This window comes from Trachypithecus francoisi, unplaced genomic scaffold (genome assembly GCF_009764315.1).
Source record: "Trachypithecus francoisi isolate TF-2019V2 unplaced genomic scaffold, Tfra_2.0 Lachesis_group9, whole genome shotgun sequence".
NCBI lineage: Eukaryota > Metazoa > Chordata > Mammalia > Primates > Cercopithecidae > Trachypithecus > Trachypithecus francoisi.
In genome coordinates, this window is record NW_022681474.1 from 8,174,870 (window position 1) to 8,246,958 (window position 72,089).

The window sequence follows — 72,089 nt, forward strand, 5'->3', positions numbered from 1 at the left end:
TTTCTTTTAATATCTAAAATTTTCTATCCAGTGACTCAGCAATCACACTTCTAGTCATATATCTTATAAATATATTCACACAATTGAGAGGAGATGCATATGCTGGGTAATTTATGGCAACATTTCATAAAACAGAGGAAAAAACCAACAAAAAAATAGACAAAATTTTCATCAGTTTTATAATTTTTAAGAAAAATCCATCATTGTTCTCTCTAAATGGAACCCATTTATTCTTGTGTTTATTGAAGGGACATAATTTGGAAATGAGAGGGACGTCACATTTTTTTCTAAATTTCATATATATTCATATTTCTTATATTTCATGGTCTATAGCTTTTATTATTATAGACAACTTTTATTTTTATTGAACTTCTTTCCAGATCATAAAATCCATTCTTATTATAGAAATTGTGTAAGACAGGAAATCTGTAATAGATTTTGTCCCTCAATTTAAAATGAAGGATTTTGTGGCAGTTATTCTTCTCTATTTTGAATGTAAATTTCATGCATATGCTCCAATAATCCTAGAAGGAGGTGTGCAAATCAATAAACCTTCTCTCTCACCAGATAAAAGTTTAAGGAAAACACAGATGAATCATACATTTCTGCATAATCTGTGCTTTTTTCACAAGATTGCCATGACTCATTTATGACTTTCCGTATTTTTAAAACCAGTGTTTTTAACCATAGAAAATCTACTTCATGATTCAAGTATGATGACTCTTGAGTCAATAACATACTCTTTAGTTCACACATGACTGTTTTGTAGACATAAAACCAAGTAAAGTTGTCCTTGACCATTACTCCACAAAGCAAAATCCTAAATAAAGGAAGAAAGAGATTATGAAATCTTAAGAGAGTGCTCTTAAATGTACATGCTGTGTTGGGTGCCACAGGCATCATTTAATCCTCACAACTCCCTACAGATCGATCTAGAAGACAGGGACCAAATGGCTATGAGGAAGGGACAGGGTTGAAATGTGAAGCAAAATCCATATGATTCCAAATATCACTAAAACAACCAAATTACAATGTTGTGTACTGACTTCATTATTTCAATATCTGTTCCATTTTCTAGCTGGTTTCATGGTTTTCAGGACCAAGTCTTTTGGACAATATTATGTACAATGAATGCTTTTATTACTTAATTGTTAAGCAGTCAGCCCTGGTACTGAGAAAGAAACAATATTCATGGACAATTCTAAAGCGTCATTTTAACCAATAGTTTTATCCTTTGTTCATTAAAGATTGGTGGAAACAGAAACAAAGTCAGTTCACTTCAATATCTTTACTAATAATTATACCTGAATAAGTGGATGCTATCTGTTCAATTGTATTCTTTTAAAGTAATTATTTCTAAGAGGATGCCTTTAAATTAACTTCTTGACCATAGAGAGAGGTCAAGTTTTGAATTACTTCAACAATTCCAAAAATGTCAGGAACAAGAAATATGTTTGATTTGCCTTATGTTTCCTTTGAGAAGTCCTTTGGGCAAGCTACTTTTAGTCCTCATTTTATCTCACTGTGTAGAAAAAAATAGTAATATTTAAATAAAAGTTTGCTGCAGAAACTTAGAAATAATCTAGCAGTTTCTAAGATCATATTTCTTTAAGTCTCTTTAAAAGTAACAAGAAGCTCATGAACGTTGGAAATCACAGAGGATAAAATCTTATCTCCTCACCGTGTAACACATTTCTTGTATCACAGCACTTACTTAAATGAAGTCATGGTATTGTTTTCTTAAAATGATTTTAATTCAGAAGCTCTGGCTCAAAAAACAAGCCTATTTCTAATATAAATAATTATACTGCAACCCCATGGGGGAAAAAGGTAACCTGCTTTGTATACCAGGAGACACTGTTCTGTCATTTTAGTTTACAATTTTCTCCCTGTCTCTTGTTTTGCTCTTATAAATGACCATATTTGAGAAAGAGGAAATTGGGTGTGGTGATGTATATGGAGTTTCTATCTTTAATAAACTCATAAAGTATAACTACCTGCTGCCTTTATTACCCGAAACACTATAGATTCTGGAGTTCTTGTTTGGAAACAATGAAGAAAACAATTTTACCATTTAAAAATTTGAAATTAATTGCAACCCTAAAGTTTGAATACTTTGAGTTATTAAAATACATGCTCTGGATATGTACTGAGATTTATTGAAACCCAGCTTGCTTTCTGGAACATGGGTACTGAAAATTTCATTTGGAAGGCTAAAAGTCTTCGCTGCCTCATAGGGTTAAAATTTATCCTATGAGCTTTCTCATGGACCTGATTCATCTATAATAGTTGGAAAATGAATGAATTATTAGATCATCAGGTCACTTTTCTTTGCTAGTTATATGTCACATCTTTACTAATAACTGTTCATAGATTTAAATGTTAACAAAATGACATTTTAACAACATAAAAAAGACACATGGCAGAGGCGTGTGTCACACACTGCAATCATGAACTCTTCCTGACAGGCATTTTGCTGAATCACTAAGTTCGTGAAGTTAACATTTATCTAACAAAGCTCAAGTGAGCTTCTAGTCAATTACATGGTGCCAAAAAACACTCATTAGAGAGTAGAAATTTCTGAGCTTCAGAAAATATAGAGTCCATATCCCAAAAGTGTCTTAGGGAAGCCATTTATAATCATGATGATATTAAACCAAATATGAAGGTCATGAAATTCACATTTGCATTTTTTTCATAAATAGAGCAAATGATACTAATTTTATTAAAGGAGAAAATTTAAAACATGTATCTTTTATGTTTAAAAGTTCCTGTGTGCTTTTTCTGGCTTTTCTTCCTACTGCTTACATTCAGGGATTTCCCAAAGATCTGTCCCCGGCTGTCATCTCTGTATATGCCCCCTTGGAAGGCTCTATCATCCATGTTTCTGGATTCAACTAACATCTCTAGACTTAGCATTTCCCATTTGGGATTTTTGCTCTCTTTGGTTCTACATTTCTAAATACTTACTTGATATGTATCACTCTGAACTCATGATATGCCCTCCAAATTCTGCCTCCAATTTTACATTTTAAAACCAAATTATAGTGGTAATTCCTCATTAACCAGCTACTATTTATTATAAGCACTTTACATGCATTGTCTCATTTAATTCTTACAACAAATAGCAAAGGACACATTATGGTGGTTGCTTTACAGAAATGGAAACAGACTTAAGGATGGGCAAGAAACTGATCCAAAGCAACTTGGAAAGAAGAAATGGAGCTGGAATTTCAAACTCAAGTGGTTCTGACTCCAAAGACAGAGTTTTTAATCATCTTCCCCATCCAGGCTTGAAACCTCAGACATATCTCTGATGCTACAATGCCTTTTAACCTGCACCATTGTTTATCTTACTAGTTCGAAGACAAACAAAATATACAACTTTGGAGCCCCATGAGAAAATACTACTATTATATATTTACAAATATAATGTCCTTTGTACAGATGTCCTTAGCTCCTTGTAGTATCCTGAGAATTATGTCAAAAATGAAGTATGTCAGGCAAATGGGAGTTATTTTCATTCTAGACCCAGATTTATTTTCTACACCTGTCTCTTTTACATGTTTACTGCAGCTTCCCCTGTCCAGACCTTCCAACACCGTGACCCTGGTTTTTCTAAGTGTCTTAACCATTTCTCTTATTTCAATCATCCCTTAGCTTCAGTTGGTCACAACATGTTGCCAATTTTCAAAATTTAAATTCTGAGCCCTTGCTCAAAACCTTCAGTGATATCCTACTGTGTATGGAATAAAACTCTTTACCCTAGTATCCATAACATCTTTGAATAATGTCACCTCATTCCCCTAATGTCCCAGGCAAGCTAGGGCGTATCCTTGCAGGACCCACTGGGGATCCATTCCTATCTTCTGTTCTTCCTCATACTTGTGAATCAGCATTATTCTCTCAGCACAACCACATTTTCATGAGCCTTCTAGGTTCGGCTCTTTCACAGGAATTGCTAGTTCATAAAGCAAGGAAGGAATTATTGTACACAATACACTGTGACATCTCCTGAGCATTTACCCTTTACTCTTAGCATTTTAAATAAACTTTATATAAATAAATGTGTGTGTGTGTGTGTGTGTGTGTGTGTGTGAGAGAGAGAGAGAGAGAGAGAGAGAGAGAGAGAAAGAGAGGGAAACCTATTTATTCAATCATTTGTCCTTAATAGACCAAACCTGTTGGAATCTCAATCTGGTTTGTCTCGAAAAGAGTTTTGATCATATTAGGTATACAATCAACAACCCAATGGGTCTGATTGTTTATCAAATTCTAGACTCCCGAAAAGAAACTTGTAAAAGTAAAAGAAGTGCAACAACATTTACTATTCGCTCAACAGACCTTTCAAGGGTCTTCCTATATGGCAGGGAATGCATTGAGTACTTTTTTTTTTTTTTTTTAACCATGTCTATGTTCATCTGTAAGTGTACCTCAGGTGGCAGAAGATTCCTGCACATTTCAGACACAAAGGAATAATAAACTCTGGGGTAGGTGAGCTGCCACTTAACAGCTCAATCAAAGGAATATATTTAACTCTCAATGTTAAAAATGCAAACAAACCTTTAACTTCCAAGATCGATTACACGTAAAGAAGGAGGCTTGCTGGCAACAGCATTCTGTCTTGTCAAGGACTCCTTATCATCAAGGAAGAATAAACACTCTAATTATTTTTTTTTTTACTTTTTTTGTTTGTTCTCTAATTGGATCATTCATTACTCCCTAGAATTCAAATCAACATCAGATTTATAGTTGGAAGCTATTGAAATATTGATTTGGTTATAGAAATGTCAAGCTTGGCAGGTAAGCTGTCTTACTGCCAGAGAATGATTGTTTTAGTAAACTTGTTCAAAAAGGTTGATAGAATGTAATGAGCAAGCAATTTGCATCTGTATCAGGCATAGAGAGAACTTTTTAAAAATTTAAACAGTCTCCTTAGCATCCCTCGTATTCCTAATTCCTGAAATTAAGATAGCAAACCTGAGCCTCATTATTGAAAGGCCCGGCGTTCGTTTTCTACTGCTTCATCCTTATGCTACATTTAAAGTGAGATACAGAGCATATGAAATTATACAGGATGTCATTATAAGGATAGAGGGTGCCGTTGCTGTACTGTAGTTAAAGTGAGTTTTACATGGTTCTGCAATTTCTAGCCCTATAAACCTCACATGCCATGTCATCTGTCCATATATCTTAGTTTAATCACCTTTAATTTGGAAATAACAGATCTACCCTGCTTATCTTACTCTGTTGTAGTGAGAAGAATGACTACGTTTTTTAAAACCACCAGCCATGCTGTACTTTTAAAACATTTTTTTCCTTGAGAAATCATTGCATACATCTCATACATATGTGGTTCTGTGCAGAAAAAGAAAAAAACAAACAAACATTAAACTAAAAATATTTATTTCCAATGAGCTAATGAGGAAAAAAGGGGTGATGAAAAAACAGGGAGTGGGAGCAATTTGGAAATGGAAAGAATGCTGAATACCTGCAAGATGTCTAATTTAGGAGAACATTCTGGCATGTAGGACATTATTTTCTACTCTATCACTTATGGCAGATTTTTTTATATGCAGATGTATCTCTACTCTATAAAGATATACATGTGTACACTTATGGTTGACAGCCAAGTCTCCCTTACCATTGGTGAATGAGAAGGAGCTACTGAAAACAGAAAGAGGGTCTTCTACTCAGCCTCTACCCCTAATATTTATATCAGAAACAGAGATTCACTGTCCTTACTCATTCACACATTAGTGGAAGAGAAGGAAGTTTCCTAGAAAAATAACCACCTCCGACTTCACCCCTCAAACTTTGTGCTTTTCTGTTACATAATCAGGCAGGGGCAAGACCTAAACTATTTTGAATTGGTGCTGTTGAGGCTCAATTCTCTGCTATTGACAGAATTGAGAAGGTAATCAGTTTCAGAGTAGCATGTTACAAATTTTGTCCCAATTTCAATGGGGACAATTATAATAAATCAGTAGCGGTTGGCTGAATCTGTTCTTTCTTTCCTCCTATCCAGTGACTTTTAAAACACATTTTTTTGTGTTTTAAAACAAAACCAGGATTTTAGGAAATCCTAAAATTTGTGACTTAATCCTAAAATGTGACTAGGATTTGGAAAGCAGTGTTTTCCATCAGGATGGTGTATAAACACCACACTTTTAATGCTAAGAGCTGAGCACTTTAGCAAGCCCTTCTGAACACACCCTGTGTGCTCTCTCCCTTGTACATCTCTATCTGATGATTCAAAAAAGAAACCTTTTCATCTCACTCCACTGATCAGCTAAGATACTTAAATGTTTTAGTTGTGAGTAAAATAATATGCATTCTCAAAGAAAGTATCTTCAGACTTCGGTGGCCGAGACTCTAGAGTTAGCAATGGAAAAATTAGTCTTGGGCTTCTGTTTCTGCCCACAGTTTTCAAATTAAAAACGATGCTTTTGCACTTAATGAAGCAACCTCTGTTGCTCTTCAAGAGGACTCAGGATATCAGTTCTCCCGGCCCCTGGCGGTCCCCTGTGAGTACCATCTGCTGTCCTTCTAAACTCTCGCAAATGCTTTCCCCACTGGTATTGAAATTTTCAAAATTCTCATTTTCAATCTGCTATCCCCTTCAAAATAGCAATTTTAGATTAGATTTCCTTTTCTTCTTCTTTTGTGGAATTCTTCCAAAAATGTGAACTATGTACATTAAGGGAAATCATAAATCAGCAAACTATGCAATACCAAAATGCATGCGGTTCACTTTGAGGATTTGCAGTTAGTCAGTGCTAGATACATATATTTGGTGGTATTGTTGTGGATGTGGAAATATCATTCATGTAAGGAAAATGAGTTTATGGTCTCAAGACCATAAATCAGTGGGTTGTCTGAGAAACCCAGGGTACCAATGAGGCATTTCCTGATTTTTACTCATAATAGTTACAAAGATTAAAAGAGATAAAATTCCAAATGTGAAGGCTTAAATTGTTCAAATTCTAACTCAAAGAAATAGTGGGAAAGGTGGGTAAGTTAGAGTCTGCTACTGATAAAGGGAAAAAAATCAAGTTAATCTCTTCTGAAATTATCATGTTTGGTTTGGTTTAGATTCCCAGAAATGAAGGAAAAAAAATGGAGAAGGAAGAGGACAAAAAGTACATTCTAAGCACTTCTTATTTCGTAATTAAAAAGTCAATTTTGGCTAATTCAATGTTTTCAAAGAACAAAAGCACAATCGAAAAACCAACATCAGGATATTTGACTAGTGTGTTATTTGTAATATTCCAATGTAGCTTGAGACCTTAAGGATGAGGTATACTTGAATTCAATTGCTAGAATTCCAGATGCTACCCAATGATATTCATTTTTATACTGGAGCAAGTCATTTTTTGTGGAGCTAGCCATTGGAAACTAGAAAGCAATTTCATTGAAAAGAGACAGAAATGGATTTTATTGTATATCAATTTCCATGGAGAAGTCATTCTGATCATTCTGAAGCTCTTTTTCCATAAAGCAATGGAAACAATTTTTCAGTTGTAGAGGACTTTAAAAATTACATAGCAAATGGCTTAGCACTTGGCTAACCTTTTTCTTTATACTGGAAATTACAGTAAACATACTCCAGGGTATACAATCTGTTGATTTTTATCCTTTGTGGTAAATTAGATATTCTTAAATGGTATTAACCAAATATTTTAGATGCTATGAAAATGGAGAGAAACAAACATAGACAGAAGGAAATATTTCTTCATCATTCATTGTAATTCAAATAATATCCGTCACCCATAGATTTTTCAAAGGAATTAAACTTCTCTTGTATCATCCTTCTTGCCTACTGGAAAAGTTAAATGTTCCCTTTAAAGTTCCCTGGGGCCTGAAGATGTGTCCAGAGATGAATTTTCCGTGGAAATTCTATCAGCATAAAATGTTTTTAGTATTTAAGTGTGCGAACAATTAGTAAAGAGAGATTCGCCAAATCTAAAATCCTATTTGTGGGACCTGTTCAGTCCATTTGGGGCATCACCTAGCTTTGTGCATGTTTGATTTTCTTAACCAACATGAGACTGTAATCTTCATAATATAAATGAGAAGACAGAGTCTCGGTTACATCATTTGCCAAATAACAAATAAGTGATAAGTGTCTGAGGCTAACCCAGCTCTCCAACCAAGTCCACGCTCTCCCCTCTACTTTTAACACCCTTTAGATGCACTGCAGACCTCATCCCCAGGAGGTGGCTCCCATAGTGCTCCCCTTCCCGCTGTACACATTTCTGGGCTGAGTTTTCCTCTGGCCAGGTTCAGGCACTACCTTGTGCCAGGGAGCACTCTCCTGTTCACTTGGAGGCTGATAGAGTTGTTTCTCTTCTCTCAACATCCTGTCCCTGTGGGCCTTAAAAGGACTGCATTTGAATTTAAGAATTTACATGGCCACTGTAAATGGAATCAGTGATCTCTAAGAATCACTCTATGATTCTTCCTACACTTAACGAAAAATAAGATGACTTTTGCCAACTGGGCTCATGAATGTAAATGTCACTGAATTATATTAGACTATTTGCCTACCCACCCACAATTTTTATTTTCTCTACATTGTGTCCCAAGCATCTTACCATTACACTTTGTAGAGAATATCTGATCAAAAGGTAGAATTAAATAAATAATCCATGAGCCAATAATAAGCATCTTAAATTGTTTCAATCTGCATAGTTATAAAATAAGACTTTATTTTTCATGGTTAGGTTAAAAAAATAAAAACCCCATTATTATTATGTCCTTGAAATATTCCAATCTGAACTACTGTGCACCAGAGGTAAATTTCTACTTACCTCAGGTAGTTTTTTTTTTTTTTTTTTTTTTAGAAAAAGTAGACTTACATACATGGTGTTAAAATGTAGTTGTGGTTTGTATTTTCAGGAGCTGATATTAACTTATAAAACTTATAAAACATAAACATGAAAGCCATTTTAAGTCTCTTCAAATCACTTGCTTACATAATGAAAAATTTCCCTGAATATGTTAGGCCTCTCAAAATAAACTTAGCTTCTATTAGTCAGTTACATTGATATAAATTCATTTAACAATATCTGGCTTACTACAGAAATAGTATAAGATGTAGCATCTAAAGTCTGGACTATATTCTAGGATCAATTAAATTCATTTAAACCAAACATCACGTATTTGCATTTAACTCTAATCATGCAACGAAGACAGCTCCATTCTCCGTTGCTTCCGTTTTCCTTTCTTCTCTATTGTTGAATGAGTTTGTTTTCGACTCCAGTTCAGCTTCTTGGGCTCACCCAGTTCTTAAAACTGTTAAAAAGTGTTTAGTTTTACTAAAGTCCTCTATTATGCTTATTGCTATATTTAACCCATTTATTTATCTGAAGAAACTCCCTGGAAATAACCATTTTTTCCAACATATCATGCCTTTAAAATAGTCTACACAATTCTAAGAGTAACAAATTCAGTTTCTAGAACCATCCCTTTAGACTATCACAGTCAGGTAAGACACTACGGTTACAAAACAACTTCAAATTTTAAGTTGCTTATTATTCTAAGAAAATATCAGCTCTGTTTGGTTTTCATCACAGCACCCAGGAAACAAAAACAGGAGCTTCAAAAGAAGCGAAACTATTTTTTTTAAATGATTAGGGGACTCTAGACAGTGTTAGACAATCCAGAGTATTTATTACCTATGGCGAATTGCTTAATTATATACCTCTGATAAAATTAAGAAGTGAACAGTGTAAGATTTTAATTAAAATATTTTTGTAAAAATGATGTTTCCCCCCTCTCCTTAAGGGTATTTTTTAAAATTTAAGGAATGAATTATGCAGGAAAAAAATCCGTTGTGTTTGTAAGATAGCCAGTTAGGTATAAATTTTGGCTTGATCCTTTCCAGATCATTTCACTCCCTACAACATGATTTTTCTTAATTAAAACCACAGTGGAATGATTCATTGAAGGAAGATAAAAGCAGAGCTCAAGGGTCAGCAGAATGACATAGTGGAAAGTGTCAATGTGGTCCCCCGGTATTTTCAAAGTTAGGAGGCAACTATTTCCTGGTTTGGTTCTGCCCACAGATCTCCCATAGAAATTCAAAAGAACTAATGAACACTCTGAGTCTATCAAAAGGAGAACAGGTCCCCAGAGAGTGGTTGATTTTAATAGTGTTGACTTTTACATCTCCGTCTTCACAACGCTTGGCTTCATGGCCAAAGTTAATCCACCTCATTTTAGTTATGGGAACAAATTTCAAAAATAGATCTTTCCTCAACTGATAACAGAAAAGGATGGAAAAACTGCTCTGGTAGAGAGGAAGCAGTTCAAACAAGTATATATTAAGGCCGTGTTTAAGGCTATGAGAAGCAATAGTGTCACTTGCATGAAAATATTGGGCCCACATCTATAACATTCTTCCTTAAACGCACCAGCAATTCAAGGGTTAGTGATTAATACATCACTAAAGGTGAAAAAGAGAAAGTTAAACTCTTCAAAGGTATTTCCTAAATTTAACTTAAATTGTCTCTGGCTAAACACAAACATTGAATATTTCGCTAAAATAATTCCATATTTAAAATATATATGACTGAACTGGATATAGTAATGATTCCCCCTGAGAATGATTACAAAACGCCCATCAAGGCCTTAAATGAAGTTATTTAAATGGTACTATCTGCATGACAGCATTACCTCTATTAAATAATATAAAACCCAAGGATGAAACAGGATATCTCCTCAGTTGTAAAGGGATATTTCTTATGTTTTCAACACAGTTATTCTAATCTGCAAGATTCTACTTTCTAAAGAAAGAACGTTTAAATACTTTGCTGAATGGTAAAACGTATCATGAAATCTATTTTACAAATGATACTACTTGGGATTAAAAAAAAAAAACATACACAGGACAGATGCGTGTATTTACGAGGCTGCATTTTAACTAAAAGATAAATGGCTGTTTCAGAGGTTTCTATCTCCAGCTAGTAAATTAAAATGTCTGTGGCAAAAACTAGTGTATTTAAAGTTTCAAGATGACTTTTGTTATTCCTCTATGTCGTTGGTCACTTACAAGTTTCTGAAAACCTTGTGTGTGTTTCAAGTCTGTTCAAAGTTAAACTCTATGTAGATATTTGGAGGTAAATCAATTCAGCTATTTTGAGTTACACAAAGGAGGAAGGAAAAGACATTTTTTTGTGCTTCTTTCCATGTTTGTTTTACACTTATAGATACATAAAAATGGCTGAAAGTTTAAAATAATACTTATTTACCTAAAGTGAGGAATCAAAAAGTTAAATCTGAGAAAGAAGTTTAAAATAGCAGTGTTAGAAAAATATGGAGCCCATGAGTGAAAATATCTAAAAACTTGATGTCCAAGATCTGTAGTTCGTGTCAAAACAAAAGTTGTCAACTAAAAGAGAAATGGCTATGATAAAATTATAAATGATAAATTAGTTTGGCTTATATTACTCAAATATAATTATACTTATGTGATATAAATTATTTTATTTTACATTTAGAGAGAAGAGATTCACATGTTGTCCTTTTGAGAGATAAAAACAGGAAGATAGGGTTAGAGAGGCAAGTTTAGTAATTTTGAATCTAATATGTACTGCAGTGACATTTCCAGTAGGGTGTGTCAAGTATATAAAGCCTGTTACGTCTCTTTTAGGTGTTTCATGCATATATTTATGTAGAATAAAGTGAGATTCCTCTACTGACTTGACCCTGCATAAGTCAACTAGTAAATAACTAACCTTGGGGGTAAAAACCACCACTTCAGAGAAAACCTCCAGAAGTCCTGCTTTAATAGAGAAAGATGTAATTGTGAAGATGCATTAGAATACTAACAGTGGAAGTCTGAGGAAAACATAAGAACAACAGAAATTGGGAAAATAAACATTTTAAAGATAGAGCATTGAAGCAGAATCTAATAACCTACTTCTCATAAGCCTCTGTGACTGAAAATGTAATTAAATGATCTAAATCTATAGTAAGTTCTTAAGAGTTTGTTCACATTTTAGGAAGCTAGTGCATTTTCCTGTATAGGCATCTCTGTCAAAAATTCCAGGAGGATAATAAGCTAGAAAGTATATAACATATTTAAGCTAATATTCTTGCTACAAAGGTTGGAGTTATTCCTGTGTGTTTTATAATTTATTTAATACTATTGAAATTCCAATGGAATTGATTATCAAAGTCATGAAAGGGAGACTTGGTGAGAATAAATAAGTTTATTGGAGGAACCCAACTGGCTGACTGCTATCATATTTGGAATACTGACTGAAAAGTCTTAGATTAGTAAGCCTTACACGTTCTATCTACATAATGCCCAAATCCTGAATCTTTGCAAACATATGAGTATGTGGTTGAGTTTTTAGACTATTATCTGTATGTGACCATCAATTTCAATGTAAGTTAAAATCAGGAATCACAATAGAACTGATTTGTTAATTTTTCTTTCCATTTGCAAGATCTGCATTAAGTGGAATTTTATAAAATATTCTTTTACCAAAAGAGTAAAATTCTCAGCACACATGAGACATCTTTATTTGCTAAATATTTGGATACATGGTATATGTATCACTAATTTTGCAGATATCTGAATATAACATAAAACACTTACTACCAAACTCTAGGTGATTCAGAATCATGTAGCTCAGAACATGTTGTTCCCCAGACACTCATGAATTCCTCTAGTTCCAAAGTTTCATGTTTGGTAGACAACATAGCATTCCTTGATATAAAATCATGCAGAGCAGATTTCTATGCTATGATGACATTGTAGAGACCAACTGAAGTTCCTATATTTAGAGGTAAACCAACTAAGTCCCAAAAAGATCTAGTGACTTTTTAAGATCACATATATGATGATGGCTAAAATTTTTAAAAATGTGGGGCAAATGTTGGGAAGAAAAATATAGACATATTACTTATTTCATGTATAAGCGTGCCCTCCCGCCCTCCCTCCCTCCCTTCCTTCCTCTCCCTTTCTTTATTCTTTCAGAACATTAGTAAAATATATCTTGTATTGCTTCCAAATCTCTTGAAGAATAAAACATATTTAAGTTGCTTGGCGGCAGTTTTAAAAGCTAGATGGCCATCTGGACTAGCTGATACCTTTAAATATAACCCCCCAATCCACTTCCCGGCCCTTAAATTGTTTGAATCCAAAGCAAATATGTTCTCTTAAAATGACTTTCTTTTAATCAGGGAGGTAGGTTGCAAATGGAAATCAATTGCCAGAATCTACTTCTTTCACAAAAACAAAACAAAACAAAGCAAAACAAACAAACAAAAAAACGTTATAAAGTGCATCAAAGTATAGCAGTCTCGCTCTGTTGCCCAGGCTGGAGTGCAGTGGCGCGATCTGGGCTCACTGCAAGCTCCGCCTCTCCGGCTCACGCCATTCTCCTGCCTCAGCCTCCCGAGTAGCTGGGACTACAGGCGCCCGCCACCTCGCCCGGCTAGTTTTTGTATTTTTTTTTTTTTAGTAGAGACGGGGTTTCACCGTGTTAGCCAGGATGAGCTCGATCTCCTGACCTCGTGATCCGCCCGTCTCAGCCTCCCAAAGTGCTGGGATTACAGGCTTGAGCCAATGCGCCCGGCCTCTTTCTCTTTTTTTATACTAAGTCACACTCAAGGAAAATATTTGCTTGTTTGAGCATCTTGGTTACTTACACACTGGGAAATCAGTAACGTAATGTGCTATGAAAAACAAAATTAGCCAGGAGTAGTGATGCATGCCTGTGGTCCCAGCTACTCAGGAGGCTAAGGTGGGAGGATGGCTTTAGCCCAACAGGTGGAGGTTGCAGTGAGCTGAGATTGTGTCACTGCACTCTAGCCTGCGTGAAAGAATAGAACCCTGTCTCAAAAAATAAAATAAAGAAAAACAACAAAAAAGAATGCTCTAGATATCTTCCATAATAATTCATAATTAAGTTATTTGAGTTTAAGCTTATTTTAATATATTTCATTTATATTAAAATATTTTCATAGCTACTATAAAATCACAGTCTTGAAAATTATAAACATACTATAACTTAATGAGAAAACTTCACTTATGGCTCAGGATTTCTCATTCATTTGACAATTCAGAACATGTTGATCCTACCTCTCCTGTGGCTATTTTAATGGCATACTTGGAATTATAACTGTGTAGACTTGCCATATCTGCCTTCCCACAATATACCATGCAACTTGTCAATAAAAATTACCTTACTATCTCGTAAGTTTTGAAGTACTTTGCACTGAATTTGTTCTTCAGAGCTGATCTTTATTTTAATAAAATATTCATAGGTTTATTCCGAGCAAAAATATGAACGTTTCAAAGATTCATAGAACATCAGATGAAAGGAAGTTTCGTATGCTTTAATCTTTCTGGTAATTCAATTAATAAGATCTTAAAATTTCTTGAAGATTTTTCTTTAGAAAAATGTAATCCTAGAATTTTGGCGCAACTTTTTTAAGCTACAAACTGCCATTATTGGGACAGTAATTGTCCATACGTTGAAAGTAAACACAGTTTTCACCTTTTAGCTCCTGGATTTAAGCCTGGTAAGCTTTCTAAATATTCACTAGAGGCATTCTGTAAGTACAGTTATCAATATACATTTATTAATTTTCTACATGTTGTGTGATACTGCCCTGGGCAAAAGCGTAGAACAAGATGAGTTGATTCTAAGTGGTAAACTAACCAAAGCACTGCTCAGATGAGATGTACCTCAATTTCAATATCAACACAGCACTGATTTCAAAGAGGGGCGGGGGAAACTGTTTTTGAATAGCCAGCCTGTGTATATCATTTAAAGCAAAATACATCAAGCTGAGAACCAAGGCAGGGGTTCTTGGTGGTACTGTTGCACAGCAGGAAGTGGAAACAGATGAGATTGCTCTGCAAACTGTGTGTGTGTGTGTGTGTGTGTTTTACCTCTCACTTTGAGGGTTGAGTGGTGAAATGCCACAACTTTTTTTTTTTCAAACTTCCCTTTCAGGGCATAGAACAGACTTAAAACAAAACAAAACAAAAAAAACAAAAAAACCCTGACAGCTAGATAGATGTTCGTATGTACATCAAGGCATAATGAAAGAATAAAATGAATATGCTTTCTAATTTTGTCCAAAACAATACTGTTTCAGTCTAAAATGAAAAGAATTACACTTCCAAAAGCAATACCATTACACACAAAAAACTCCTGCAACAGATTACTTTAAAAAGGAAACAAGACTTGTTTTTGTTTTGTTTTTTCAAATTCTGATTCTCGAGCATCCACATTCTTAATGTTTCTTTCGAAAATTTAGATATAACATCAGAGAATAACATCCTTCAAAATAAATTGTGCAACAGAAAACTTGAAGCGACAGGTTTTATTCCTGCTTGCTTGGGTAAAAAAATATGCTAATATTACTTGAGGAAGTAGAATAAGAGGTACAGAAGGATTCTCCAGAAAGTGAATAATCTTAGAGTTCAACATTTTTTCTTATTGACTCGCTGGATTTTTTTTTTTTTTCTTAGCCATTCTCTCAATGGTATATTCAAAATACAGTCAACTGTACGAAGGAACATAGGCCACTTTAGTAATCATCAGGAAGTCTTAAGCGTGAACAGCGTTCAATACAAAAAAAAGAAGGTTGACCGGGTGTGGTGGCTCATGCTTGTAATCCCATTGCTTTGAGAGGCTGAGGCGGGTGGATCATCTGAGGTCAGGAGTTCAGGACCAGCCCGGCCTACATGGCAAAATCCCATCTCTACTAAAAAATACAAAAATTAGCTGGTTGCAGTGGCAGGCGCCTATAATGCCAGCTACTCGGGAGGCTGAGGCAGGAGAATCACTTGAACCCAGGAGGCGAAGGGTGTAGTGAGCCGAGATTGCGCCATTGCACTCTAGCCTGGGACACAGAGCAAGACTCCGTCTCAAATAAATAAATAAATAAATAGGCAAATAAATAAAATAAAATAAAAAAGTTAAAAGATAGATAGTCTTACAAAATTGGTTGGTTTACTAAATAGTCTGCCATCAGCATCACCAAGTTTCATCCGGGTAGATTTTCCCCAAAACCCAGTGAATGCATCACTATATTTTGTTTATGTCTTTCTTCAACCTAAGGTGAGCTTTGCTTTTGTTTTGTTGTATTACATATGTTTCTAGAAACCTGAGATTATTGTAATGTTGATAGGTTATCTTCTATTCTTGAAGCATAATGTCTTACTCAGACGATCTGGGCTTGCTTTCTAAGTATTTTTTTCTGTTTCTCAATCCTGGAAATTGGAGAGCGAGGAAGATTCCTGGAATAGTCATTGATCTGCATTAAAGAACCATGTATTTAGAAACTTAACTTTTTGTTATCTTTGTCCTCGTTGAAACATTAGTGTCAATCCTAAATTAATTGAAGCTAAACACAGATTCTTTCTCTGCCCTGGATGTTGGAAAAAATGGTGGTGATATTCACCATTTGCATTGATAACTGAGACTAGGTCGTTTGATTGGGATGGGCAGGTGTCTCTTTCCTTCAGCATTTCTTTATGTAGGTTCTTCTTAATGGTGAAAGAGAAATAATTTTCACTAGAGAAAGAGCCTTAGGTCAAACACACATGAAAGGCTGTGATCCCTCTGGCCCTATTTGGGATTTACTGGGAATACTCTAACATCCTGCTAAGAATTTGGTGTGTTAATCTAAAGAGTATTGTGTGCTTTCTTAGTGTTAGAAACTGTAAAAGATTTAGGAAGGACTTGGGAACTAACACTTGGTGCCTCTTTCTGGTCGTAGTAAACAGCTATAGTAGTTAATTGTCTTAACCTGGGAAACCTCACAGGCTCTGAGATTTCAATGGGTTTGATGTTGGTTTAAGTTTTGGAGATGGTTAGCAGTGAGTGCCTCCCTGTCTCAGGACCATTTCCAGCCCTCTAAAAGACTGTTGTTGGTTAGACAAGATATATACCTTTCAACAAATAAGGGAATTAATTTATGCTCAGTCAGTTGTCCATTCTTTCTATATCTTTAAAATAGAATGCCAAGAATAACTGAGAAGCTTGTCTGGGTAGTTGTGTAGAGTATTCCTACATACAGCAAAATCTATATATGGCCAAGAATTGAAAAGTCTCACTACAACTTCGTGGCTAATTGCATGTGATACCTGCAGGTAGCAGGTATACTCTGAAGAGTATGTGGGGCTTAAGTGACATCTCTCTCTCTCTCTCTCTGTCTCTCTCGATTGACATACATATATATGTCACTATTTTTTTAAGCTACAAACTGCCATTATTGGGACAGTAACTGTCCATACATTGAAGGTAAACACAATTTTCACCTTTTAGCTCCTGGATTTAGGCCTAGTAAGCTTTCTAAATATTCACTAGAGGCATTCTGTAAATCTAGTTATCAATATACATTTATTAATTTTCTACATGTTGTGTGATACTGCCCTGGGCAAAAGCGTAGAACAAGATGAGTTGATTCTAAGTGGTAAACTAACCAAAGCACTGCTCAGATGAGCTGTACCTCAATTTCAATATCAACACAGCACTGATTTCAAAGAGGGGCGGGGGAAACTGTTTTTGAATAGCCAGCCTGTGTATATCATTTAAAGCAAAATACATCAAGCTGAGAACCAAGGCAGGGTTCTTGGTGGTACTGTTGCACAGCAGGAAGTGGAAACAGGTATATATATCTGGGAGAATATAGGCTTGGTGACCATATATGCAGGATAATATTTGATGTCACAGACCCGACACAGCACTGAGAAAAACAAGAAAAGGGGAAAGGGAAGTATTGCTCTAGACAGGAAGGGGTTTTGGCAGAGTTAAAGGTCCAGAATGAAGCTGAACATGTTTGTGTTTGTTTCTCTGCAGTCCCTTGTATAAGGTGAACAATGGTTAATAATAAGAGCTTACATTAACAGCATTTAACATGTGCCAGACACTGTTCGACATGCTTTAACAAGTGTTAACTTTGGTAATCCTCAGAATAAGATATGAGTGCTAATGTGACCGCATCTCACAGATTAAGAAAAAAAAAAAGATCTGAAATTGGGTTTAAGTAACTTCAGGTTAAGCAACTGAAACAGACTGAGCCCATGGGTTTCCCAGCTCACCCAAGCTGGTATCCAGCAAGTCATGTTCCTGAGTTCTGAGTCACTGCAGTTTACTGCCTCTCAAATAGGCACAGCTGAGTCTGTTCAAATTAGTATTTTATATTAATCATATTTCAATCATTTGTTTTCAATGAAACACAGGAAAGATCCATTTTCTTTTTCCAAATTCTCACCTTTCTAAACTGCCCCTTTTTTTCCAGTCAGTAGCCACAACCATTCACATTAATAGTTATTTTAGAAAGTGAAAGGATGTTGTTAAAAACTATTTTATTGTGAAAATAATCTGTACCCACTGAGGAAAATTTGGAAACTGCAAAGATACATTGAGTGGGAGTGGGAAATAACACTGTATTTTTTTCCCCTTAAGCAACTTAATATTTTGGAGATATTTCCCTTTAATTACTTCCCTTAACCACTAAATAATTTATGATCATGATATATATGTAATATTTACTGTTTTTTCACCTAAACATTTTTCAGGACTCCAAAACATCCTCCATATATTTGACCGCAATATTGAATCCACCACACTGATTCACTCAGTAACAATCTAGTATTTACTATTTGTTGGTTACTATTCTATACACTAAGGAGCTGAAGAGAACAAGACAGAATTCTGTTCCCATGAAGTTGAACTTCACGTGAGTTCAATAAACATTTCTCTAAATATAGTTATTTAATAATAGTTCTCTCAGTTCTGATTAATATTAGTAGGGTTTGACTTTTAAGAAATTGATTTTCTCTGAATAAAGGGAGTAGAATTAGGTTATTAAGTTTACTGTTCTAGTGCTGGGTACTCGTATTGAGTATAATTTTTGTTTTGTTTGTTTTGTCTCCCTTTTTTCACTAGTGGGGAATGCTTTCCGATTTTAAATAAACTGCAGCATTGCCAACAAGTCTAAGGCTTAGCCCAAAGTTTCTACTGACTCCCTATGTCCTTTACGGTATAAGGGTTTATGTTCAAAACTCATCAAGATTAAAAGGAATCTCATGTTAAAGTACATGTATGCACCACTTGAGGCAGTCACATTTTTCACTTCTAGTGTTTCATGTTACTAAAATGTTTTGTTTCTATGATGCACTCTTATGATACATCACCCAGGCCCTGTTCGAACTCTAGGCACTGCGCTCAAACAAAATTTGAATATATTTTTTTGTTAGAATGGATTGGATTGAATTAAATGGAATAATATAATTCCATTAAGTGGAATAATATAATTAAATTCTCAGAAAGCACTGTTGAAAGGCAAAAATAGCAAAAGGAATCTCAGATTTTTGTTGTTATTTACTCACAAACTGCATTTTGTTTCCATTTCTTTCATAAATTCAGTAAATGGAAATAATTATTGGATTATTCAATTTTGCATATATCTAGCCAATACAGAGAGATATTTGCTGCTTTGGCTGTTGGTAATACTTTAATAGTATCCAAAAGAAGAACGGTGCACATGCTTTATTTTTCAGAAATATTTGATTAAAATTACTGAAATAGGTTTTATGCAAGAAGTTGTTATGCCAATAGTGAAAATTGCTTCATTACACTCTTTATGAAAGATGAGTCACTGAATTACATTGATCTCTCTTTGATCAAAGAGTCTATGTTAGTTATGTGTAATGCGCAGAATTTATAGAGCAAATCTGTTAAATGTAATGCTGATTTCAATTATTTTTCATTTTAACTGGCTGTGTTTACCCACACATGCACATGTACAGATTGAATAAAATTTCCAAAGTAGATTAAATTGTAGCCCAGTTCTCTGTACACAGTGCACTCATATTCCATACCCTGCAAGTTAGAGGTATGATGATAAATGAATGGAATGCATTTTTGCATAGAGTATATGATCAATATATGATTGAGTATTCATTACTTGTGAGTTATGCCATAGAAGCTGGTGTCTGCTGCCAGTCAAGCTTGTTCAGCTTTTCTGCCTGTTAAGATACAGTGGGATACACTGCATTCTGGTGTCCATGTTTGACAAAAATTTCCATTTGTTAATGGTTATGTGAAACTTCTTGCAGCAGGTCAAAAACAGAAGTGCTTTAGGAAAACCATGAAGAAAGTGAAACCATCTAGAAAGGAATCTAAGTTTCCCTGTTTGTTCCGTTCCCCACGCTTCTCCCCCAGTGAATTCTCTCTGTCCACTCTGACCGCTTTTTCAGAATGCTGCTGTCTTGGAGAATTCTCTCAAACTGGTTAATAGAAAAGTCGAGGCATCGAATAAGAGTCAGTTAGCCCTTTCAGAGTTAGAAGTATTTCCATCTCCTTCAGCTTCTAAAAACCGCTGGTGTTACTATCCTTATTTTAGAGATGAGGAAGCAGAAATTTGGACAGGAAAAGGGGCTGAATGAAATGGCTTGAGAGAGATTTGAGCTCCTATCTTTGGCCCTAAGTGTTTTACTCTTACCTGTTTCATGTGCTGCCTGCAAGAAAAAGCTACCTGCTCTCAATGGCTGTTTGCTTCTCCACGTGAACTGACATTACCTGCTGCATTCTCTGAGCCATTTTGTTTCTTCATCCTTAGTTTTAATGATAGATTTAAAGGTTTTGTGAAGAAGGCCATGCCTTAGAGACCAAGTGGAGGGAGAGTTCAGTTTAAGAGACTCCTCCCCAAGTGTTTGCTGTCACCCACCTCAGGTATGTGAGCAGCCCTGATGAGAGAAAGCTCCATCACTTAAGCGGTGAGGGAAGACGCCAAACAGCATCGGAGGAAGGCGAGCAAGGTCTCAGTGGCTGTGCTCAGTGCACACATGTGAAATGTGATGTCCTAAGTTTTCTCCAGGTGAACAGGACTTCCTCGACCAACTGGCTTTTCACAACCAAGAAATGTCAAGGACTGTCGTATTTTTCACGTGATAAAACTTGCTTCATATTAAAAAACTGAAACGCAGGATACTTGTGTGTTCTACATAATGTCTAAATTTTCTTCTAGATAGGACACTGCCATATAAAAGGAACTTGTGGGAATCATAGGTTGTATTCTCTATGCATTTTCAACAGCTGTATAAATGTCATCAGCAGTTACAGAGATTTTGTGGAAATGCCCACATTGTCATTATGTCACCAAGTAATATCGTAAGAACTCATGATGGAAAGTTTTATTAGAGGTGTGTAGGAGTAAAAGTGTCACTCTTATTGAGCAATTGATATAATATTGTCCTGCCAAATGTATGGCTTTGGTAAATGACCATGACCTTCAACTATAGTATGGACATCATGACAGACAGTTACTTGTAATAACAACATTTCTGGGAAAATGTGACTTTACTAATCTATCTTTATTTTGCCAACAAATAACTGCCATATCAGTTTAATTTTACTTTCTTGAAATATATCAAATGAGTTTAGGTGTCAAATATAAAATGGATAGATAGGTAGGTGAATACATAGCTGGAAAGATGCTATATAGAAAAATAGGGAATAAGGGATAAATCATACATGGAAATATTCATTAGATTGAATCAAATTAGGTAAGCAACGTAACCACATGTGAATATATTCTTGTGGAATACAAATTCATGTTTTCATAAACCTGAATTAGCAAGAGTAATCTGTGGGCAATACTTATTAGTTTTACTAATTACTTTATTACCAAACTAATACTTTATTAGTTTTTTAGCTTGCTTAGTGGGAATAAATGCATCTATTAATATTTGGCCTGGAACATTCTATTTCAACTGGCAGCAACTACTCTACGGTATATTAATAGCTACAGTTTAGCTGCTACTTAAACTAAGTTCATAGCATTGTTACTAACTTTTGCACACATTTATTTTGAAGTCAAATGAAACTATTAAAATGTTTTAACTACCTTCAAAGTTATCCATGATGTTATGCAATATGTAGCCTCTTTTTTTTTTCACACTGTCTTTATATGTGCTTTCACGAATTATCGGACAATAAAATTATAGATTTCATTTAAGCACAGGTATGTGGGGAATGAAGAAAGTACAAGATCAATGATTATATAAAACTTGTATTCATTATATAAAACCTAGCGATCCTGAGGTTTCTCTCTCATGTATAAGATATAAGGGTAAATAAGTAAATGATGGGCATGTATGTGTCCAAAAGCAAGATGCAGCTTAGCTAGAAAAGGCTTCAATGTTAAGTTTTTGCAGAAGAAAACATGTTTGTGAGAACTGAGCACAATGCACTGTAATTTGTGTAGAGGTTGATTCGAGAACAGTTTTTCACTTTCTTGTTTGCTGAAGCCTCTCTCCTCCTCACTTTCCGCTACTTTGGGTTTCTCTTTGCGTTGTAGTTATCCTTTCTTGGCTCTCCTTTGAAACGTTTAGGTGGTTAGAAATGACATGCTTTGCTGCATCTTTAAAATAAAACCTTAAAATTATTATTTAAAAAAAATTTTGCATCCCTAAAAACAGAAGGAAGAGGAGGAGGATGGGAAGGAGGGAGGGAGAGAGGAAGAGGCCAAGGTGAGGCAGGGAGACCACTTTATCAGATGCATGTGTACCACGGTGGCCTATACTCATCATTCACTCCTAAGATATTTGTTCCACTAAGCAAAGTATTTCTCAGAGGTCTTCTGAAGAGATTTGCTGTCCCCAATCTCCCCCAAAATACTCATTTGAATATGAATATTAATTTAAAATATAAATCAGTTTTTAATTAAAAAAGCAATAATTGGAATTTAAAGCAATACTTTGTAATTGGGAATATATACTGGTGATTAGTTAGGTGAGAAAACAAAACAAAATAAAATGAAATGCCCAGGCTTCCCCCACCCCCCCCCCCCTCAAAACACACACACTTGATTTCAGGCTTTCACATCACATTCTAGTGGAATAATTGCCATTCAACTTATTATACAGTTGTTAGGGGTCTTATAGTTAGAAATTTCATCAACAATTTTTGTCCATGCAACTGTGGAATTCAAGTATTCTTGTTCAGTCATTTAAATATATGTGTGAGATGTGTTATTCGTATGTTCATTTACTTACAAATTCTTAAATAATTTTAGGACACCTGGTCTAGGAAAAGAATTATGCTACATCTTCTAAGTGCAAATTGAACTGGGTAAGTACTTATTCACTTTTACTTAAAAAGTTGTAAAACAAATTATTATAAATAAAGGAAGTGATACATTAAACATCTGTTAACAGAGGATCCAGAGCATACCTGTTTTACTTTTTTTGTGTGGCAAATGGAACATACATGAAGTTCCCCACTGGAACTATGTACTGTCTACTTAACTTCTCTTAAGATCCATTCCTTCATCTGTAAAATGGTGATCATAATTCCTGTGTCTCAATATTACCACCAGGATCAAATGACTGAGAGCACCTAACACATAGGACAGACTCTCCATAAATGTTCATTTTTTTCCTCCTTCCTTCCTTCCTTCCTTTCCTTCTTTCCTTCTTTCTGTCTCTCTTTCTCTCTCTCTTTCTCTCTCTTTCTTTCTTTCTTTCTTTCTTTCTTTCTCCTTCCTTCCTTCCTCCTTCCTTCCTTCCTTCCTTCCTTCCTTCCTTCCTTCTTTCTTTCCTTTCTCTCTCTTTCTTTCTTTTTCTTGAGACAGTCTCCCTCTGTCGCCCAGGCTGGAGTGCAGTGGTACAATCTCGGCTCACTGCAAGCTCCGTCTCCCGGGTTCACGCCATTCTCCTGCTTCAGCTTCCCTAGAAGCTGGGACTACAGGCGCCCGCCACCACGCCTGGCTAATGTTTTTGTATTTTTAGTAGAGACAGGGTTTCACCGTGCTTGCCAGGATGGTTTTGATCTCCTGACCTCGTGATCCATCTGCTTTGGCCTCCCAGGATGCTGTGATTACAGGCGTGAGCCACCGCGCCCGGCCGTTGATGTTCTTTTATCACCCTTCTGGCCACCGCCTGGAGCACACGACATGTAACCCACCGCGGGCTTACTGGTTTGTTTCAAGCACTTGACCAGAGTTCTATGGGATGGAGTTATATCTAAAAATATGTGCATATGGTTTGGGAAAAGGAACTCTTTCTAGCAAAATCTCAGCAAAAGGGATTTGCAACAAAATGACAAATGGTTCAGGGTTTAGGATGGAATACCTTGTGAGTAATGCCTATATCAATTAACCTGTTAGTCACACACCCTCTTCTCTTTCACAAGGGATGTAAGCTCAAAGTGCTATTACAACCTATAGTTCTGACATCTAGGGGCTATCTGAGTGTAATTCTATTGGTTATTGAAAATATGCCTCAAAACTAAAGAAAGATAGGCTTTGTAGCTTACCAGTAGGATGGTAGATGTCATGGAGAAAATTCTTTTAAAAAATGATTAAAATGGTGCAAGATGATTATTGAGCGACGTTAACAGAACTTTGCAAACATTATCCTGAAATGCATTTGGTCACATGTCTTCCTGGTTTATCAGATAAGAGCACCAAATTTATTACAACTTGTGAAAAAGGTTTAGATGGTAAGGAAAGGAAAGGTTCATTTGAGGAAGCTAAGATTGCCTTGGAAACTACATAAGGCGTATGATTCACGTGCACTAATGTACAGACAACTATTAAATACTTACTTGCTTGTGATAATAAATTGTATTTACAGCAACCCAAATTATTTATCTGAAGACCTCTGATTAAAGGGAATTATTCCTTGAGCAGTAGGCAATAGTGTTATTCCCATTTTGATAACTCCAACCAATGGAAAGTTATTTTTATTTATTTATTTAGAGTCTCACACTGTTGCTTAGGTTGGAGTGCAGTGAGGTGATCTTGGCTCACTGCAACCTCCACCTTCCGGGTTCAAGTGATTCTGCTGCCTCAGCCTCCCGAGTGTTGATTACAGGCATGCACCACCATGCCCGGCTAATTTTTGCCTTTCTAGTAGAGATAGGATTTTGCCATTGTTGCCCAGGCTGGTCTTGAACTCCTGAGTTCAAGCGACCCTCCAGCCTCGGCCTCTGAAAGTGCTGGGATAACAGGGGTGAGCCATTGTGCCCCGCCGGAAAGTTCTTTGTTAAGAATCAGAATTTGGCCCTCCCTTATAGGTTGTTTTCCTCCAGTTATTTTTAGGTAATTTTCATCTCCTTGTAGCACTGGCTATTTTCCTGGGCTTGTTCATAGTTTCCTGCATGAGGAGTTATCTGGAACCTGTTCGTGATGGAGACCAATTGCCCTGGAAAAACTCACTGAGTGTGTGATGGACGCAGTGCTAACCCATGTTTTGACTGGCCTGGAGCAGTGTCCAGACACTTTAATTCTTTATTTAGTCCGAGGTAGAAATAGCTTCTCAAGGGCAGCACCATCACATTGCAGATGTGTCTCGACTTAATAATCAACGAAAACCCCTAAATTGTGTTTGGTTTCCCACATGTGTGGCTGTGAAGTCACAGAGTTTTGATCCTGAGCTTTGCTTTTCTTCAGCTGATTAGATGTAGTCCATTGTGACAAGACGTGTGGTTCATTCTATACCCAAATTCTGTCCATCAGATCCAATTCTACTCAAATAATTTTCTAATTTGCATACTTTATTTCTAAAAAGACCCACTTGTATTTGAATTTTCAAGGAAATGTTATTTCTTCCCGAACATTGTATTTTAGACCTCTTAAAGTAAGTGTTGATATATTTCTAAGGGAAAATATATAATATGATCTATAGAAATCTCAGGCCTTACAAACTTGGAAAGATTTGATATTACAATGTTTCAATGTTTCTGAGTGTTTGGGGTTCAATAGAAAAACCTCAGTCATATTTTGCCCAAAGCAAGTCTTAAATTTTTAATTATGTGTAATAAACCCAGGCATATTTAATCCATATATTTCATGATTCATTTACACTTCAATCACCACGTTGTTGTTTTTGAAGAACATTTGATGTGTGTAAGCCCTTTGAGGCTTTAAAATATGCTTATAAAAGCCAACCCCTTCCCATCCACATCCACACAGATATACACATTATTTGAAAATAGATCATTATATTTTGCCCAGGGTAAAAAAAAAAAATGAAATGCCTATTCTTGCAGTGTGGTTTTAACTTTTATATCACACTTGGCTAGATATTTTACTCAGTTAAAAATCATGCCTATGTCAAGCCTTTGTTTAAAAAGTGCCTCAGAGTTTAAATATTTTAAATAACTATTTCATAGACTCATATGACTCATCAAACAGACAAAAAAGTGGTTAGCTAAAGGCCTAAAAGATTTAAAAGCCCTGAATCTTCTTTTATATACCAGCTTCCATACAGCAACATTATAAAAGTTCATCCCCAGTCTTTCTCCTTTCCTGATATTTAAACCAAAATATTCAATTGCTGGCTGCACTTCTCCATCTGAGTGCTCAAATCCAGCGTGACCAAATAGAGAACTCATTTAATTCCATTATCATTTACTCTTCCTTCCAAAAAATCCTGCACTCTTCCTACCACCCTCCTCCTACTTAAAAACAATCTTTTCTCCTTTTCAGGTTTTGAACTCTGTAAAGACTATTAATGATCTACCCAGCTGCCCACTTGAAAACTTGGCAGAATTGTGGGCCAGAGGGAGGAGAATTTCTCCTTCTCACCCTGAACATCACCTACATTATGCAATCTTAGGAATTCTGTCTCCTAAATACTCTACAACCCACCTAAAGTTCTTTACCCCTCCCACCAAAACAAGTTCAAAAACTCATGTCTAAATTACATTCATATTGCCTACATTTTCTTCCTTTTTCTAGTCTTAACCTCATTTAATTCATTGGCACGACAGCTGTCCAAATAATCTTTCAAAAACACAAATTTCAACTTGTCTCTCTTCATTTCAAAATCTTCTAATGGCTTTCCATGCCCTCAGAGTAAATCAAAATCCTTAATATGGTTCACCAGTTTCCCCCACGTCATCTGTGTAGCCTAAATGACCACCATCCTTCACATCTCTTCTCTGTACAGATCATGGGAACACTGGGAACACTATTTCCTTTAATTTTCTTATTTTACCTCTAGTCTTCTCAAAGCATGTCCTCTGTGCCTAGAACACTCTTTATTCACTGGGCATTTTCATACCCAAAAGAGTAAAAGTTTTAGGGTCAGTCGCAGTGGCTCACGCCTGTAATCCCAGCATTTTGGGCAGCCAAGGCAGCTGGATCACTTAAGGTCAGGAGTTCGAGACCAGTCTGGCCAACATGGAGAAACCCCATCTCTACTAAAAATACAAAAATTAGCCTGGTGTGGTGGTGCGTGCCTGTAATCCTAGTTATTAAAGAGGGTGAAGCACAAGAAATGCTTGAATCTGGGAGGTGGATGGTGCAGTGAGTCGAGATCATGCCACTGCACTCCAGCCTGGGTGACAGAGTGAGACTCTGTCTCAAAAAAGAGTAAAAGTTTTGTATCCTACTCACAATCATGTTCCCAGACCCTAGCAGAGTGCTGAGCATATAATATGTGCTCAGAATGTGTCCTAAGGAGAGAGAAAGAAAGGAAGGAAGAGAGAGAGAGAATGAGAGGGAAGAAGGGAGAGGGGAGTCCGTGAGTGGACACATAAACTTTTCCCAAATAAACCCATAAAACCACTGTTCTCTGAATAATGTTAGTATCAACTATCAAATTTTTATAATATTAAATCAATGGTGGATATAAAAATAGAAGGAGGGGCTGAAATATCCAAAATAAAGGTCAATCACAGTAAGTCTGGTTTGAAGGATATGAGTAAGTATAAGCTCAACCCTTAGAATATCATCAAACATATAATCATAAAGCTAGAAGACACCTTAGGTAGCTTCTAGATAAACACCCTTACTTTCTAGAAGAAGAAATAAAGATAAATGAGCCCTTATTCATATCCTCACCCCCCTTCCTCCTCTGTCTATATGTAATGCAAGATTATGTTACTTTATTAGCTTTGCAAAAAGATTAAAGGTTATGGAAATTTGAACCAAATTTTGTTTTAGGGTGTTACTTCAATATGACCTAGACATTGAAATCTGAAAACAGATCCATTTGCCCATCCAGCCCAACACACCACGGCACGGATGGGTGGTGGCTGTTTAGGAGGAACTTGGACATAACCATGTGGGTGCTGTGATTTAATGCCCTTCTTAAAAAGATGTGGAGAACACCACGAATGACAGCATTGGAGACTCAAAAGCTTTAGCAATCAGTTGTTTGTTTTCCCACCCCTAAGGAGACAAGCTAGAGCTGAACATCCTAACACAGCAAAACACCAAGAAGAGAAGAGGACCATGAAAAGAGAGGAAGGGAGGACATTAGTAAAGCAACAAAGACCACTCATTTGGGATAAAAGGATCTGTGCTATAGAGATAGAGAGAAAAACGACATTTACTTTAATAGCATGCATTGAGTCATGCTATGTACTTAGTAATAGTGTGACTAGTCAAGTGAACTAAAGTTCTTGACACTTAGTTGCCTAATCTGCATAATAAGAATTTTAAAATTTGCTGTAACCAGTTTACCTGCAATGATCAAACTCAAAAGTGACAATGTGTATAATTTTTAAAAAATTGTTTAAGTATCATGCAAATCATAATTCACAATTCTACCTGAGTAGGTCCACTTCTAAAAGTTGGTAATTCTAGTTGCTTATAAATTGTGCAGATATAGGTATTTCAATGCCTAGAGTTTGGTCAATGGGCCACACTCTAAATTTGAAGGTGAGAAAGGAGAGAGCAATTTCACAGCTTGTCTATTACAGAAAATTTCTCGATACAGCATCTGTCTTTCCTGAATATTCATAAAGATATTAACTGGAGTTTTAGAAAATATGCACTTAAAGAGTTGATGAATATGTAGTCATTTCTGGTATATAGACACATTGATGAAATTTCCCAGGAAATGGTAGATTATTTCTCACTAACTTCTGGCTTCTATAACAATGGAAAGCCAACAATGATTCTGAAACTGATGAATTTACTTACATTTTCAAACCTTGCGATCAGTTTCCTAACTTAAGTAACACCAAAGCAAGGTTCCAGTCTGGGGAGTGGAGTGAAGCCAAACACTAACCGAAATTTTATTTTGTCTGCTTTACAGAAATCCCTTTTCAGAGTGAAAGCAGTAAACCTTTGTGCTCGTCTTTACAAAGTAATAGCAGTTTGAAGTAATTCTCTACATTTTCGGCATTGTTATTACACGGATAATTGCTTCTCACTCCATTGTCAAGTCTTAAGGTATTTATATAATAGGCTTCTCAATAGTATCTGGGAAAAATCATTTTTTACCTCCACAAGGTCTATAGAAATAAAGGTGTTCTCTCAATGTCATAATCTAGTACTGGAATTATGTGGCAAAGTTTTATTGTTGTTGTGGTTTTTTGTTTTTTTGTTTTTCATTTTCCAGTGGCATAAAACATTTCAACCACATGTAGCTTTCTGGAGCAACAGACTATGGGCTGAGGATTGAGGTTCCGGGAGCCACAGCAAGGCTATCCGATGCCATCTTTCTGTCTCACTGCTGGAAGTCGAGAATCACAGTGCTGATCATCAGAAACTGTGAGTTCAGAAACTCACTCTGGTCACTAGAATTACTCTCCCCACTTTACCTCTGCTGCCCAGGAGATCCCCGAGACCCGTCCCTTTTGTGGAGCTCCTGATGGCATCCTCACTAGTAGCCCCTTGGCTCACATGGGAATATCCCCAGGTACTCCTCGTAAGAGGGCTATGAGGGAGGCTTCATTATTCTAGTGTTCAAGCCCAGAGTCTCAAACTAATCAGTGCTTTCCTTCAAGTTCAAGGCTCCAGGAGGAGACAAGGAGTTTTGAAGTCATTTCAAAGTTTGCAGTTTGTATTCTGCTGTACCAGAGACATCATTGAATCTTACAGCTGATGCTACCTTCTTTCCCACACCTGGATTCACCCAAAGTCCTGGAGAATAGCACATGGTGGAGAGAGACCCCTAACAAATGTTCCCCTCTGAAAGATAAGAGCAAGACACCTGGGGTAAGCTGGTGACTAAGGGGCCTCCACTCCTACATTTATGTCCATATTCATCCATGGAGTGAGAAATTCTGCCTGTATGTTACCAGTAAAGAAGCTAGTCTGTAAGAATGTATTGATTTAAGTATATATAAAAATACATAAATTATAACTCCCCTAAGCACAATTTCATTATATACCTTAAAAAAATACATATTTCAGATGCCACTCACCTCACCACTAACAAAAATGACAATATCATTTATCATTCCAACCATGGTACCTTTTTTTTTTTTTTGAGACAGAGTCTCGCTCTGTCGCCCACGCTGGAGTACAGTGGTATGATCTCGGCTCACTGCAACCTCTGCCTGCAGGGTTCAAGCGATTCTCCTGCTTCAGCCTCCCAGGTAATGGGACTACAGGTGCCTGCCACCACTCCCAAATAATGCACGGGGTTTCACCATGTTAGACAGGATGGTCTCAAACTCCTGACCTTGTGATCCACCCGCCTCGGCCTCCCAAAGTGCTGAGATTACAAGTGTGAGCCAAGACGCCCGACCCCATGGTATTTTGACTACAAAATAAGACACTGATAATACATGAAAAAGTGGTCTACTATGGACCACTATCCTCAATGAAAAGAAACAAACTGTTGATACATTTGACAAACCAAGACTTTCTCCCCCAAACTAGGCTGTATGGTCCCCTAAGTCTACCTGATGGGGAAAAGAAAAGCGAGTTGGGAATCAGGAAGGTATTTTTTGGAGGGAGGTTTGTTTTAGGTTGGTTTGTGTTGCTGTTATGATTTGACCGTGATTCCTCCATAGAGTAACACGCAGTCAGTTCTTGTTGTTTGTGGTAATTATGTTCTTGTTTTAGGTTGGTTTTTGTTGCTGTTATTATTTCACCGTGATTCCTCCATAGAGTAACACGCAGTCAGTTCTTGTTTGTGGTAATTATGTTCTTTAAAGAACGTCATTGCTGTGAGCCCTGAATTAGCAAATACTGAACCGTTGCTCCCACGGGAAACACAGAGGACGTTCCTTCGAGCCTCTGGTCACACATTGTCATAAAACAATCAATACATGACCTTGTTTTATGTGTGTTTCTGTTAAAGGACACCTTGTTTAACATACATCATTGATTTATTAACATTGAATTCATGGCCAACAGCGCTGTAACTAACGCTTGAACAAGGCTTATCAAACACATCTCTTTTCTTCATATGGCACCTTGAAGCCTTCTTGCACTTAGGAATACTAGATGGCACTATATCACTGGAGTGAAAGCAGCAGCAAAAAGCACAAAATGAGAAAAATGTGGCACTAAATAGACCACACACCAAAAGGACAGTTGTGTACAGTATGAGATATAAAACAGGAGCAAGGCAGAAGGTCGCTTTGTTGAACCTCATCTGGGAACATGCACTTTGGGTGACAGTTTTTTTGCTGCTCTCCACATGTCTGTGAAGGGACATGAAATGACTGTGGCTATTGATTTGGGAGTTACAGGTAATTTTAGGGAGTAGGCAGGTCTGTAAACATGAAATCCATAAGTAATGAGGACTGACTGTAGATTCTTGTCCTTAATTCTGAGGTGTACCTTTATTTAAAGTTAGGCTCACCAAGTAGATTTCGAGAGGTCTCTAAGAGTGGATCTAAAATGGAGGATAAATGACCTCAGGAAATATAGATAAAATATGTCTCTTCAAACTGGTTTTGCACCAGTCATGTGACAGTGACATGTCCTCTGCATCCTCGCTGTGTTTGTTTTTATCCCTATTTTCGTCATTCTGCTAGATGTGCAGTAATACCTTTCTGTGGTTTTAATTTGCATTTCTCTAATAGTAAACAGCTTGGCAGTTTTTTAAACAGTTAAATATTCAACTGTATTTATCTTTGACCCAGCAATTGTTCTCTTTCACATTTATTCCAGGGAAATGAGAACAAACTTGAACATTGTGGCACATCTACTTATAATAACCAAAAACTGGAAATAATCAGATATCTCTCCATGAATAAATGGTTAAACAAAACATAGTACAACTTACTATGGATTACTACTCCCAATAACAAGGAACAAACTGTCCATGCATTCGACAACCTGGATGTATCACCAAAGAACTATGCTGACTGAAAATAAAGTCAGTTTCCACAGATTATATATGGTATGATTCCCTTTATATAACATCCTTGAAATGAGAAAATGACAGAAATGGAGAATAGACTAGTGGTTGCCAGGGGGTTAAGGTGGGAATCCATGCAGGAAGGAAGTGGGTGTCACGATAAAAGAGAAACATGAGGAATCCTTGCTGTGATGAAAATGCTCTGAATCTTGACTGTACCAGTGTCAACGTCCTGGTTATAATATTGTATTATGCTTTTGCAAGATGTTACCATTGGGGAAAACTGGGTATAAGGTATGAGATCACTCTCTCATAGTTCTTACAACTCCATGTGGATCCATGATTACCTCAACATAAAACATTTATTTATACATAAATGAAGGAAAAATAAAGACCTCCTCAAACCAGCCAATCAACTACACACACACACACACACACAGTTTTATTCTTTCCAACTTTGAACTGATTCTTGTTCCTTCTTCATTCATTCAACAAGCTCTTACCCTTTAAAGAGGCTATAAGGAAGATTAATTAGATATTGATTCAGAAGATACATTTTTCAAATTTCTTATTAAATATATGTACATGTACAATTTAGTGAAAGCAAAAAAAACTTTGATAGTAATAATACTGAAGATCCAAATCTGTATTAAGTCAAATTTTAGTGATATAACTTTCATTTCAAAACGGTTTTTACGTAAAGTAAAAATGTGTACAATAAAGTGAAAATTTTAATGCAATTTATTCTTTTTTTGCATGAGGAAACTGAGGCTCCCTTCTTATGTAGAAATATGGATGGCATTGCCATCAGTGCAGAGTTGATTGGGACTAAGTTGATTATACTCCTTGGACCATAAAGTCAAGAACAGATTTGCAAAACCATGATGTGTCGCTATGGATGATCCAGTTTCTTTTTAATGAGAATCTCTGGGGCATGAACAAAGTCTCTATATAATGTACTAGTCTGTCATATGGGCTCTCTCTATATGATTTTTCTATATATGAAGATACGTAAGGAAAGGGCGGACAGTAATCACGTAGGATACATAAAATATTGTTTTCTTTCTCAAAGGAAAGGGAATGAGCCTCCTCCGGTTGGAATTTATATTAGATTTTGTAGATTGCTAGGGCTGCCATCACAAAGTACCACAGACAGGGACACTTAAAGAAAAGAAATGTATTGTCTCATGGTTCTGGAGGCTACAAGTTGAAGATCAAGGTGTCAGTGGGGTTGGATGCCTCTGAAGCTGTGAGGGGGGGAATCTGTTTCATGCCTCTCTCTGGTCATGTCCTGGCCGTTTTTGGTGTCCCTTGGCTTATAGAATCATTGTTCCAATTCCTGACTTACCTTCACACGTTGTTCTTCCTGTGGGAGTTTGTCTCTGTGTTCAAATTGCTTCCTTTAATAAGGACACCTGTCATACTGGATTAGGGTCCCACCCTCATCCATGAAGTATGACCCCATACTAACTACCTCTTCAATGATCCTATTTCCAAGTAAGACCGCGGACTGAGGCACTGGAGGTTAGGGCTTCAACATATGAATTTTAGGGGACACAGTTCAACTCAACAGATTTTCTCTTTCATTCTTACCCAGTGGACAGGATATAACAGAAAAAGCCCTCATTAGGTTATCAAATAAATTGTGCCCAAGATGCAGTGGTAGAAAAATGTCCTAAGCAACATAAAGATAAGGAGCCACTGTAATAGATATATTTTGGCCTTATTTTATCTAAATCAAAAGATTAAAAGTAAAACTCTGAATGCACTATGTGCTTACAATTAACGCCATAACTTTCTTTTGCATTAATACTAGAAGAAAACTAAACATTTTCTAAAAGTTATTTTCTTTTACTTTCTGAATGTTTTGAAAATGCTGATGTAAATTTTTCAACTCTAAGTGTAGGTGACCAAAATTATTAGAACGTTTAATCTGAAATAAATGTTAAACGAACAACACTTTCTTTCATTTCAAAAGTTATTGAAATAGGAATATCATTAAAACTAAATTAGTTTAGGAAAGCTAAATATATATTAAGAAATAAAAATAAATATAGTAATAATTTTAAAGCTCCCTGATTTTTATTATAAGGACATTGTTTAAATGTGTACATATTAAGATCTGTGAGAAGGTTATATAACCATATTCATACAGATTTGTCTCTATATAATACAGAGCAATAATAAACTTACTTTTTAAATTCAAATCAGTTGTTTTAAACTGGGTAGACCAATGAGTTGATTGACTTCAGGGTTTTTTCCCCACTTTTGAATCAGATATGCTGACATCCTGTAGCCATATCCTGAGATGATTATTCAAAGTGCAAATTAATGTCATACCCCACACATTCAAACCTCCTCTGACTTTGGTTCTTTTGCTCTTTCTCACCCATGTGCACATCAAAGACATTCTGTAATGGGAGTAATGGAACGTTGGTTCCTAGGGAAGGTGAATGAAAATTTCTGCAGAATACTACTTTTTAACCATGAGAAGACAAAAAAAAAAAAAAAAAAAAAAAAGGGTGGGTGGCTTCAAATGTAAGTAGGGGGAAAAACAAATTCTAAGAAATCAGAGGGTTTGGTACCCATTTGGAAAGACATGAGCTATTTTTAGATGTAAAGAGGATGTGATGATTAACCTGAAGCCTAAAGCCATGTAAATCCAAATGCAGCACTTTTCAATATACAAATGCACTGTTAGACATTACCATGGTACTGAAATATGAGTAAGTAAAAGAAGATATTTTCCATTTTTAATTAAAAAAAGGCTTTCAATTATGCCTGGAAGAAACAGTATATTATTAGGTAGACGAGGAAATGTGATTTCAAAATTTTATTGACAAAAAGTAGTACGTTTGAAAAATGTTGAAAAAAGCTTCCTAAAAGAATCATGTGTTTTAAATGTTGGGAGTGGCTGACTCCCAAATGTCAGTCAAACAGGTGTAATGGAGGTAGAATTGTTTTATTTTGAGTCTTAATAGTTTTCAAGCATTCTAAGAATTCTCAGCTATCCACTTTTTACACATGAAATTCTGGAGCTAGTGACGCAAGTGAATTATTTCCCTGAAAATGTCACCATGCAACTCAAGAAATTTTGTACCATGACTATGCATGTAGCTTTATATTGGTGTATTCCTGAACTGGGTTCTCATACCCTTAGCTCCCTCTTAGCCTCCAACCCACTAGTGTACTTAAAGTCATAGCTTTATCCTGCAACTGTTTAGTTTTATTTTAATCAGGTTTCAGTCTAATAATTAAAAATTAAGAGATATTCCTAAACACATCTAGATAACAGAAACAAAAGAGAAATGAATAAAAGATAATGATAATTTAGCATAATGAGACCACTCTAAGCTTTTTAATTGCAAATATTACTTAGCATCCCAGAGCCTTTGTTTTCTGATCATTTATAAAATATGGGAAAGTATTTTTACCTGATTTGTTGTTACAGGAATTAGATGGCATTAAATGTAGAGAATTTCGTGGATGCTACAAGTAACAGTGTTGTTATGATTCTGGAAATATGTGACTATTGTTGGTTAATGATACTGCTTTTGCTCAGATTAAAATTGTGTATTAGCTCTTCACAAATATATAGCATATATATATTTTATATGCTATAAAATATATATATAGCAAAGTTACAACAAGAGTTTACTCAATTAATGTTGTCCATATCTTCAACTGAGAAGAGACTGCTTTTGATGGAAAATGGTTAATCAAACCTGTAGCATTCCCTTGACTGAAGCTTTTATTGAAGGTGATCTTTTTTATTTATAGTCACTTCGTTTATGATGCTAGATGGTCAACATATTCTATACATTTCACAAAATGTGAATGCAGTAGTTACCATTGTATGACACTGTCTAGTTAATTTACTCCCCAAGAGTTGGAGTTGAAAATGTCTTTTATCTTTTTATTCTTATTTTTTCACTTAATATCCTACAAGAAAAAACATCCTTCCAATATTTTGTCTTTGAAGCATTGGGAAAAATTAATGAGAAAACTAAAAAATAACATGTTTATTATAGAGAGGCTGGGCTCACCCTCAAAGTATCTATCCTGAGAGGATTGCAACTATTTGAGTCACAAATGTCTAACCTGGTTCCTATCTTCTCCATTGGACCTGTAATATAAATAATTATTATCCATTATTATTTATAAAAGTTACCTATTCCTAATGACTTTGTTAAGAAGAGTGGCTCGTATAAGCCTTTTCTAGTGACCCTAATGTGTACGTGTATGCACTAGTTCAAACTGTAATGACACTCCCTCTCTTTCTCTCTCTCTCTGTGTCCACCTCTCATTTTCTCATTTTCTTTCACAGTATAGAGATATATAACTCCAGCAATTTCAAAGAAGTTTTCAAAGAAGAGCTTCCCTGCCACCCTCCTCATAGAGCTATTGACCTGGCATCCTGGACTTTGAGGAACTAAGACTGTCACTCACTTAAAACAATTGCTTCTTTCACATTCTTTCTTCTAAGACAAAATTACTTGCCCTATACTACCAAGGCAAAGGACTGCAGATGAAGTATGTTAAGTCAAAAGACTGCAGATCAAGTATGTTCGGTGTGCTTCCATTTGGGAAAAGCCACTGAATGGAAAAGCAAATATATTTGTTATGTGATTCTGGTTACCCTGATTATAATTTTCCTGGGACATTTTATTTTGCAGTAAAACCAGGCAACTTGAAAAGTATAAGAACAACATTTTAAAAAATCAAAAACTTTTTAAAAATTAAAAAAGTCTTGTAAAAAATATAAAAACACAAATAAGAAAAGCTTCTCAGAATTAAAATTGGAGACCAGAAGAAATAGTTCCTGTTGATGAGTAATTACACAGGTGACAATTTAACAGGGAAAAGCAAGAAAAAAAGAGTCTGTCACTAATCAAGGGTAGCACGTGATCTAAAACAGCAAACAGATTGACTAGCCTTTGAGAGTAGAATTCTTGACCATCCCATTCAGGGGCTAGCAAAGTCGCTTCTTAACTACTTTTTCCGTCCCTTAAACGTGTGGAGAGGCTCCCCTTTCTAGCATGTCTACCAAGCTGAGTTTTGTTTTTGTTTTGTTTTTTAACTTTTCAATATAGTCATTTAAATAAATTAACCACTAAGCCCTAGGATGACAGAAACATGGGATTACTATTCTTAAACAACTCTGTTGTTAATCTTCAAATGTTGTCATTAGTCAATTTTCCTCCATATTGCATCAGTTCTGGGCTCACTGAAGGAAGAATAATTTCTTGGAGAACATTTCTACACAACTGATGGAAAGGTGAAGCAGTTTATAGAATCACCATTCTACTGACAGGTAAACTCCTGAGAAGACTGGCTCTAGTTTGAGAAAAACCAAATGTACTACCTCTCAATATCAGGTTACTATTATTAATAAGTCAGATTCCCAACTTGTGTATACATTGATAGAAATGAAAGATTGGACTCATTTACCACCCAAAGACTGACGTTTAACATTTGAACACTTTTCATCAGTGAATCACCCTGTCATTTTGGAGAAAACACACCTTCTCTGCTGAACTAGAAATCAGGTTTTCACATGTTTTTCATGATAGTTTTCAGAATGCTTGTGTAAAGATAACACCTATTGGTCATAAGACACTTCAAAGGTTTTTTTTTTTCCTACTTTGTCTTCCAATAAGTTGTCCCATTGACACTATTATCTAACCACTCCATGCCTTTGTTTACTCTCAGAAAAGATAGTTCTAGTTTATAAACCACTTGAACCATCTTTCCAGGAACATTCTTTATAAAGTGCAAAGTGTTCTCATTTGCATTTTGTCCTGTTGGTGGGAGGCGATATGTTCAGGGATTGAGTTTACAGTGGTAACATGAACTGACTCTTTTCTAAACATGAGGGAGACGCTCAATCATGCAGTGGCACAGAGTGACTCCAGCAGAATAAAGCAGAGTTATCGGGATACTCTGTCTCGGGCATTATAATGACTCTGTTGGTGACAGCTTGTCTACTGCCTGGTGGCATTAATAAAGAACACTGTTTCTGGGGGAACGTGTTGTGTTGGCCTTGCTTTCATGTGATATGCCAGGGCATAGACCCCATTCAAATGAGTCACTTTGCGTTTCACTACAGACAAAGGTACCTCGGAAAATGGTATTTGGGAGTTTCACTGTAGCGCACTTTGTTTTTATTCTTGAGAGGAACCTTCAATCATTTAAAGCAGATATTTTCCTTCACCCCCTACTCCCACCTAATAAAACAAACCGGGAAATGCCCATTTACGTATTTTAGCTTAATCACGGCCAGCTCTCTTCTATCGCCATTTCACTGCTCACAAAATGCATATATTTAAAAGTGAAAATACTGAAATATGACTTCACAATACATCTAATACTACCAGTAGAAAATTCACGTCACTATGTTCAGTAGACAAATGTGAGAAGCAATGAGGTGTCAGATTGGAAATTTGGTAGGGATTCTCAGAAATAAGTAACTTCAATAAGTTGCTTTTTGCATAGTGCAAAATTGAACTTCACTTTATTTAGTGGAAGTGACCCAATTCAATCTTATCTGAGGTCAACACAGTTTATTTCATTGTGTTTGACCACTGCACATTTTGTCTTTAAAAAAGTTAAGGAGAGGAAGTCAAGGTTATAGTGAGAACTACGAAAGACGGATGCCACAATAAAGACTTTTGTGTTGTTATTGTTTTTGTTTTAGTGGTGTTTTGATCCAAAAGAGGAGCACTTAGATTTGGAATTCACACATAAAATTCATACTTCATAAGACCCAACAATAGTAGTTGTGAGACAGCTAATCACTGAAGACTTTCTGCATTATTTTTATAACAGAGAGATTGAATGATTTAGATACTCTATCCTGCAAGTATACATTTAAATTCCTACACAAATAACGTGAAAAATATCCCAGAATAATGGCATCCTATCTGCATGTCATTATTCAAATAGAATAGAAAATAGAATAAAGAAGAGAGAGAAAAGAAAAAAATAAAAGACATAAGATATTCTGGTTATAGAAGCTCACTTATTTAGTGAAGTGATCACGATACTTATTTATGAGTCCTGGATGTGGCTACTTTGAAAATTGATATGTTTGTGAGTAATGCCTGGCCAATTAAACCTAGGAGCCCAATTCAAATTCTGCTTATATGAAAAGGAGGAACCCCTGAAAGCCACAGTAGGCAACCTTGGCCCAGAGCAAGAGTGGAAGAGCAATGAATCAAACAGAGCATACTAAAAATCCTAAAGAATATTCACTGAGGAGATGGGGCTTCTACCTCATCTGACAATCTGATAAGATAAAAAATCAAAATAGCCATGTCAACTCAGCCAGCCTCCTATTAATTTGGAAATAATCCAATTTTAGCTGAGCCATCCAATTCCAGGGATTAACATAAAAGTAAGTCATTCCTAGGTATATCAAGAGTTTTCTGAGTGTATTGGCTTCTTACTTTCAAGAAAGCAAAATCTATTTGGGTGCTAATATCCTTACATGTTCTTATTTATTTTGGTGGATTTAGTAGAGCCTGGACTGGAATTCAAAGTTGTTTCAGGAAAAAAATCAAAGCAAATTTACCAGAAGAAAAGTGTGTGGCAAATAGTCATTCATTAAAGCAAACCAAACCAGGCCAGGCGCAGCGGTTCCCGCCTGTAATCTCAGCACTTTGGGAGGCCAAGGTGGGCAGATCGCGAGGTCAGGAGTTCAAGACCAGCCTGGCCAACATAGTGAAACCTCCTCTCTACTAAAAATACAAAAAATTAGCTGGGCATGGTGGTGGGCACCTGTAAACCCAACTACTAGGGAGGCTGAGACAGGAAAATCACTTGAACCCGGGAGGTTGAGGTTGCAGTGAGCTGAGATTATGCCATTGGACTCCAGCCTGGGTGACAGTGCAAGACTCCGTCTCAAAAAAAAAAGAAAAAAGCAAACCACCAAAGCCGAAGCTCTAGAAGATGATTCTTCCAGTTGATTTGCAAGTTCTTTATTTCCATACTACATATTGCTCTGAACCAATAATTTTTAACCAATTTATTTGGATCATTTGGCATATTTTTCATTATTATTATAATTTTCAGGCCTAAAATACATCTCCTTAAAGTTTTCAATGAGCTATAGAGGGATATATGTGTGTGTGTGTATATCTATCTATCTATCTATTTATCTATCTATGAACTATCACCTAGTTCAACATAACATAAAGTTATATCATTTAGGAGTAATAATATTACAATGTGTAACCCAATTTGATGTCTTAACGCAGTTCTTACGTTTTGAAAATAAGGTGTGAAAACATATTCTCTTAATTTTGAATTCAATTCCAAGTCTATTAAAAAGCTGAGAGCTCAAAAGCTGTGCACACTGAATAATAACAAATGGCTCGAAACAAGTTTCCCACACACATATAGAAAACAAAGGGAAACTGAAGGAAGTAAATTTCAGTAGCAAATATCAGGCAATGACATTGTTTTCTTGCTTCAAGTGAGTCTAGACTGAACACAAATACATACATCCACACAAAAAGACTGTGTTAAAAATACATTCTCTTTTAATTTTTGTATTTGAGAGTTCGATATTTAAAAACCTGGTATCACACAAATATTTCAGGAGGTGCCTCCAAGGGAAAATTAGTAAATGATTACTGGGCACTTACTGTGGAGGAGGCATATTACAAAGAACTGGGTTAAAATCATTCTGCCATTTGGTAGAATGTACAAACTCATAGAAAGTTTGGATACTATCTTCTGAAAACCGTTTAACGGTAGGTACATCATTTATCGAGTAATAGCAAAACCTCTTTTGCCTGTGCGTATCTCATTGTAAAAATTCACACAAAAAATCAAACACAACCCACAAACAGAAGATAAACATGGGGGAAAAACACACATAAATTTCTTATGCAAAGAATTAGACAGTTTTGAGAAGTATGAGGATACTAAGAAAACGGAGTACCACCTCAAACGTTTGAGAATTTTAACAATCTCTGTGTTTTGGTGATTTCATTAGTAACAGACCTCACACATTTCTTAGCTTGGAAAATATGACACAGAAGGGAATCAGGCTCTCACCATGGTTTCCCACTCAAAGGGACATGTCAGCACAAGAAATGGCTAAATTTATATTCACAATCATTTAAAACAGGGAAGTTTGAACGGAATAATGTGCACCTCAGCCTCCTAATTAGGCTAGGACTACAAGGATATGCTGCCACCAAACCCGGCTATTTTATTTTATTTCAGTTTTTAAAGACAGAGTCTCACTATGTTGCCAAGGCTTGTCTTGAAATCTTGGCCTCAAGAAATCCTCTCACTTCAGCCTCCCAAGTAACTTCATTGTCTTTTTCTTTTACTTGGAGATTATCTGTGTACATTTATATCTATATCTGTCTACCCAATAATGTCGATGTTAACACACAATAAATGTGTGTTATGATGTTTAATGCAATGTGATGTCTTAATGCAGTTCTTACGTTTTGAAAATAAGGTGTGAAAACATATTCTCTTGATTTTGAATTCAATTCCAAGTCTATTAAAAAGCTGAGAGATGATATGATGTTTACAACACAATAGGGAAAATGTGTGTGGAGTTTCAGAACGGATACAGTCCTTCACTCTCATTTAATATTCTTGTCAATGTTAAAATGATGACGTGTCTAACTTGGGCTTTCTTGCTTCAAAACGGAGAAAGGGATCATGGAAGAGAAAGAAACAGGTCAGAATAAAGTTCTGAAAAGTGAGGCCTGTGACACTGACCAAACTTCCTTCTGGGGCCTTTTTCTTTAGGGGGGTCACATAGTAGGATGTCACGGATCAGACCATTGAAGGGTCTAGTTTATGAGTGCTGTAAGGCAAGGTCAGAATTATTTTTAAAAACTCTCATACATCAATCTGACCATCTTTATCTTAGGTCACATAAACATTTTCTGTGTTGTAGAAAGTTATGTTATTTGATCTTAGTGTGGATTTCTGGAGTAATTTTATTTAATACATTTATTTACTTAGTATATTGGAGTCATTTCTGATAACTATGGAGTTATTGATATTCCATTTGTTATATTAAAATGGCCCAAAAAATACAGTACTATGAAATAAGACAGGCCCAGGAACACTGCTGTTCTACCTTTGCATAATCTATGCTTCATCCAACTAATATAAAAAGACTTTAATTTACTGACATGTTTTCAGATTGTGCAATGTGTTCACAGATCACAATGCTAGTTTGCTTACGCCTGCACAAACTTGGCTTTTCCTCCTGGCTTTTGTCTTTTTCAACCCTACCCTTTTGCTTCTTTGAAGTCATTGCTTTCTTCATCAAGTTGACAATACTTATATAAGTAGGGCATTGCTGACATGGTATCCATCTACTTTTTTTTTTTTTTTTTTTTTGCTAAAAAAAGAAAGAGTTTCCTCATCTAGTGGGAGCATCGCTCCATCATGCTCCAGGTCCCATTCCTGCTCCCACACACCCAGAGAGTTGCACTTGTTTTATGTAAGAGCTGCTTTCTAAAGAGCCTGGACACTGAATGGCTTTCTCAAAAGTGAAAACTAGGCACTGTTCTGATGGCCCATCTTTCCATCAGTTCAGCTAACTTTCACTGTACACCTTGCATTCACTGGTCACTGTGCAAAAAAACCAGGGATGAAAAACTTCAAAGCCAGCAACATATAAGGCACAATTCCTCTACTCCGGGAGTTCACAGACTGGTGAAGGCAGACACAAGCAAAAGAGTAGAACACAGTCCAATAGCTAAAGCATTGATCCCTGCTTACTAGCTGTCTCTGTACCATGAGTGTAATATAGGTGATGTCAGTCCATTTGTATCTTGTGTGTTGGTTGTGAAAATTCAATGAGCTTATGCAATTAGCATGTAATTAGCTCTCAACAATGATATGATGTTATGATGTGATGGACATTCAGATGGGTGACATGAACGCTAGGTAGCATGGATAACACTGAAAGGGAACGAGATGGGGTACCTCTGGTTGTTGCTCAGGAAGCTTTAGAGATATATGACTATTTAATTTGCAAATAATAGTTAGAACTGCAAAAACACATTCACTCGGTGTTGTTGAGAAAGAAATCATAAGTCCCCTGACTTAAACTCTCTTAACTAACGAAGTAAAGTGACCAGGATTATTCAGAGTGCAGTTATTGGCACCCCCAAAGCACCAGAGTCCTGGAAAGATGCTTATCAATCTTCTGCCATTGGCTTCCACTTGCAGGTGCCTTCCCTACTATTCAATCACATATGATAGTTGGAAAGACAAATGAACTCAAGAAAAGCAGAGAACAATACTGTGGTTTTTAAATCTGTCACTGTTCTTCCCCCACTTCAAAGTTGACTTGACAACTGCATTTATTTCACATTGCAATTGCTACAGGTTAATAATATTGTTTTATCAGGAAACATTTATCTTGAGGAAGAAAGTTATCCTAATACAGCAGATAACTTATCCAAGGACAAATAGAAAGGGGGCTGTGTCTAGAGGGTAATACTAATGCCTAGTATGCTATAAAAATAAATGAAATCTGATTAACACTATTGGAGGGAAGAATAAGTCATCGTTTCTATGAAATATTATTTTCCTGATTGGAACCATTTCCATTTTTGTCAGCTTAAAACATTGCATTAAAGATGAGATGACTTTAAAACTGTGACAGCTATCTCAAGCCCTGTGATTATAAATGGTGTTATAGGCTTGTAATCCTGTGGGTTTAGACTAAAGTATTTTCTTCACAAATTGAAAGAGAAACACACTAGGAATTCAGAAGATTTTAATTAAAGTTGTTCAAAAAAATTAATGGGAATTTTAAAGGCTGGCTCACTAAGTATTTTTGATAATGAATTTAATTTCTAGAAGAAAATTCTTAGCAAATTTGGTAATGCCAAAAAGAGCCTACATATGCACAATGTATATTTTCATGGAAGTATTAAGTGTGCTGCTTTTACTGATTCACATACATTAGTTCATTTTCAGCTCCATTCAAATATGTAGATTAAACCTAACACCTATAAAATGGTAACAATTGCTTTTTAAGGGAGAAAAACAGACCACAAAGGGTTAGATAGCATTGTCTTCATGATAGAGCTAATTTCTTTTGAAAAAATAGTTCATTAATGTATAAAGTGCAAGCAGTTTGGTTCACAAATTAGGAAAGAATGCACCTGGACGTGACTTATTTTGAATTGGACAGCTGAAACACATCCCGTATAAAATCACTCATTCCTGTTTTTCTATAAGTTTGCCTGGAGCATTGTATGGCATCTCTCAGAATGTGTTACACAACTCAGCAGAGTCAAGGCTAAGCAGTGCAGAGGACATGGTGAAAGCTGCTATTGCGCAAAAAAATTTAAAAATTAACAAAAACAAGCAGGTGGGTTGTTTATAGTGATGCAGGTGTGGTTTCAGTAATAAATCAACCCACTTATAATGATAATAGCTTGCGTTTATGCAAGTTCTTTCTTTATGAAGCCCAATTTTTTAAAAAAAAATTATGATTATTTTAATTCAAAATGCATCCCTGTGATTAGCAAGGGCACACACAGGTTTAATTAACTCTGTTTTATGGATGAGGAAACTCGCCATGTCCTCTGTTGATAGGCAAGTATTGCAATGTGCTGGATTCAACATCCTGTTCTGCTGCTTAGTTAGACCTAAGGAAAGCAACAGTGGGTCTCTACTGGTCACCAAGGAGATGATGGAAAATGGGACAATGAAGACAGAACAGAGAAAGTCATTACAAAAACTGTGCATTGAGGCACCAGCATGTCTGTGGCTGAATTTCCAAAGCAAATTTCCAGCTCAGAAGTTGGAACTTCCATGTTGGAAAACCCAAAGTCTAAGTCTTTCTTTTAAACAAAAAAATAAAACCCGAAGAACCAAGATGTAAATAATTGAACTGCTGTAGATATTCCTAAGCTTTAATGCATATAAATCAACAAAGAATAGTTGTATTTTCATAAAACCCAAATTTGAGTTTTAGCCTACTGAAAGGTGCTACCCACATGTAGAAAATCAGTCATTCTGTTCATTAATACTTCAACTGCCTCTGAAGTTTCTTAAGAAAAAGAGAAAAAATGTTTTTGTTTTTTTTTCCTACTCTGAGAGAATTTGTATTCTTTTCTATTCAACAAATACTTTACTTTGTGCCAGCCATTAAATAAGAAATCACTCTTTTGGGAGTAAGTTTAAGTGCTTTAGTTACTATTTAGTTTGCTTTGTTTTTTAACTTACAAAATGAAATCCTTTCTGAAACTTCTGTTGCAAATGCGCAATTCATAATTACATTACTGTGGGTGTGCGAAGTTGGTGAGGAGTCACAATGCAGAGTTAAAGTGGCCTATTTTTTGAGATAGAGTTTTGCTCTGTAGCCCAGGCTGGAGTGATTGGCGGGATCACAGCTCACCGCATGCAACCTCCAACTCCTAGGCTCAAGTGTTCCTCCCGCCTTGGTCTTCCAAAGCTCTGGGACTACAGATGTGAGCCACTGTGCATGGCCCAGCCACTTCTTTTAAATGTGAGAAGGTAAAGAAAGACAACTTCCACACTGGGAACCAGGTAAGTGTCTCCCTCCTCCCATATCCCCAGTATCCATCATGAGATAATTTTCAAAGTAGGTTCTTCAAGCCCACTCTTGTATTCATTCATTTTTGTTCAACAAATATTTGAGAATCTCTTCCACATGAGGCGGTCCTTGAAGGGCTGGCATGCAGTGGCTAACAGCATAGACACAGCCTCTGCTTTATGGAGTTGATCGTCTGTTGTGTAATGTGGCATTTAGATAGAATGATTTGTACACCCAGAAACATAGCTGCTCTTACTCTGCATATCTAGGATGGCATATCAGTGATACATTGAATCTCAACAAACTGGCTTTGATAACAAGTTTAGTAGACCAGGTCTTCAGTTCAACATTAGGGAAATGCTCTAGTGAGTGATGCTTTGCATCTCATATTGTCTTGTAAGGACAATCAATAGAGCATTGGCAGAAGCAAATTTACCAGTGAATAAATGATTCGTCCTATTTTTAAGTGCCATCCTTTCAGTCCTGTAAAAAATGTGAAATTATTTTATCAAATTGTCTGAGATCTGTCCCTCTACATCTCTCTGTGTCATCGCCATACAGTGGCACTCTTGGAGAAAAAAGATGATGTTACAATGAAAAGTCCTATCTGTGACCCCTTCCATCAAGGTACCCACAACTTCATTCACCATTGCACGTGGCAGGGCTTTTGTGAAAATCTTTTTAGGTGATCATAGTAAATTATTTGTAGGTGGTAGTTGGTTTGAAAACTTTTTTTTTTTTTAACTGAAACAACCTAATAGGAAAACTAATCAGAGATCAAGAGGAGAGTGGCATATCAGTCGGGGACTAATCAGGAACAGAACACACTTGAGAATTGAAAATAGAGAGGGCTTAGGCTGGGGAGTTGGGTGACAGCATAATGGAAAAGCTACAAAGCAAGCAGGAATAGGAAGACAACCCAGAGCCCATCAAGGCTGGCAGGGTCATCATCTCTAGGCTGGAAGGGCAGAAGAAGGTGGTGTTAGTGGAGCCAGGAAATGCACATTCTCCCAGGGGAAGCTGGAGCTAGGGTGTACCTGCCAGGCACGAGCTGGAGTCACAGATGCAACATTGACTATCACGTTGTCATCATACTCAGAGAGAGAAAAGTGTATACACCCAGTATTTTCTTATGCTTTCTCTATACTTCCATATCCCCACTCCCAGTATCCCCCAAGACATTCCCAGTTGGAAGTCAGTGGCTTATGAGAAACTGGCTGCAGGGGGATCAGCCCACCTGTAACACACAGAAAGGAACAGAAACAATGAGTCATGGATTTGAGTGCAAACAAGCTCAGTCCTGCCACAGAGAGGTATGGAAAAAACCTCCTCATTGTTGAAGAGAGACATATATAAGAGACGTGAGGAAAATGACGGATAGATCCTTTTACAATATTCTAGGAGAGTCTGTGTGTGGGGGGGCAGGAGTCTATGGGAACTCTCTGTACCTTCCATTCATTTTGCTGTGACCCTAAAACTACTCTAAAAGATAAAGCCTATTAAAAACTTATTTTTAAAAAACTGACAGATGTTCTTAAAATTGACTAATGAGTTCAGAGAATAAACTGAGGATGAGATGAATTTGTAAAAACATCAGCAGCACTGTACATCAAAAATACCCAGCTAAAAATGATAAATTTTTTAAAAGATCACAGAAAATAAATAAAAACAAACCCCTCCCCACTTTATCTTTATTGTTTTTTCTTATATACATAAAAATAAGGAGATATAAATAAATAGAAAACACTACTGGAATATTTATAGGGATTCATGAAAACAGATTTTAAGAAATTAAGATACATATTGCCAGGTGTGGTGGGTCACACCTGTAATCCCAGCACTTTGGAAGGCCAAGGTGGGTGGATCACTTGAGGTCAGGAGTTTGAGACCAGTCTGGCCAACATGGAAAAACCCCATCTCTACTAAAAATACAAAAATTAGCTAGGCGTGGTGGCACAAGCCTGTAATCCTACCTACTTGGGAGGCTGAGGCAGGAGAATCACTTGAACCTGAGAGGTGGAGGTTGCAGTAAACTGAGATCCTGCCACTGCACTCCAGTCTAGGCAACAGAGCAAGATCAAAACTAAAAGTAGGCCGGGCGCGGTGGCTCAAGCCTGTAATCCCAGCACTTTGGGAGGCCAAGACGGGCGGATCACGAGGTCAGGAGATCGAGACCATCCTGGCGAACACGGTGAAACCCCGTCTCTACTAAAAAAAAAAAATACAAAAACTAGCCGGGCGACGTGGCGGGCGCCTGTAGTCGCAGCTACTCGGGAGGCTGAGGCAGGAGAATGGCGTAAACCCGGGAGGCGGAGCTTGCAGTGAGCTGAGATCCGGCCACTGCACTCCAGCCTGGGCGACAGAGCGAGACTCCGCCTCAAAATAAATAAATAAATAAATAAAGGTAATGAAGAAGAAGAAGAAGAAGAAGAAGAACTCCAGCCTGGGCGACAGAGCGAGACTCCGCCTCAAAAAAAAAAAAAAAAAAAACTAAAAGTAATGAAGAAGAGAAGAAGAAGAAGAGAAGAAGAAGAAGAAGAAGAAGAAGAAGAAGGAGAAGAAAATATGTTGTTTTTGGGTGGCAGCACTCAATATAGTTACTATATTTTCTTCACAGATGAATACATATTAATCCAATCTGGAATAAAATTCCAATAGTGGTATTCTGTTTTTTGTTTGAGCTTTTGTTTAGTTTGTAGAACTTACATAAATTTGTTTATAAATCATCTAGAGAGAAAATAAAAAGAGAACAGCTAAATTATGGTTATCAAGTGATAGAGTCCAAGAGTTCAACAATATAAAACGTGAATAAATGCACCAAAACTATGGTCACTGAAATAGGAAGATTTTCTTGCAAGACTAAAGAGGTAGATCAATGGAATCAAAGGGAATGCCAAGCAGACACACACACACACACACAAACAATTTAATGTTTTTAAACAGTATGATACTTTTTTGAGAAGGGAAAGTGACAATAAATGGCATAAACCATAGTGGGATTTTAACTATTGATAATAGAAAAATACTTAAGTAAAATAAGCATATAAATATATCATCTAAGCTTATATATGTATATATTTAGATTTATATAGGTAAAATAAAAGAAAAATACATTGAGAAAATGCAAGATTCCAAGTTATATCAAAAACGTATATTTATGTACCTATAAAAACATATATGCATATGAAGAGATGTGAAGAAGAGATTTCAGGCTGGGCACGGTGGCTCAAGCCTGTAATCTCAGCACTTTGGGAGGCCAAGGTGGGTGGCTCACTTGAGGTCAGGAGTTTGAAACCAGTCTGGGCAACGTGGTGAAACCACATCTCTACTAAAAATAAATAAATTAACTGGGTGTGTTGGCACGTGCTTGTAATTCCAGCTACTTAGGAGGCTGAGGAAAGAGAATTACTTGAACCCAGGAAGTGAAGGCTGCAGCAAGCGGAGATCACACCGTTGCATTCCAACCTGGGTGACAGAGTGAGACTCTGTCTCAAAAAAGAAAACGAAAAAGAAAAAAAGAAAATATTTTAAGGTCGGGCGCGGTGGCTCAAGCCTGTAATCCTAGCACTTTGGGAGGCCGAGACGAGCGGATCACGAGGTCAGGAGATCGAGACCATCCTGGCTAATACGGTGAAACCCCGTCTCTACTAAAAATACAAAAAACTAGCCGGGCGAGGTGGCGGGCGCCTGTAGTCCCAGCTGCTTGGGAGGCTGAGGCAGGAGAATGGCGTGAACCTGGAAGGCGGAGCTTGCAGTGAGCTGAGATCTGGCCACTGCACTCCAGCCCGGGCAACAGAGCGAGACTCCACCTCAAAAAAAAAAAAAAATATATATATATATATATATTTTTAATATATGAAGAGTCTTTCATATTTTTAGCTTCTGGGCAATTTATTTCCTTCTGTTTTCCCTATTTAGCCTAATACCGTGTATTACTGAGTGATTTACAGATTTGGGGCACATTATTAATACTAGGTAGTATTTGTTGAGTTCTTAATATGGGGCAGATAGTGTTCTAAATCATTTGACATGAACTAATTTAATCCTCTTAACAAATTTACAAGGAACATATTCCCCTCACTTCATTACGTAAATAATGAAACAGAAGCCTAGAAGGGTTAGCAACTTGCAGATCATATAGTCACTTTGCAGCAGGTCTGAGATTTGGGTCCCAGAGAGGCAGCTCCAGCTACCATGCAACTGAATCCTGTGCAGCACAGTTCAGTCTCATTCAACAAGACAGCATCGTTGATTAAGGAATCTTAGCTCTTAAAAGGTTCTGTGAATTGCATTTTTCCACCCAAGCCTATGATCACTCAATTGGCTATGTAAGGTAGTTTGATAGGCGCTCGCATTATTTTTCTGATTCAAAGAGAGTCTTTTCAAGCGCTATTTAATTCAGGATGAGAGGTCAATAATTTCTCTGAGTCCAGGTGTGCTTCTACAGACTCCTACTTGTCCTTGAGCTCTCACGAGCCATCACTCTTGCTTCCAGAAAGTTGAGTTCTTTGTGTGCTCTGGACTGCGAAATCAGAGACGGTCCGTTTCTATGGGAACCAGTTTATTTCATCCAAGAGGGCCGTGAGGAGTCATTTGTGAAAGCTAGAGTGAAGAACAAGTTCACCACACAGCATATCCTCAATTTGAAACATCTTTTCTTTCATTTTCTTTTTCCCCTTCAGAAATGTCTCCTTTCAATCCTGTGTAGCTGAAGGAATCGCAACATCTTTCTCAGATAGTCTAGATAAACTCTCTCCTGATCCATCTTCACAGTATCTAAAGCCAGGGAACAAGCTCTCCTCACAGAATACCAGTAGACAGATTTTGTAGCCTTCTTCATCCCCGGAAGTAGAAATGACAACATCAGAATATATAAGAATGTATTGCTTTAATAGAAGAGTCTCGAATCTTTGAGCAGAAATGAGAAGAAGGGATAAGGACAGGTGATTAAGAAAACCAGTATTATTATTCTTGTCTTTATTTCTGAATGTCTCCGATTTCTCAGTTGCCCAATTCTAATTGTAATTCAAGAATTAGGAAAAAATACTGGTAACACTAACTTTATAGGTTGTTGTTTGCTGTTGAGCCTTTAAAATGTAAAGACCAATAATCTATTTCTAGAATAGAAACCTACAGTTTTTCAATTTAAGTATCTTTAAACATTTTTATCATAAGTGACGTAGACTCCTATAGAAACCAGTGCTTGACGAGAGATTTCATTATTACCTAGAAATAATACTTTCCATGCATTTTATTAGGAAAACATTTATTTTTGAAAAATAGGCTCTTAAATGTTTACCTATAAACAGAAAACAACACAATGGACTTATCATGATCTAGTCAATTCCTGAAATTAAGGGGATTTGTGAGTACATGCAAATGTTTTCTAAATGTTTATTTTGGAGATCAAAAACATCATCAGAAATGTGAAAGTAATGTTTTTCAAGAAAGACCTTTTGCCGACTATCCTATCTCTAAATTTTAATTTGGTATCATGATATTTAAGAGACTAGATATAAAATTCATTTTATCATGGCAGGAAATCAATGTACAAATTATTTTATCATGGAATAAAATTAAACATCTAGGATATAGAAATAAGGTGAGGAAAAAATGAAAATATGTCAGCTGATTCCTAAATGTAATTGGATGTGAAAACTTTAATATAAATGACTACATAAAACTGTTAAAAATTATTTTTAGAATTCTCAAAACAAATATCTTTATTAACTTAAACTGACAGGGAATCACATTTTAAGATTTCCAGCAAGCTTAGGAAATTCAAGATTGTCCCCAGTATGTAAAATGTTCCAGGTAGATTTTTTTGTGATATGTTTTATAAATATGGAAAAGGACTAGTCAATTACTCTATTTTAAGGTAAGCTATACCTAACTTCTCACAGAGTTGTACGTATTTCTCAAAACATGCACTTCCTGCAGATTAGTAAAAGTGCTCAGAAGGATAAGTGGGTTCACCATGAAGCAGATTGCAGGGTATGCCATTCCGTTTGGACTTTTTCCCAACAGATTTAATTACTCAAGTGCCTCAAGCATATTTGCTTTTATATTATTGGTTTGGCAAATAAGTAGCACCATTGATTTAATAAACATGATGATAGCTCTTTCAGTTCATCATCTTAGAAGTTCAGACAGTAAAATGCCGTTTTCAGGTACAAGTTTATGCTAGTCTTTCATACATCAAAAGTATCTTCCAGCGTTTTGTGTAGTGACAACAGAGCCTGGAACCCATTAAACAATCCTAAAATTCAACTAATACCAAAGAATGTTCATGTTAAAAACTTAAGAAAGTTTTTGTGAGAAAATGAAGGATGCCAGTTTAAGAAACATACTATTTCCAAAGATTTTAAATCGTGATGTTTATATTGACTTGTAGTACAAGAAGCTCAAATTATGTTCATTATAACTACTTTTAGATTTTCTTTCTTTTTTTTTTGCATTTGTTTTAGTGTAGTTCTTACTTTGAGGCATTTGTATTCCTAGATAGTAAACATTTTTAATTAGCGTTGCTATCTAGCTACCTGTAATATGGTCTATGGCTATCCTTCTAATTATCTTCTTACAACCATTATCAGCCTTTTACATTTTCTTTTACGTCAGTTTGAAAAGTGACAATACATTTAAGGTTAACTATTATTTTCGCCATTTTGATTACACAATTCGCCTTTTGACCTTCTGGAAACCACATGACCCTCACTGAAGACCTTTGCATAATTACCTATCCGATTTTCTTATCTCCCTCTTCCTTTATATTTTTTCCCCCTTAAAGTTTCTGAGTGAAGCACAACCATGGTCATTGTTAAAGTCACAGTAACCTTGCGAGGACTCTCCCCATGGTCTCCACAAGATAACTTACTGCTTTATCTCAGTGTCATGCCATTCCTAAAACTACTGTCATGCCTTTTTATTCTTTAACGAAGTGTTAATTAACTTAACCAACTTTTCCTTTCATTCATTATTTAAGACAGAATAAGACCCACATGAAGAGTTTAATTCGTATACTTCGTTATGTAGATAGTTCCTTTACACATATATGATAGATTTTTATTCCATGAAAGTACTTACTGCATTCAGAAACTTTCCATTTTCTAAAAGACTCATAATCACATTTACATGATAAAAGTTGAATTACACTGAAATAAGGAGAAATTTTAGACTATAAATTCACGTATCAATGCTGGCATCACCCTTTAACTACAAACTTACGTATATAGCTGCTAATGGACATTTCTACTTGGATTTTTAATAGACTTCTCAAAATTAATAGTGTCAAAACCTAATTTTCTGTCTTCACTCTAAACTTATTTCTTTACAAGTCCTCTTCATCTCAATATATGGCAACTTTAATCTTCCAACTGCTCTACCAAACATTTTTACTTCATTCTTGGTTTACATCTTCTTTCATAAAGTGTATCCAACTCATCAGTAGAGCTTGTCAACTTTACCATCAAATCATATCCCATATCTGACTAGTCCTCACCACCTCCCTTGTTACCAACCTGGTCCAAGACACCATCATCTCTTGCCTGAATATTTTGAAGTAACCACTGCACAAGTCAGCTGGGGATTCTCCTTTATGCCTTCTCACTCTGAATCCAAGCTGCTGGAGCAGCCACAACCTCCTATATAACTAGTCTCTATGTCAAAGAGAGTTTTAGCAAATCTCTCAACAGAGATTAAATCCTCAAGCAGACAGGTGACAGGCATGATTCTGTTCTGAATCACCTGACCCTATCCAAGCATGTGGAATCCAGGATGTGCCATCCTGGCATGTGCCTAGAAGACAGAGAGCCATAAGCCTTCAGTGTAAAAGTTCCCATTTTAAATTTAACAAAAGAAAAAAGTGAATTGCTCTTTGGCCATAAACAAGTAACCTTGAAACTATTTTAAACTTTTACCAATACATAAATCCATTATGAACAGGTTAATATATTGTCCCAAGAAATGCACTTACAAGCCATCAAAAAGCAATAGATTTTGTTAACTTGTAAGGTTATGTGAAGGTAGCTAAATTCTACTAAAAAAAAAAAAGCCATATTATTTTTTGAAAAGTATAGAATTAATCTAAGGTTTTACAATACTTCAGGGTAAGCTATACCTAACCTATCACAGAGTTGTATGTATTTCCGAAAACATGCACTTACAGCAGATTAATAAAAGTGCTCAGAAGGATAAGCGGGTTCACTATGAAGCAGATTGCAGTGTATGCGGTATAGTACGTCAATAGTGTTATAATTATATGACAGCTCAATCATAGAGTTTACACTCAACTTCATAGAGTTTTTGCTTAATACGTGTATGTATATTTATATATATATATACACACACAGCTTGTATATATATAAAACACATAAATACATATATGTATGTATATATCTATATATATGCATGTACAGCTTGATTAAGGAGTATATACTGTAAAATCTACCCACTGTAACTATATAGAGTAATGATTTTTTACTAAGTTTATTCAGCTGTTTAAGCATCAGCACAATGCAGTCTTAGAGCACTTCTATAACCTTACAAAGTTTCACATGACACTTCGCAGTCTTTTTCTGCTCCTACCCATGGCCCTGGTGATATGGTTTGGCTGTGTCCCCACCCAAATCTCATCTTGAATTATAATTCCCACAATTCCCGTGTGTCATAGGAGGATCCTAGTGGTAGGTGATTGAATTATGGGAGCAGGTCTTTCCTGCTCTGTTCTCGTAATAATGAATGAGTCTCATGAGATCTGACAATTTTTAAAAAGGAGGTTTCCCTGCACAAACTCTCTCTTTGACTACTGACATCCATATAAGATGTGACTTGCTCCGACTTGTCTTTCACCATGATTATGAGGCTTCCCCAGCCATGTGGAACTGTGAGTCCAATAAAACTCTTTCTTTAGTAAATTGCCCAGTCTCAGGTACATCTTTATCAGCAGCATGAAAACATACTGATACGCCTAGGCAGTCACTGATCTGCTTTCTGTATCTATAACATTGCTTTGCTCCAGGAATTTTAAATATCTTGGCATCCCCTGTGCATATAAAAACAAAATAATATATCCCTAAAATTTATAAACCTGTATTTCGAAACTACAGTAAATAGTTGTCCCCAATATCAACCGAGGGCAAAATAATAAGAAATGTATTTATCCAGGAAGAATTTTATTTACACAAAAATAACTTCCTAACCCCTAGTGAAATAGTGTAGAGCATTATATAAGATAATTAAGAAATCTTTTATTAAAAATATGTCGGTAGGCCGGGCACGGTGGCTCACATCTGTAATCCCAGCATTCTGGGATGCCGAGGAGGGTGGATCATGAGGTCAGGAGTTTGAGACCAGCCTGGACAGTATGGTGAAAGCCCGACTCTACTAAAAGAAGTACAAAAACTAACGGTACATGGTGGTGCATGCCTGTAGTCCCAGCTATTTAGGAAGCTGAGACAGGAGAATTGCTTGAATCTGGGAGGGGAAAAAAAAGGAAAAAAAAATATTAGTTATGTTTTCTTAAGGGTTGAAAAATAATCACATCTCAAATCAGAGTTCCCTTCCAGTTTTTTTAATATCCATTGTATAACATCCAACGTCATTTACACACATATTTTATAGCTGGAAATCTTGTCAGGTAGGAGACAGCAACCGTGCACCGCTGAATCCATACCCGCCATCACAGAAAATCTTAGCACTAGTAGCTCCCAAACCATGAAATGAGTGATGAAATTTAAAGACACCTTTGAGTGACCTAAAATATCTCCTATACTGTCTTGACCACAAGGCCTGAAATAGTTTCTTTTATGAAAAAAGAAATGTTTGAGCTTCAGATAATGTTAAGGTAGTTTATGTGTTACCAGTGTTTCCTCTTATATGTTCTTAGATGATAGATGTATGGACTATAATACATTTCTTCAGGTAGGTAATCATCAAAAAGTACAAATAGATTATCTACAAGAATTTGAACTTTTCTGTTCATCTAATAATATACCTTAGAAGACATAGAATTGGGGTGGAGGGGAGAAAAGAAGGAATGGTGTTTGAGAGTTTAAAAAATTAAGAGTGTAATCTTTAAGATAATGTAATTTACTGTGTCATTTACAAAATGTTATTTTCTGACACTTGTAAAATAAACACACTTGAAATGAAAACTAGCCCAGGGCTGAAGCTTTTGGGAGTTAGTTGATTAATGATCGATTATTTACATTATCATAAATTTTGTAGCATCTTTTATATTTTGTTGAATTTTCAACCTTTCTCTTTTTGTCTCTATCATTCATTCTCTTTTTAAATATTTCTCTCTTAAACAAAATAAGACCATTTCTAGAAGAGATTGCAGGCTCCTATCAAAAAACTGTACAGCTAGTGGTGCAGTGAACTCTTCACCAGATGCCAGTAGGCAAGAAGTCGATGGAAACATGTTCAACACATGTGAGACATTGGATGAAGACATCCAGCTATAACTAAAGTCATCTTTTTGAAAACCTGACGCATTCATGGTGAGCTGGTGCCAAGACAAATGCAAGTAGAACTGTAGCCTGGAAATACTTAAACATTATTTGAATTCTCAGAAGTATCATTTTTACTTAAACATTGGCATGCAAAGCCAATAGTCTGAGTAATCCGGTCTTGAAGTGTAACTTTATTTGTTATGGGGATTTGCTCAGGGAAGAGAAGGGGAAAAAATAAACCCAGCCCTTCTTCATCTAGTGCAGAGAGAAAATAGTTGTTTCTGCAACACTGGAGACATTATTTGAGGCCATGTAAGTGACACTGCCTCAAGCTACTTTAACAATTCGCAGCAAAACTTTGATTTAATTGTTTTTGGTGAAATGTTCAGTTGGCACAGGCATCCGGAGATGATTCTTGTTTGTCTCTTTATTAGCAGATGGATACTAAGCTCTACCAGTAAGAATCTCATGCTACAACCAGACACCTAGGACAGAACTGCTTAGAATCCAATGCAAGGAGCTCCCTTAATTCTCTGAGATATTTCCTCTCTTGAAGCAGAGGAGTTGATGAGACAATCATAATCCAGGTGTTATTACCCTGGAGTCCTTTGTTTAAAAGTTCTGCAGATGTCATAGGTTTGTGAATAAAACAGCTTGTGAATGTGTATCTATCTTCACTATTTGAAGGTGAAAGGTTCATAACTTGAGTAAGATCTATAGAGAGATTTTATTAAAAATGACTTATATAGGAACCAGTTGTATCGTACACACCCATCCTTCATTAGATTCTTGTCCCTTGCATAATTTCTTGTTTCCTATGAAACGAGACACAATTACCTAATTCTCCACTTACCTACCTTTTAGGACTTGTCTTCTTCTCATTTCCAGTTCTTCTCCACTCCCTTTACACTTTTTGGGTGACCCACTGTGAGGAGAACAGTTGGACATGGGGGTTTGTTTTTCCATTATAGATGTGCTATAAAGCATTTTTGAAAATACTCTTTATTCCATTTTTACTGACTATATTCTTCTAACAATTCTTCAGGCTTATTTTGTTTTGAAATTTCCCAGTTTGGAAGAGTCACTCTTAAATTTGTTACCTGGTTATTATTCTAATCATTCCTTGTCAGGTTCCATTGATGTTGTTTCTTCATCTCCCTAACTTTTAACTTGGACATATTCCAGGGGTCACTCCTTTGGCCTCTTCTATTTTCCATGTGTAGTTGGTGTCTACATATCCTCTCTAGACTCGCTGTTTTAAGTACCTTCTAGGTAATAGTGATCCTTAACACTAAACTTCCAGCCTAGACCTGTAACCTAAACTACAGAATGAAAATCCCACTATTTATTGATATCATCTCTTAGACGTCTAATAAGCACCTCAAGCACTGTGACTGGTTACTCTGTTTCTACTCACTCTGGACAAACATTTTGGAGTCATTGTTGATGATTCTCTCATCCCCAGATCCAACTGTTCAGCAAATCATGGCAGCTCTATTTTTCAAAATACATTCTAAATCCAATCGCTTTTCCCCACCTCCATGACCAAGAGTGGTTCAAACTATCATCATTTCTTAATCTGGATAGTTGTAATCAATAGCCTCCTAACTAATCTCTCTGCTCCCACCTTTTCCTTTCCAGTTTATTGTCAGTAGAGCAGCCAATGGAATCTTATTGAAAGTACATCACATCACCTTATTCCTCTGTTGAGAGCACTTCAATGGCTTCTCATCACCCTCACCATAAAAACCTATACGATCCTGCACGTTTTGTTTCTCTCCTTCCTTCTCTGATCTTACCTCCTACTACTCTCACCTTAACTCACAATCCCACTGTTTTTTAAAGATCAAACTGGAACAAACTGCTTTTATGATTTTTAAATATTCTATTTTAAAATCAGAATATGCTGATATCAGTTGTAGAGGCTTGAGGCCATAATTCCCTGAATTCAAAAAGGCAGTCCTTCACACATTACTTAACAAACATTTCCATAAGACACATTTCCTTCTCTATGATAGCCAGTTGCAGAGTCGGATTAGAGCTGATAACGGCCTCTAAGATCAGAATTCTTTCTGATGGGAGAACCTCTGGCAACGGCTCATTCTCATTATGCACGCTACTGTTGGCCTTTAGCTCCTGGAAGAAACCCAGTCACATAACAAGGGCACTTTTCCATCCTTCAATAAATGCCTGAAGTCCACAAGTTCCAGATGGAATAGAACAAGCCCTTTGAGCTCCCATGTTAAATGGATCCATAAGTAGAGCATCCCATTAGAGAGTATTTTCTTCTGATAGTGTACAATAGTAATCTGGTCCAATGTGTGTGTGTGTGTGTGTGTGTGTGTGTGTGTTTTGTCATTACCTATAATTGAAATAACTATGAGACAGCAAATAGCACACGTGTAGCATTGACTTCTGACAAGTGGCACAATAAAGTAGTGGCCAGAAAACTGTTTAGAGTCAGAAAGCTTAGGTTTATCCCAGCTGCAACTTACTGTGTGGTCCCAATAAGTTATCCATTTTCCTCTGAATGTCAATTTTCTTACCTAGTCTTTATTGTAAAAATCAGGAGAGAAAATGTACATATAGGGCTTTGTAAACTATAAATCATTGCGCAAATACTGTGCGTATTTGAATCATTTTTATTGCACGTTTTCTTAAAATAAAAGCCAAACCATTTTAAGAAATGTGTTACATGTCCAACTGAATTGTTAAACATTAATGATACATACTAGACGACATTCCTTTGAATACTTCCATTTTATGCACTTGCTAATGCATATTGCTTATGCAACATTATGCTTATGCATAATATTAGAGTTCTATATTCCAATCCCTGAACTACTGCCTATGAACAATTTTCAAAGAGGAAAACTAGAGACTACAATATGTCTTTTTCTTAAAGAATCAAAGCTGACTCCTGATAATGAGGACTTTTCTTTAATGTACCCGCAAACTATCTCTTCAATAATTCATTATACATTGTTTGCCTGAAATTGACATAAAGCTTACCAATTTGTCCTTTTTTGTCTTATAAAACTTTGCACTAGTCAATTTCTATATTTCTGGCACTTTTTACATTGCCCTTAATTTCTCAAAGATTGTTAAAGGTTATCTTGCAAATATATTTGCAAGATTTTTAAATACATTAAAAATATTTTTAAAGGAAGGCATTTTTATTATTTGGGATTTCAGTCTAGTCTTAGTACAGGATAGGTTGATGGCTACTACAACAAACCCCAAAGCTCAGTGGCCAAACATAAAGAATACTTAATTCTCACTCATGCAAATTCCAATGCAAATATTTATTGTCAGGTGACTCTATAGGGAGCCTTTCCCCCAAAGGTGACTTGGGGATCCAGCTCCTTCCATTTTCACATTGTTTGAGTTTTAGTTTATTTGGGGATATTGGCCTTCCTGATTCAATCTTTACAGGTTTTTCCCTCTTTTGTGTTAATCATAGGGTACGCATCCTTTTTCTATCTCATGTACATGCACTTTTTTTTCTAAATATCAATTACTTTATTATAGTAACTGACACATAAGGATGATAGAAAAAAGTAACAGCCTTAAAGTACATTTTATATTAGACAATAAAATATAGGCATATTTTATTTTACTTTAAGTTTGAGAGTACATGTGAAGGCTTGTTACATAGGTAAACATGTGTTGTGGGGGTTTGTTGTACAGATTATTTTATTACCCAGGTGTTAAGCCCAGTACACAATACTTATGTTTTCTGCTCCTCTCCCTCTTCCCACCTTCCCCCATCAAGTAGACCCCAGTGTCTGTTGTTTCCTTCTTTGTGTTCATAAGTTTTCATCATTTAGCTTCCACTTGTAAGTGAGAACATGAGATATTTAGTTTTCTGTTCCTGAATTAGTTTGCTAAGGGTAATAGCCTCTAGCTCCATCCATGTTTTTGCAAAAGACATGATCTCGTTCTTTTTTATGGCTGCATAGTATTCCATGGTGTGTATGTACCACATTTTCTTTATCCAGTTTATTGTTGATGGGCATTTAGGTTGATTCCATGCCTTTGCTAATGTAAATAGTGCTGCAACGAACATTTGCTTGCATGTGTCTTTCTGGCAGAATGATTTCTATTTCTCTGGGTAATATACCCAGTAATGGGATGGCTGGGTCGAATGGTAGTTCTGCGTTTAGTGCTTTGAGGATTTGCCATAGTGCTTTCCACAATGATTGAACTAATTTACATTCCCACCAACAGTTTATAATTGTTCCCTTTTCTCCACAACCTTGCCAGCATCTGTTGTTTCTTGACTTTTTAATAATAGCCATTCTGACTGGTGTGAGATGGTATCTCATTGTGATTTTGATTTGCATTTCTCTAATAAACAATGATATTGAGCTTTTTAACGTATGCTTGTTGGTTGCGTGTATGTCTTCTTTTGAATAGTGTCTGTTCATGTCCTTTGCCCATTTTTTAATTGGGTTGCTTGTTTTTCTCTTGTAAATGCATTTAAGTTCTTTACAGACCCTGGATATTAGACATTTGCCAGATGCATAGTTTGAAATTATTTTCTCCCATTCTGTAGATTGTCTGTTTACACTGCTGATAGTTTATTTTGCTGTGCAGAGAGTTTAACTAAATCCTACTTGTCAATTTTTGCTTTTTAAGAAATGTTTGCTTTCTTATGATTGTTTTAGGGTACACACACTCTTGAAAACTGACTTCCCTGTGCAGTCACTGGGTTCATGTATGGGTTTGTTTTAATCCTTGTTCTTTACTCCTAATGCCAAAGAGATATTTTCAAGATCATGGTCATTTCCAGATTTCAAGCTACTGTTTTCTTGTGCTCAGAATCTAGTCTGCAGTAGCAAATTTCTTCATCGTTTTCTCTGCCCTCTTCCATATGCTATTCCTGGTCCTGACAAGTTGTACCTTGGCTATGAGTCACACAGTCATTTGCTATAAACATGCATGCCTGCATACTATTTGTAACACCATCTACACACCTAGTAGTTCTCTTCTCATGTATTGTATATTCAGCATTCCCTATTTCCATGCAAATCAGCATTGCCATCTAAGACTGCTCATTGCTGGAAAGTTCTGCAGAAGACCTTCTTAATTCTTCATGGGGACAAAATTATGTCTCTTGTAAACCCATAGGTCTTTTTCTATTCTGGCTGATGTCTAGGTCTCTGAGGTTTCCTCACAAGCTGTTGAGTTAGAAGCAGCCTTCAGGCAATGTAAGTAGAAAAAAAATTCATTTAATTGAGGTTGAAAAAATTTCTCCTACTAAGCAATACAACATCCCTCTACATGTATTTGCAAGATACTTTGAGACCCTTTCCTTAGAGGAAAGCTGTAAATCAAGAGACCTTTGTGTTCTGTAATCTTTTAAAACCAAAATAACATTGGTTAAGAAAAAAAGTGTTTTATGTTCTAAAAAGAGAGACAAAGTTGAGAGTAACATAATTTAAATGACTGATTTTAGATTGAGCTGTTACTTAGAAGTAAAGCAACAGTACTGAAATTTTTGTGTTCTTTTGTTTTCCCAGGTGTTAGCAAGCCCTCCCGGCTTAACTGGCTCTATGTTTACTCCATCCTTTGGATCATTAATAATGACAGTAAATAAAACCCAACCAAGGAAGCTAGTTCTTTTAATCTGACAGGTACTGAAGAGGCAGTCACACCTCAAAATGAAGAAATATCTGCATCCAGAAATCCCTAAGTTTCCCATATAACAACTAAGCTCTTTAGCAATACAATTTTTAAATTTTAATAGTTAGGCAAGAGACTTGGCTGAGTAAACTACGGTCCCCTATCCCCTTGAGCCCTGGGCACTCTCTGTTAATGCTACCTATGCTTGAGGCTTGGTCTTTAGATGTGAGCCCATTTTACCTTTACTTGGTTTATCTATTTGTTTAACATAAGAAATATATTTTAGAAAAAGTAGAAAAAAGAAGTCACTAGAAAAAACAAAAATTACTTGTAATTCCACCATCAGGAGAAAACTAAGTTTATCAATTGAATATGTATCATAATAAAAATTCTCTATGCACAGAATTAGAAATGCATTTTAGAACTATGTAATTTATTTACTCCAAGTGGGGATCATCTATAAAGATTTTTCCTGATTTTTATAATAAATAATACAGATTATAATAACCAAATAATCACCAATGGCCCCATTAAGAAATAGAAATTCATTAATACCATTGAGTCAATATGAGTTCCTCTTCCTGGTACCATTCCCTGCATCATGATGGAATTTGGAATTTTATTTTCCTTGTTGCACTACTTTCTTTGTAATTTCACTGAATATGTGTGAGGGTCTATATAATATACTATTTTGCTTTTGTTTGCATTTAAACTTCATGAAGATGATGCTATGGAATGAATTGTGTTCCCAAAATTTCATGTTTCAGTTCTAACCCAAAATGTGACTATATCTGGACACAGGGTTTTTAGGATGTAATTAAGATTAAATAAGATCATAAGGTTGGGGCCTTAATTTGATAGGACTCTGGCTTTATAAAAAGATAAAGATGTCTCTCCCTCAATCTCTCTCTCTCTCTCTCTCTCTCTCTCTTTCTCTCTTCTTCTGCCATGTGAGGACACAGTAAGAAGGTGGCTGTCTGCCAACTATGCAGAGAGCCCTCACCAGGAACTGAGGTAGCCGTAGCTTGATCTTGGATTAGCCTCCAGAATGGTAAGAAAATACATTGCTGTCATTTAAACCACCTACTCTATGGTATTTTGTTACAATTTCTTTAGTAGGAGAGATGATATGAATTTTTAGTGTTATTTGTAGCTTGATTCTTCACTCAGCACTATGGCTCCAATGTCATGCATGTTGATGCCTGCAGCTGTACTTCAGTATTGATATTTATACAGAGTTCTATTTTTGAATATTTCACAATTTATTTCCCATCACATGATGACGTGTTTAGTTTGTTTGAAGTTTTCTGCTGTTAAAAACATTTTAATCCCATTAATCCATATCTTTTGAATACTTGTTAAACTCTGATTTGGGCCAGTCTAGCTGGGGTAAAACGGTATCTCACTGCCACCTTATTGGCATTTTGCATATTATTCAGAAACTATGCAAGTGACTTCAGGTCACTTGCACCTTATTCTAGAAATATCTACTTATGTGTTTGTGATTTTTCCACTAGCCGTTTATTTATTTCTTACTAATTTCTGTTATTACCTATATTTTCTCGTTATTTGCTAATATTACATGATAAAAATATATTCTCTAGTTTTGCCTTTTTCTATGTGATGGCTTTTGATGCATAGAAGATTTTAAACTGTATGGAGTGAAAGTTATCAATATTGCCTTTATAATTACTATTTCTGTAATACATTTTAAAAATACTGCCTACTCAAAAAGCATAAATATATTTTACCGTATGAAGTAGAGAACACATTTTTTCCCACATAGAAAATTATTTTTCACAACACCGTATATTGAATAGTTATTTCTTTTGTATTAATCTATAATGTTATTTTTGACATGTATCTAATAATTCCCTCTCCCACCCCCACTGATCTTTCTCTTTCTCTCTCTGTGTGTACAATATTGTTTCAACAACCTAATTTTTTTAATCCCTTTCTTTTTTTTTTTTTTTCTTTTTTGAGACAGAGTTTTGTTTTTGTTGCCCAGGCTGGAGTGAGTGCAGTGGCACGATCTCAGCTCACTGCAACCTCTGTCTCCCAGGTTCAAGGGATTCTCCTGACCCAGCCTCCTGAATAGCTGGGATTACAGGCACGTGCCACCACACCTAGCTAATTTTTTGTATTTTTAGTAGAGACAGTGTTTCATCAAGTTGGCCAGACTGGTCTCAAACTCCTGACCTCAGGTGATCCATCCACCTCGGCCTCCCAAAGTGAGGGGATTACAGGAGTCAGCCACCACCCCCGGCGTTTTTGTTCCTTTCTTGAAAGCACACTCTTTCAATACAGCTGTAGAACAAGCCTCAGTGTTTAGTGGGGCAATTCATTCCTTAAGGTAATTTTGTATTTTTTTGCTCTTCCATCTAAATTTTAGAATCACATTGTCAAAGTACATGGGGAAAAATAAAATCTGTTGGGATTTTTACTGGAATTGCACTGGAGTTATAGATCAATCTGGAGAAGGGAAAATATATTTTTATCGTTGAATATCCTTTTTTATGTACATGTATATTCAGTGTTATAAATATTATAGATAGTAATTTAAAATCTAATTTTTTATGTAGCACCAGATCTCAGACATCAAGATATGTTGTATATTTCTATACAACATTATAAATATTGACTAGTATTTCATTGCATGATTGTGATACAGTTTATTTAGTCATTCTCCTTTATTTGATGTTTTCATGATTTCTTTTGTTTAATATTTAATTATTGCAGTAAAAGCTGCAGTAATATCCTTGGTTAGTTCCTTTAATTAAGCTCTCTAAGGTGGAATTTCTAGATGAAAGTTTATAAATATAAAAATATTTCAAAATTGCATCCTAAAATGGTGTTTAATTAAAATTGGTTTTACAGCTATCACTAGTAGTATATGAGAATGATTTCTTAAACCCTTAAGAACAGGTTATTATTTTAATCAACACTCATTTAGGAGGAAAGAACGTATCTTGTTTTGGTTTTAATATTAATTAATTTGAAATATTTTATTCTTCTTTTTAAATATTTTTACTATACTTATTTACACTATTTGCCTTTTTTTTTTTTTTTTTTTAATGAGATCTTACTCTGTCACCCAGGCTGGAGTGCAGTGGCATAATGTCAGCTCACTGCAATCTCCACCTCCTGGCTTCAAGCAATTCTCCTGCCTCAGCCTCCTGAGTAGGTGGAGGCTACAGGGATGCACCACCACTCCCAGTTTGTGTGTGTGTGTGTGTGTGTGTGTGTGTGTGTACTTTTAGTAGAGACGGGGTTTCACCATGTTGACCAGGCTGGTCTCGAACTCCTGACCTCAAGTGATCTGCCACCTCGGCCTTCCGAAGTGCTGGGATTATATGTACGAGCCACCATGCCCGGCCTATTTGCCCTTTTTAGAAAAGTGGGTTGCCTCTTCATATCAACTTGTATTTTTTTGTTTTTGTATTTTAAGCGTATCCTCACTTATCTGATGTAAATGATCAAATACCTAATTCATGAAGGGCTTAAAACCTAGGTGACAGGTTGATAGGTGCAGCAAACCACCATGACGCATTAATACCTATGTAACAAATCTGCATGTTCAACACATGTATTCAAGAACTTAAAGTAAAATAAAATGTTTTTAAAAATGCAAAGAAACCATAGATTAAAAAAGTCAACAAAATAAAAGGAAAACAAAAAGTATTTGATTAGTCCAAAAGACAGCAAGAAAGAAGGAACAGAGATTAAAACACATGGGATGAATACAAAACTAATAGCAAATTGATATAATTTAAAAACAAGTTATGAATATATTGCAAAAGGTACCATACACAAAGCCAGTGGAGAAATATTTTTGGAAAAATGATTTACAAAACAAAGATGATGAAGGGGGTTATGACATATATTATAAAAAATACTTATAAATTATCCTAAACAAGACAATAAGGATATGAGCATTAGTTCATAAAAGAGCAAATCCAAATGTACAAAAAATGAAAAGATAGGTAAGCTCACAACTAATTAAACAAATGGAAATTACGGTAACTAATATTCTACATCACATTGTTTAGAAAAATATATGGATATCACATATTTGCATAACCTATAGATAAAAAGTGTCCACTCGTCAATAACTAGTGTACATGTAAATGCCATAGTCACTTAGAAGAACATCTGGCCACATGTATTAAATTTGATAAATTAACATATGTATTTGTTATCGATTTAACTGTGTCTCCCAAAATGATATGCTGACATCCTAATACCTGGTACCTGTGAACTGGACATCTGTCATTTGCAGATGTAATTAAGATGGGTTATACTTAAGTAGGGTGGGCCTCTAATCCAATGTTACTGGGGTCCGACTAAGGGAGCAGGGTCAGAGGCAAACATGGAAGAATGCCATGTGATGATGGAGGCAGAGTTTGAAGTGTCGCAACTGCAATCCAAGGAATGCCAACATTTGGTGGCCACCATGACAGGGTAGAAGGAGGCAAGGAAGGCTCCAACCAGTGTCTCAGAGGAAGCATGGCCCTGGTGACATGCTGAGTTTACGCTTCCAGCTTCCAGAGCTATAAGAGGGTAAATGTCTGTTTTCTGTGGTTCCCTGTTACAGCAGCCTTAGAAAATCATTGCAATATTTGACCTCCAAATCCCACCCATGAAACCTCTCTCCTTAAAATAAAAATAAAAAAAATACAAGCATCAAATTATACACGTGCAGGGTGTTTTTTTGCAGCCATGATAGGACTAGTGCAATGAGGAAATAAACAAATGAAAAGGGAATAACTCATCAAGAGGAATACGTTATGATGAATATGTACCCAGAAATATCATGTGGTCATGTACAGTCAAATACATCATATCAATTCAACTAGAAGGATTTGCACAATGTAGTTTAGTGAAACTGGAATCCAGAAAATTCTGCATACTCTAAAGAATCCTGTATGTGTGTGACTTCAAATCATTCAGAAAAATATATGGATAACACATATCTGTACAGCATGTGGATAAAAAAGAACCCACTCACAAATAACTAGTATAAATGTAAACGTAAATGCTACCGTGTGTGTGCTTGTGTGTGTACATGTGTATGAGTGTGTGTTTGTGCGTGTGTATGTATGTGAGTGTGTGTGAGAGTGTGTGTGTTTGCATGTGGGCATGCGCCTGTGTGTGTGTTTGTGTGTTGCTTAGAGGTGCTGCCTGAAAAGATGGAGGATTTCTCAGTCACACTCTGATTTTGAAGCTTCTCCAATTCTCTGACTCTCGAAAGTATTCCTCAAATCATGGTGAACCTACTGTATCAAAGTCCCAGCGTCCCTTTGGCAACATTTTGTTTTGGTTTGTCTTTTCTTAAGCTTCCTGCCAGACAAAGCAATCCCGAAATAAGTCATCTGTGCCAGGAAAACAAGCACCAGATGAAGAGGTGCCTCTGCTTTCTGGCCTCCAACCTGACAGCAGCCTTCTTTTTTCTGTAACAGGATATTAACAGAGTTTTGCAAAGGTATCTCCATTTATTTCCTCTAATAACAGCCACTTTCTGAGCATGCTGGATTTCTGCTTGCCCATAATAAATACTCAATAAATATTTATTGAAGTAAGTGATATGACTTAATCTATACAGAGTACAGCAGAAAGTCCTTAAAAATCTGTGGTATGAGAATGAATTTATTCTACATGCATAACATAGCAGCTAGTCAGTAAATATGTATCAAAATAAATAAAGAAGAAAATAATCTGACTTTATAGAAATGATATCAGAAATTGTTTGATATCTGTAGTATGTGGATTCCCCTTACAGTCTCAAGGTTAAAGGCGGTTTTACCAATTTTCCTTTTCTCTTTTTTCTTTTTTGTCACTTCTTTCCTCTTTTGTGAGAGAGGAGGCAAATGCCTGCTTATACATCATCTTTTTGTCAAAATATCTCATTTACCTATATTGAGTTCCTTACCAATATGAAATGTAACGTGTCTTCCTTTTTTTTACTTATTTTTAAGCTGCGATGTGTTTTCTTCCATTAACATAAGTACTATTTTTGTAATTTTAATTTTTATCTTAAGTTCTGGGGGATACCTTAATTTTTTTAATTTTTTACTTTTTATCTTAAGTTCTGCAGGATGTGCAGGTTTGTTCCATAGGTAAATGTGTGCCATGGTGATTTGCTGCACCTATCAAGCCATCACCTAGGTATCATACCCAGCATGCATTAGCTACTTTTCCTAATGCTCTTCCTCCCTGCACCCAACTCCCCAACAGTGCTTGTTCCCTTTCCTGTGTCTATGTGTTCTCATTGTTCAGCTCCCATTTATAAGTGAGAACACACGGTGTTTGGCTTTCTCTTCCTGCAGTAGTTTGCTGAGGATAATGACTTCCAGCTCCATCCATGTCCCTGCAAAGGACATGATCTCATTCCTTTTTATGACTGCATAGTATTCCATGGTGTATATGTACCATATTTTCTTTATCCAGTCTACCGTTGTCAGGCATTTGGGTTGATTCCATGTCTTTGCTATTGTGAACAATGAACAACACATGCATGTGTCTTTGTAACAGAACGATTTATATTTCTCTGGGTATATACCCAGTAATGGGATTGCTGGGTCAAATAGTATTTCTCATTTTATATCTTTGAGGAATCACCACACTGTCTTCTACAATGGTTGAACTAATTTACATTCCCACCAACAGTGTAAAAGTGTTCTTATTTCTCCACAACCTCGCCAGCATCTGCTGTTTCTTAACTTTTTTTTTTGTTTTTTTGTTTTCTTGTTTTTTTTTTTTTTTTGAGACAGAGTTTCACTCTTTCGTCCAGGCGGGAGTGAAGCAGTGGCACGATCTTGGCTCACTGCAACCTCTGTCCCTGGTTCAGGCAATTCTACTGCTTTAGCCTCTCAAGTAGCTGGGATTATAGGTGCCCACCACCACGCCCAGCTAATTTTTATATTTTTACTAGAGATGGGGTTTCGCCATCTTGGCCAGGCTGGTCTCGAACTCCTGACTTCAGGTGATCCACCTGCCTCAACCTCCCAAAGTGCTAGGATTACAGATGTGAGCCACCATGCCGGGCCTTGTTTCTTGACTTTTTAATAATGGCAGTTCTGACTGGAGTGAGATGGCATCTCGTTGTGGTTTTGATTTGCATTTCTCTAATGATCAGTGATGTTGAGCTATTTGTCATATATTTGTTGGCTGCATGAATTTTTTCTTTTGAGAAGTGTCTGTTCATGTCTTTTGCCCATTTTTTAATGGGGTTGTTCATTTTTAGTATTATTTCTTATCAGTGATACTTCCCAAACACAAACTGCATCCAGTGTCACAGAGGTATTTCCAAAGGTCTTCATATTTATGAGAACAGCACAAATTATTTTCTAATGGCCTCCGGCACACAGCTTCTTAAAGGGCTAATTTGGGTGCACGCAAACAGTCCATTTACCCACAACACTCTCCCAAAGGGACATCTGGTAGACCCTCTGTGACTGTTCAGTATTTCATCACATTCAACAGCAAATGGAAAAGTGCTATTCCTCACCTGGCAATTTTAGTTGCAAAATAATTTCAACCCATATATTTTGAAAATAATTTAATTATATTCAATTTGTTGATAGGTAATGTAATTGAGATTAATATTGTTCTGTGATCCCCAAATGGCAGTTAGTTCTAAAATATTGTTATATAATCGTTCTATAATATCATATCATAATTTTCCAGATTGCTGGGTCTCATCAAAAGACCTTCTAGGGTTGAGTCAAAGAGTTACACACTTAATCATCTCCCTTTGAGTGTTCTTATGCAAACTAAAATTGATCACCCTTGCATAGCACTGAAACAAATACTTGAGTAAAAATAATCTGGAAAGACTTATTTCTTAAACTTCATTTATGCTAGTGTATATGTGATGAGAAACAAATGTAGATACTGAAAAAATAAATTCTGAAGCATATTAATTATTATGGGTTTTTTTTCCTATAAACCAGAATTTTCAGGTTCATTACAATTGCTTCTATTTTCAGTAATCCATTTTGGAAGAAAACATGATATGGGAAATAGATTCATAATATGGTTTTAACTTCACCAGAATCAGAAAAGGTACAGAATGTAGGACAAGCCAATAACATTTGTCGAATTTTATCTGAATTATAATTATTTTTTATTTTTCTATTGAATTCTTCTTTCCAAGTCCTTGATTCCTTCTAGCAACCTTCAAAACTTACTTAATAGCAATTCTAATTTTACCAAAACCTCGACTTTATTACTGTCATTATTCTGGAAGAATTAAATTGTAAATACAAGGCCTAAAAATAGGATTAATTCCTTTATCTTATATAGATTAGACATAAAACCAGACTCATAGGTAGGTTACAGATGTGCCCTGAAAAGTCTGGAATATCCAGAATGAAGATCATAGATAGATAGATAGATAGATAGATAGATAATAGATAGATAGATAGATAGATATAATGAAATTGTGTCTATGTATGTATGTGTACACATTTGTGGGAAGGACATAGAGATACTATAAGATCAACATATATTACAACATCCATAATTTTAATCAAAATGAAAGTCATAATAATCTATTCAGCATCAAACTAAGTATTGAACACACACAGTGCCCCATGGCCTACTGAGGGAGACGAAACATACATTTATATTCCAAAAGTACAATGCGATACATGTTGCAATGGGGATCGGCATGCAGAGGCCAAAATGGAGGGCAGGGGCACCCATAGAACACAAATTCACCCGTCAACATTCACTTCAAGAGTAACATCAATCCCTGAGTTTATGGGAAATGCGATCGTAGGCAAATCTGGAAACTGCAAGTTATGTTTTCTAATTTTGTACATAATTCTTTAAACACTCACAGTATAAATCAGTTGCCCATCCGTTCAACCAAACTAAATAAAACAAGTGAGAACAGGTCAGGAAACGTCCACTGGGGCCTCTGAGTTGGTTGAAAAAAACTGTTAGAAATTATTTTGTCCCCTTAAGGTAGTTTTTGTCACGGTTCCCGGTAATTGGAAATTTTCTATGGTTGTTAAAGAATCATTAAAATAGCCGTTTCTCATCAATTAGAATCTTGCTGCCAGATTGTATGACATTTCATGAACCAGCTTTAATTTGTTATACATTGTTCCCAGAAGGTGAGATGAGATTACAGGGACTTGTGTGTTACTTGAGAGATGTATTTTACACTTAACCACTCATGGTCCCTTTCTAGTAATTCAAATATAACAGCGTGATCTTGATTAGCTAATCTTTCTGCATCAGCATTTTTAGATGGTACTTCATGAAATTTTCACTACAATTAAAAATGCAATTAAAATGGATTATCTAAATCAAAGTCAATCTTTAATTACTGCATACTATCTAGATCCTTATTTCACGATAGAACAGATAAAATTCTAACAATTGCAGTGCTAATGCCTCCATTATTAAAAACATAATAATACCAGTCTTTTGAGGCTCATCTTATTTCTTATCAGTTTCTTTTTTAGGTTGTCATGAGACGTTCGCTTCCTTTGACAACCATGCCTACTTAGTCTTGAGCAGGTCTTTATATGCTTCCCCTAAGAAAAATTAAATTATATAAAGTTCATCTAATTAATCCAAGTCCTTTCATGTAAAAGAAATGAGGGCCTCAATGTTGAACTTGTCCTAGCTCTTTTTTACTTTTCCTTTCTTTTTTCCATTGTTAATTCTTGCAAAAACAATTAAGAAAATTTTGAAAAAGAGAGCAAATTCCTGATAATTCCACTCACTGCCATGTCGAGTCTTTACTTTCTTAGTTGTACCTTGTTGTATAAACCATGCATCATTTCACATGCAAACTTTCCAATTCTTTCAATTGTGTTAACATTGGCTAGTGAAGTAAAAACTCTCGAACTTGAAAGTCTAAGGCCCTAGTTTCAATCTTCAATACCATCTATTAGCTAAGTAACAGTGGAAAAGCTCCCTAAGCTATGTGAACTTTTACTTCCTCAACTGTACATTGAGGATGACAAAATACATACCTCGAGGTATAGTTGAGAAACTTTGAGGTGATTTATATAAAGTTCCTGTTGTGTAGTATGTACTCAATGAAGAGTGGCTACTTTTATTATATCATAAACATTTTCCATGTTACTAACCAGACTTTATGACTATGAAGATAGCATCTTAACCTATGAGTGTATAAATATTTACGATCAATAAATCTTCATTGGTAGACTCTGAGACTGAAGATGGTGTTTTTCCAACCCCTCAATATTTGCATACATAAAAGTATTTAGCTACTATTTTAAAGCACCTAACCAGTATCTGATGTTAAGTGCATGCAATCATAAAACATCTTTATGTAACACCTAACAGGATATGGCATTACATGAAGCTTTTCTAAAAGCAATTAAACCAAAATAGCCTTTACCTCCTGGCAACTTAAACTCCAGCC

The 72,089-nt window shown here is 36.1% G+C and overlaps 1 long non-coding RNA gene across 1 annotated transcript; it reads left to right on the forward strand.

Moving 5' to 3' along the window:
• The first annotated feature begins 6,236 nt into the window (after positions 1 to 6,236).
• LOC117082331 lies at positions 6,237 to 39,302 on the forward strand. Its single transcript, XR_004436552.1, has 10 exons — positions 6,237 to 6,527; positions 18,557 to 18,717; positions 23,059 to 23,114; positions 23,852 to 23,961; positions 29,036 to 29,172; positions 29,342 to 29,641; positions 29,730 to 29,940; positions 31,852 to 32,083; positions 36,369 to 36,603; positions 37,258 to 39,302. It is a non-coding gene; the product is annotated as an uncharacterized LOC117082331 (long non-coding RNA).
• The last annotated feature ends 32,787 nt before the right edge of the window (positions 39,303 to 72,089 follow it).